The 72,089-nt window shown below is 38.4% G+C and overlaps 2 protein-coding genes and 2 long non-coding RNA genes across 4 annotated transcripts; 1 reads left to right on the top strand and 3 right to left on the bottom strand.

Moving 5' to 3' along the window:
• Positions 1 to 19,740: 19,740 nt before the first annotated feature.
• On the bottom strand, positions 19,741 to 21,005 carry LOC145090696 (uncharacterized). Its single transcript, XR_013701721.1, has 3 exons — positions 20,827 to 21,005; positions 20,554 to 20,621; positions 19,741 to 19,915 (listed from the first exon to the last, which is right to left on the bottom strand). It is a non-coding gene; the product is annotated as an uncharacterized LOC145090696 (long non-coding RNA).
• A 5,996-nt stretch (positions 21,006 to 27,001) lies between these two features.
• Positions 27,002 to 28,240, bottom strand: LOC145090694 (uncharacterized). Its single transcript, XR_013701720.1, has 3 exons — positions 28,088 to 28,240; positions 27,815 to 27,882; positions 27,002 to 27,176 (listed from the first exon to the last, which is right to left on the bottom strand). It is a non-coding gene; the product is annotated as an uncharacterized LOC145090694 (long non-coding RNA).
• Positions 28,241 to 46,489: 18,249 nt separating this feature from the next.
• Positions 46,490 to 48,980, top strand: LOC145088002 (F-box/kelch-repeat protein At1g55270-like). The gene is made up of 2 exons (XM_079026177.1): positions 46,490 to 46,914; positions 47,503 to 48,980. Exons 1-2 carry the CDS (start codon positions 46,843 to 46,845, stop codon positions 48,751 to 48,753), a joined length of 1,323 nt encoding a protein of 440 aa, XP_078882303.1. The 5' UTR covers positions 46,490 to 46,842; the 3' UTR covers positions 48,754 to 48,980.
• A 3,493-nt stretch (positions 48,981 to 52,473) lies between these two features.
• Positions 52,474 to 53,808, bottom strand: LOC145088001 (transmembrane protein, putative (Protein of unknown function, DUF538)). The gene is made up of 2 exons (XM_079026175.1): positions 53,230 to 53,808; positions 52,474 to 52,790 (listed from the first exon to the last, which is right to left on the bottom strand). Exons 1-2 carry the CDS (start codon positions 53,710 to 53,712, stop codon positions 52,746 to 52,748), a joined length of 528 nt encoding a protein of 175 aa, XP_078882301.1. The 5' UTR covers positions 53,713 to 53,808; the 3' UTR covers positions 52,474 to 52,745.
• Positions 53,809 to 72,089: the final 18,281 nt, after the last annotated feature.

Here is a 72,089-nt window from a genome sequence, read left to right as displayed (position 1 = left end):
ACCTTGTATTATTAACATCTTTGTAAGTTTGAAATCTTAAATCCTTGATAAAGATATTTCGTGAAATTTAACATTTCATGTCCGAATGGTAGTAAAATAAATTTGTTAAAATATTTGTTTAACTCGTTTAAATAGTTTTATAATTATATATATATATATATATATATATATATATATATATATATATAGACACACACACACACACACACACACACACATATATATATATATATATATATATATATATATAATTACGATTAAAAAGACAGTCGAATAAATGATTCTACCCTAAGCCCACAACCAAACAAGGAAAAGAAAATAAAGCAAAATCATCAATTCTAAGCCTATTGAATCTTAATTATATAATATATATATATATATATATATATATATATATATATATATATATATTAATAACGACAACGATTGAAAATATTTGAAATTATTTAGATATTAACAAAATATTCCTTGTGTTATACTTGTATTCCCCCCTTAAAACAATGAAAAATCATGAAAACGTAAAGGTATAAACTCACCTTGTATGTGTGTTCTTGGTTAGGTACGATAATCTTTGGGTTAGAATACGTCTAATTTCCGAATTCCTAATAATATATAAACACATAAAAATGTGTAAATATTATGATCTAACATAAATATGATTGTAATAACACTAGCTTATAAGAACTTACAATGATTTCTTAAGGATCTAGCTTGAAGAAATGACGTTCCAGAAAGTGTTTTATCTTTAAACTTTAAGAGGAAATGGGTTTGTATTTGAGAGAGAATTGTGAATGTTTGCTAATTTTTCTTACTGTGAATGAGAATTGGTTCTTATGTGTATTATATATGGGATATAAAATAATGAAGTGACACTTACGTTGGTAAGTGTATCATATCACATTAGGAACTTAATTAAGTAAAATATCTAGATTTTAAGGGTATTTTCGGCCACAAACTTCACATGGAAGGAAGTGATTTTGGTCCAAGCTCCCAAAAAGGAAATGTTTTTGGTCAAGGTGGTCCTTGGTTGGAGCTTTCGGCCTAGATATGTTCCTAGAAAGGGTTTTTCGGTCCCTAGTGGTCCTAAGATGTTGATTTCGGTCCTATGTGGCCGAAAACTCAAAGGTAGTGGATCCAAAGTTGAAAACACTTAAACAATGTGATTTGTTTGACTTTTCTTGATCCTTTTTACTCCTTAAAGTCTTGTTAACTTGTATTGACTTCTAAGGTTTATTACTACATGGTTTTCAATATATAAGTACATATAACTTATATAAACATGCCCTTAAGGCATTCAAGTTCTTATTGTATTAATGCTATGATATGGATTCACTTGTATACGGTTGTAGTTTAGACTTTTATTTGAATAAGTTTGACTTACATTGACTTGAAATAACATGTTGTTACAGCCTTCTGATCTCCTATCTATCATTTGATCCACCGATTGGTCGCTTCTACCATTCCTCACCGCCAGGAGTGTGACAAGGTTCCTTATGGCGACCTATTTTATATGTGGTGCCTCACTCAGACGGAGGTTTACTTATATGGCATGTCTCTAGGTTCCACACCTTTGAGCATGATATGCGGGGGTCACCGGGTTACTAGGTTGGCCTTATCTTATGAGGTTGACACTAGTGAGATGGTTCCTATGTAACGCCCCGATTCTTAGGTATTGATTTATGGTTATAAATTTTCATGATTTTTAGGTCTACTCGACGAGTTGGTTGTCCTGACTTGTCGAGTAGCAGCGGGTTGGTCCACTTGTTTAAGTGACCTATTCGCCGAGTCCAAGAAGGGACTCGACAAGTAGGAATTGGAGGATGAAACCCTAATTTACGGGGTTTTGCACTCTATTTAAGGGATCATTAGCCTCCTTTGGCCCCTTTACTGTCCCTTGAGAGCTCAGCAAAACCCTAATATGTGTGTGTGCTCCATTTGTGTGTTTTAAGCTTTGGAAGAGGATTCTTGGTGAGAAAAGCTTGGAGAAGTGTCTAGAAGCAAGGAATGTGTGAGAATCAGAAATCTACCTTAGCTAGCATCTCTTGGAAGGTATCAAGTCGTTATTTGACCTCTTTTCTTTCTAGATCTCATTTGGGTGAAGTTTAGGGCTTTTCTAGCATATTAGGAAACCTTTCTTGTGTATGAGCTAAGATCTGAAGTTGCAACTTCAGATCTGAGGTCTCTTGGGTCTCTAAGTCCATAAAGCTTTCAGCTTTAGCAAGTGTGAACGTCTCCTCAAGTGTAAAACTCCATTTCAAGCTTGGTTTTGTCATTATAAGACCTTAGAGCCTGGCATGCACGTAAAGTTTGCAACTTTACGTGATAAACATGCCTTGGGAAGATCGATCTGCAATATGGAACCTTAAGATGGCTTATTAAGCATCAACATGGATATGGACTGAAGGGGCTCGGCAAGTTGCATGGTCAACTCGATGAGTCCGATGAAGATTTTCGTGGGCTCGGCGAGTCGGTAGGGTGACTCGGCGAGTCAACTTGGGTTTTCCCCGACTTTTAGACATGCTTGGGCTCGTTGAGTTGCAGGGAAAATTGATGAGTTAGTGGGGAGTTTTCACGACTACTCGAGTTCTGGAAGGACATGACGAGTCAGTGACTGCACTCGACGAGTCACGTCAATATGGATTGTTGACCTGGATCGTTGACTTTGACTTTGATCAAGGGTTGAATATTTGACTTCTGGGGCATTTTGGGAAAGTTGGAAATTTATGAGTATGGTTCTATGGGGATTATAGGTGCTGGAATTTGTGGCGGAGATCCGAGAGTTTGAGCTTATTTTTCGAGTCGACAGTTGCGAGGTGAGTTACCTCACTATACGAAGGGGTCTAAGGCACCAAGGGCGACCCATTGGATATGATATCCTAGCAGTTGGTATTATGTTGAGTATGAGTTAGTGTTGCATGTTAGTTGCTATGCCAGTTAGGTAGATCTGTAGGACTACCTGTAGTATCATGTGATTATTTGCATGTGCATTAGTTGTGTTATATGTCGACATATTGTGTGGGATGGGTTGAGGTGCAACTGCTCCGTGCGATAACTAACAAAACCGGGAGCATTCCAGATACGTGCTAAGAGAAACTCGTACTATGGGCTTGGGAGCATTCCAGGTACGAGCTGAGGGAGACTCGTACTATGGGCTCGATGGCAATCCATATGTGAGTTGTGGGCCCGGAAAGCAATACAGACTCACACTGTGGGCCCAGGAGTAATCTAGTATGTAAAGTTGTGGACCCAGTACATGTTGTTATTTGTATATGTGTATCTACAGTATATCAGTATTTTGGGGGAACTCACTAAGCTTTTGAGCTTACAGTTTCAGTTTATTGTTTCAGGTACATAAGGGGTCGTGGCAAGGCAAAGGCATGTTAGTACAGCTCCTCATGTTTTGTTTATGTTTTTGGGAAAACTCTGATATTATACATTGTGAAAACAAGTTTGTAATGTTTTAATGATTTTGAAATGTTTTTAAAAGTTCAAATTTGGCATGATATTTATGGGTGTTACATCATATGCCTATCCGAGAGATATGTACTAGTGATCTGTTAGATTTGTATGACTATCTGTACATTCTAGCTAGCGTATGATATTTATGTGCACATGTTTGTTGGTTTGGGGGATTGGGTTGAGGCAGGTTCTGCTTTGTGTTGTAGGCGAAGATACCCAGGGTGGACCGGATAGACTGAAGACACGGTTAGGGTATACTAGTCAGGTAGAAAGCCTGACGAGCGGTCCGGATAGGCTGAAGGCCCTGAGAGGCGGTCCAGACTTGCCGAAGGCTCGGAGAGCGGTCCAAATAGACTGTAGTCTCGGTGCGGGCGGTCCAGTCAGGCTGAAGGGTCATTATGCATGTTGTCTTGTTTATATGATATGGTTATATCTATATGGTGTTGGTATTTTGGGGGTAACTCACTAAGCCCTCGAGCTTACATTTATCGATTATTATTTCAGCTACTTCGGATGATCGCGAGAAGGCGATGGCGTAACCGTACACTTCCTCGATTTATGATTGTGGTTTCTGGGAAAACTCTGATGTTTAAACTATTTTGAAAACAAATTGTAATAACTTAATGGTTTTTATTGTTTTAAAAAGTTTTAAATTGGCTCGAATTTTATGGATGTTACAAGTTGGTATCAAAGTCTTGGTTTGAGTGAATTGGAGGAACACTCATGTGAATCCAATCTCAAACTAAGGAAAGGTTTTCAAAAATAATTTTTAAATGGTTTTCAAAATACAAAAGAGGATGCGAAGTGTACGATCAGCCAGAGCCAGTAAGTAGACCCCAAAATACCTTACGGATTATTTGATTTATGTGATATGTTAGAACAACATGCTAGTACAAGGCTAGGGATCTTCAGGAATTTCATGATATAATTGTCTGATTATACAATGCCTAGTAGCCTAGGGATTTTCTTTATATGACATTGACATCATTATTGTAGTTGCTTAGTGTATGCATCACGGCTGTGCATAATTAAGATCTTATAGCCTGAGAATGTTTGGTTTGGCCTTAATTCCTGTTCTTGTATGATTAAGGCCTTAGGGTAGGATCAGGTATTCGAAAGTCTATAGGGCCCAACGTTATGTATGGCTAACATACACGAGTGTTGCAGCGTTGGTGGAAGTTTCATGGATGGGAAGGTTGTACGAGGTCGGTAGGCCGATATGAGATATTTAGCATGCCTCTAGGAGTGAGGATTGAGCGCTCGCAATGTTTATGTATATTTTTAGGGCGTTGTGATGATACTTGAGACAAATATGGGTAGGTGTGGAAGGTAGTATGGGCCTGTACTACTGAAAGCACAGGACCCATACGCGTAGCAAGGAAGTCACAACCCCTAGGGTTTTTTGGTAGTTGGTTTTTCCGTTATTGCACGGAATGACTGATATCTTCCTGGTATGAATTTCAGTATGGTGGTTACGAGACGATCTGAGGCCGGATCTAGGTCAGGATCGGGAGCTGGTAGCCTGGATAGGCCAACGTTGACAGAGGATCACGTTAGGGAGATTATCCGGGAGGAGGTGGTCGAGATTATTCGGGGTCAGATTATGTAGATGTTTGGGTCTATTAAGACTGCCATGGTGGAGTACTTTGACAAGCACTATGCAACCATTGATGAGACGGCTGCCGCATCAGCTTCAATAGTTGTAACGACAGCAGGGGGAGGAGCTAGCAGCCAAGATAGGCCGGTATTGTCTGTTGATCAAACACGGGAAATGATTTCCATGGTGGTATCTCATATTTTGCAAGAAGAATTGCTCGGTGTCATGAACCGGGTCACCGCCAGGGTGATCGCCAACCTCGGGGAGCCAATTGCAGTCCTGCAAAACGTGAGAGACGTTGCTACTGGGAGGATCACTGGGGGAGTGCCGGTTGTAGGGTCACAACTAGGAAAAAGGAGGAGGGACTTTTTAGCAGAGTACGAACAGTTGGAGGCTGCTGACCTGGGTACTGGAAGTCAGGAGGGTCAGGAGGTGTGTGACAAGTGTGGGGGAACCCAAAGATTTGCTTGTCACAAATTCAGGTGCTAGAAGTACGGAGAGAGAAGGCATATGCAACGGGATTGCAAGAAGGATCGGATATGATTTCACTGTCACCAGCCAGGTCATTTCAGGTCCAACTGTCCTGTTTGGGGGTGGAAGGAATTCAGATTCCAACAGTCATCGTTCCTTAGGAGGTCAAAGTCGAGCCGCAAGAAATCCCAGGTATTTCTTTGGAAACCCCATTCTGTAATAATATTATGGTCGAATTGTCTTTGATCGGTATTGGTCTTGCCTTGGAATCTTGTTGAGTATGGGTAAACAACAACTTTGGGTTAGTTACCTGTTTTGTTTGTTCTATGTGTGGCGGAACCTCATGAGTCGTTAGTCTCTAGAAGCGTCAGGAGAATTTTATTATCAAAGGGTTGTAGATAGTTAGGATCCAGGGATGCATTGAGGAAGAGAAGTTACGATAGAGAATCACCATTCCAGGGTCAGTAGTTGTGATTTGGAGATACATAAGCATTTAGAGGGGATTCAGGTTTCTCTGAAGTTCGTTTGCTCTGTGCGGGGAGGATTGTTTTGCGTAGGTTATTCATTCCAAGGTTAATCATTCCATGGTTAAGTATGGTAATACCTAGTAGGGATGGTTGAGTAGTGTTTTGGTTTCGCCACTAGTAGGTAGTGGTTAGTGTCCCAAGTGGGGGAGAATTGGGAATTATCAGATGGAGCATCAGCTATTGAGGGTTTTATTTAACTACCAAGGCTCGACAATACTTTCAACACAGGTGTGAGAGTTATTTAGCATATGTGGTAGATATGCGGGTCATGGATTAGACCACAGTTTTCCCAAGAGGGTGGGTGATCAACACAAGGTCTAGAGTTAGGCTGGGATTATAGTCTACAGACTGGATCAGTGGGTCCGAAACCCCAAGTGGGGGATAACTAGCTGTATGGGAGAGGGCACCAGGATGGATCCAGGGTTATGCTCAACAGACTTAGGGCGGTCCGGATAGGCTGAAGGCCCTAAGAGGCGGTCCCGACGTGCTGATGGCCTGGAGAATGGTCCAGACATGTTGAAGGCCGGAAAGGCGGTCCAGACATGTTGAAGGTTCTAAGAGAGGTCCAGATAGGTTGAAGGCCCGGTGAGGCGGTCCAGTCATGCTGAAGACTCTGTATGCATTTTGTTAGATCTACGTTCTGGTATTGAGCATGTTGATTTATGAAAATAACTTGTGGAATTGTATGTTCCGTACTTGTTGGTTACCATTTATAGAGTGCCCCTAGGAACTGTTGGTGGTCATGTAGGAGAGCTTGGAAACTCTTGAGTAGCAACTTGCTCCAAGAAGGTAATAATACGTGGTAGAGTTTCAGTATTGTAATGCTTGTTTGGTGATGTGAGGAACGTTGATTAGGCCCTTCAGGCGGCGGAGGAAAGTGGATATCTACAGGACCAACGGAATGGACCACTGACAAGAAGAAGACAACGTCGATAGGTTATCGGAAGTGGTAAGGATTGAGGGGAGTATTAGTTAGATATCAAAATGAATCTGGGGTGACGTTTTCCCCGTATTCCTGCATATTCGCAAGTGGTTGTTGGGGAGCGGATGTAATGTGGAAGTTTTTGGTTGATCACTTTCCTTCGTCGCTCCGGAGAATTAGTGATGGCATGGTAAAGATCCAGATGTTATACTAAGGTTTTGGGTATCATATGGATTCAGATTGTAAGAGGTTCGCTATTGACCTGTTTGAGGGTCTTCTCTTCATGATTGTGGTAGTTTCAGTCAGAAACTTGGGGTGGATTCATGAACGACCATTTCAAGATGGCTTATAGTGGAAACTTGCTTTGGGGATCACAAGTGTATCCGAGTGAGGCATGCACTCTGGAGGTCGGTGAGATAAATGGGGGAAAACCTTTTGTTTGTAGGATGAATTGTGAGTTGCAGGCAAAAGGTATGATATCATCTACGGGAAATTGAGGGATGCTGGGTTAGAGTGTCCCTGTCTGTTAGGTTCTGAGAACCGAGTTAGATCTTGCTCCTGATTATCTATGGCAACACATTGTGTTGGGAGGGTTGAGGCGGTTCTGCTCAATGTAGTCAGCCAAGATACCAGATGCGGGCAGACTGTAAGTCGTAGGCACGGAGACTCGAGAGGAGCAGTAGGGTTGCGACAGTAGGCCAAGATACCCGGTGCAAGCCGACTGTGAGTCATAGGCACAGAGACTCGAGAGGAGCAGTAGGGTTGAGGCAGTAGGCCAAGACACCCGGTGCGTGCCGACTGTAAGTCGTAGGAACGAAGGTCAGGAGGAGCGGTAGGGTTGAGGCGGTAAATCGATAAACCATGAGGATTTCAATCTGGTGGTAGATCGGATTGGACATATTGATATTCTAGACCGAGGCTGATCGGGCCAGTCACAGGTGTTCGTGGTAATGCATTAGCAGTTGATTTTTACTATATGTAGAGTCTAGAGCTGAGGGAAGCATTAACATGTCATCACACTAAGGTTTCATCTCCTAGTTTGCCTCCCGTAGTCCGTGTTATCTTTGAAAATTCAGTTATCAAATGAGTTCCCGTAAAAAAATATATATAATCTCTTCTCTAACAGAGAATTATCGGCAGCCGTGTATGATCTATAATTGTGTTATGGGAAGGACTCCAGGTTTTCAGGGTGTGATCCGCTTCAGGAGGGAGGGAATTTGGGTTTCTGATATATTAGTCCATTTCGGGTTTGCCAAGATTGGCAAGGCAGCGTACCGACTGGGTCTCCGGAGGAGCTCAGTCGGATTCATAGTACTTCCTATGTCTTGCAGATGCGGAAGTGCGTATCGGGAAAGGACTTCGTGGCATCATTAGTGACCTTCAAGATGATGAATGCTTGAACTACATCAAGAGGCCGGTGGTCATCTTGGAATGAAAGGTGAAGGTTCTGCGTAGCAAAGAGGTACCTTTAGTAAAGGTACCAGTGGCGGCATCAGAAAGGATCCGAGTGCACTTGGGATCCAGAGTCTGAGACACGGGAGCATTACACGGATCTATTTGCTACCGTAGACTTCGAGGACGAAATCTAGGTCAAGTGGGGAGAGTTGTAACATCCCAAGATTTTGCAGATATTTCTGAATCCTCTCTGTTTATTTTGTCATTTATAGTCCCTAGGGTTGGAAGAGTCGAGCCATGAGAAGCCTAAGGGCTAAAGTTGAAACTTTGAAGACAAGACGAGTACACTAAGCATACATAAGGTACGCTAAGCGTACTAGGCACGCCCTAGTATGTTGGGCGTACACTTGTGTACACTAAGCGTACTCACGTCAGATGGAAATGCTGATATTTAGGGTTTGAGTGCTATATAAACATCCTTATGAGCTCAAAACCCTCCATCATCTCAGCCTCCATAACCTTGAGCCGTTTTCCCCAAACCCTAAACCTTTTATTGAGTGTGTGAGCTAAAAGTGGGTATTTTGAGTAGTTGGAGAAGAAGGTCTTGCATCAAGAAGTTGGAGAAGGAAGACAAACTTGTAGATCCGAGGTTTTTTTGTGCTCTAGAAGCTCTAGGAGGTAAAAAGCTCCAACCTTTAAGCTTGTGTGATGTAGATCTTGCCATGCTAGCTTTATGGAACCATTTCTTGTCCCAAAAGTCCCAAGTTTGTGCATGTTATGTTTTGAACAAGATAAGTTGTCCTTTTAGACACTAGAAAGGGTCCTAAGACATAAAAATGATGTCCCAAGGGCTGAAAGTGTTCCACGCATGTAGTAAAAAGGTCTTAATGGGTTAAGACCATGTATTAGGAACTTTATAGACGTTCAAAGTCTTAAAGTTCAAGACTTTATGGTTCTAAGGCACATTTGGTCGATGTATCTGGAGTTTGGGCTTAAGTGATTAAGCCATTAATCACTTATTAGGGTTTTGGCAAAACCTCGCGTACGCCCCGCGTAATTTCTGTACACCCAGCATACTGAGTCAACCACCCCGATGGTGGTCAACGCAAAACGGAAGTACGCCCAGCGTACCAGAGGAGTACGCCCCGCGTACGCCCTCTGTTGGGATTTTGACGATTTGGGCTTTGGGATTGGGTTCCTTTTTGGGCCAGTTGACATGGGCCTTGCTGGGCTTTATGAATAAATATGTTTTGGGTCAGTAGTGATAGAAGATATTAAAATCAGGCCCGAATTGGGAGTTAGGGCCTAATTAGAAAAATTAGGCCAATAATGGGCCTTATGTATATGGACTTTAGATAGTGAATTTGACATTGGGCCTCGGCCCAAATTAGAGAAAAGGCAAAAATGGACTACGTGGACCCTTAGTCAAGATTGATATCCCATATGTTGACTTAGTATTTGTCATTTTGAATAGTTCGGGATTTTCGGTGAGACAGCGGTTGGAGACTTTCAGTCCAGTTCAGCACTACTTGCAAAGTGAGTTCTCCTCACTATATCAACAGGGTCTAAGGCACTAAGGCTGACCCTTTATGATCGGTATCCTGGTTATAGGATTATGCTATGTTAGTGATCTGTTATATTGGTATCCTGGTTATAGGATGGTTGCTATGTTAGTGACCGGTTAGATCTGTATCCTGGTTATAGGATGGTTGCCATCCTAGTGCTCTGTTAGATCTGTATGACTATCTGTACATGCTAGCTAGCGTATGATATTTATGTGCACATGTTTGTTGGTTTGGGGGATTGGGTTGAGGCATGTCCTGCTTTGTACTACAGGCGAAGATACCAAGGGCGGACCGGATAGACTGCAGACCCGGTTAGGGTATACTAGTCAGACCGAAGGCCTGAAGAGCGATCTAGATAGGCTGAAGGCCCTGAGAGGCGGTCTAGACGTGCCAAAGGCTCGGAGAGCGGTCCAGATAGACTATAGGCCCGGTGCGGGCGGTCCAGTCAGGCTGAAGGCTCGTTATGCATGTTTTCTTGTTTATATGATATGGTTATATCTGTATGACGTTGGTATTTTGGGAGTAACTCACTAAGCCTTCGAGCTTACATTTATCGATTATTGTTTCAGGTACTTCGGATGATCGCAGGAAGGCGATGGTGTAACCGTACACTTCCTCAATTTATGATTGTGGTTTCTGGAAAAACTCTGATGTTTAAACTATTTTGAAAACAAATTGTAATAACTTAATGATTTTTATTGTTTTAAAAAGTTTTAAATTGACTCGAATTTTACAGATGTTACAGCAACGTGATCTGAATTGGGATTTAGAACTAAGGGCATTATTGTCCATTCACATTGTTTTTAAATTATAATGATTTAAGATTATAAAAAAGAGTAAATGACTTGCGAGGGTAATTACTTTTTTTGTTTTGTTCACTTTTAGGTAACTTCATTTTTTTGTATGCATGTGATCATTTAACTTGTTAATTGGTCAAATGTGTACAAAAAAATTGTTTAAATGTGAACATTTTTTTTATAAATTTCTTAAGTTTTTTTATTTCTAACAACATTTTTATGATATTTTTTTCCTATACGTTTTTCTAATACAATGTTTTAATTCTTTGTTTATAACTGTTTATAATTTTTTTTATTCTTTCATATAATTTTAATACAAATGTTTTTAAACCAAATATTTTATAAATGTTTTAAATTTTTCTTACAAGTATTTAACTTTTTTTTTTACATTTTCATACAATATTTTTTATAAATTTCATACATTTATTTCTAAACTTTCTTTTACAATATTTTTAAAGTGTTTTACAGAATTTGTATGATAGTTTAATATTGTTTATAACATTTTAAAATACTTTTGTTAAATACTAGTTTAAAACGTTTTATTAAAAAATTAATATTTTATAAACTTATAATTAAAAAGTTTGAATAATTTTAAAACATTTACAATATATAGATTTTTTTGTTATATTTGTTAAGTAATATTTTCTTTTTATTTTTTTTAAAAGACCCTCCATACTTATTGTTACATATTTAATTTATTTAATTTTATTGTTAGATACTATTTACTTTAAAAATATTGTACATGCTTAAAAACAAAAGAAAAAAAATTATAAGAGGCTATATAAAATATTTCACAAAACAAAAACATATATATTGATTAAAAACAAATTTTAAAATTGATCAATATTTAATTAATACTTAGGAAATTATGAATATTCTAAAAATAACGTCTGAAAAAAAAATAATAGAAACAAATATGAAAAATAAAATCGTTATTAAAAGTGGAGAAAATGACTAATCGGGATAATTCACTTTTCGTTTTGTTCATATTTAGACAACTTTCTTTTTTTCGTACACAGTTAACCATTTAACTTGTTAATTTGTTCACATATTACCATTATCATCTGCTATAGACGGTGACATTGGCAATATGTGAACACATATAACAAATTAAATGGTCAAATATATACAAAAATAAAAAAGTTACCTAAATATAAACAAAATAATAAAAATGATTATCCTGATAAGTCATTTTCCCTAAAAATTATAAAAAAATAGATTTGAGTATATATGATATTAAAAAATATTATGAATGACAAATAGGATATTTAAGGTTTAGGCTGGACAAATACAATATTTAGATATTTAGCAAGGACATATACGAAATTATGTCTAAAATATATAATTAAATTATCAAAATATATAATCACATTATATAACTTTATTTCATATAATGACTATTAATATTCAAAAGTATGTCCGTCAGTGGTTTCCTTAAACAACATTGTTTGATAAGACTATATGACACAAATTTCCTTGAATAAAAAAAGAACATGTACATCATATAAATTTTTATATGACTAATGTAATTTGGACAAAATACGACTATGACGATTAAATAGGACTTTCCACCGGCCGGATGCACACATCGACAAAATGGTCCACTCATGGCCAATTCAAATGTCACAAATAATTATTAACTAAGATAGTCAATCGTAAGATGGTTAATGATGATTATTTGATACATTTAAGAACATCCACAATGATATTTAATAAGAATTGAATAGAAGATGATTAAGGTTGAATAGAAGTGAAATGAAATATGAGTGATGATAGTTAAATGAAAAGTCCTATGATCATTGAGTTTTGAGTGATTGAAAAAATTAATATTTTTTTTTTCAATTAAATTTTAAACCATATATATGTAATCATATTTTCATATAATTTTTTGTATTTGATTTTTATATTTTTCTAATTAAACAACAAATAAAATTAACCATATTTTTAGGTATTTTATTATTTATTATATCATATTTTTAAGTGCTGTATTTTTTTGTAATTTTTAATTAATATATTTTTAAGTATTATATTTTTTTAACTGTTATATCTTTTATTTTTAAATTCATAATTATGTTTAAAAATATAGTGATGATGATATAGAAATCTATTAAACTTTATAGAGTTTAATGAAGTGTGGATGTTGAGGTGTAAAGTTAAATAAAAAATAAAATAATTATGTGGTAGTGATGTGGAGTTCAATGGATTGTGCCCTAAGATAAAATTGATCCAAGTTTAAGTGCTATAGAATGAAATTACTTGATGTTAAAAAAGAGCATTTTATGATAATAATTAAGAGGTTGCATGTTTAAGACATTCTTGGCTTAAATGATTATTTATTAATTATTTTATATTGTGAAAAAAACATAGAAATAGATATTCTCAACATCATCATCTATTATATCAATTTAGGACAAATAGACATATGGTTTTCAAATACTTATACAAGAAATTCTCACTACATAGACCCTAATCTAAGCTCAATACAATCACTCAAACATGATATACTATGAAGATTAAGTAAAACTAAAGAACTCAAAAGCAAGTATACAAACCCTAACTCAGCACAACGAAAGTAGAAAAAACGAGAGAAAAATGAGAGTGATCTAAAACACTTGTACTCGAATGAATCCAAATCAAGCTACAAGCCATAATATATACTTCGGGTAAACGGATCCTTCGAACCCGTGTGTCAACCCGGATCAATATAACAAATATGCACTGCAATCCATAACTTTGTAATAATGTCACAAACAACCCAGACAACAAAATAAATATAAAAAACAATCTGAAAATATTTTATATTTAATCCCTACAATATCTGGATATGTCAAGTTTGACCCAACACATACTTTTAACACCCCTCCTCAAACTTGACATTTTAGAACAAAGAATATTAACTTTTATTAAAAGGATTAATTAAACCAATTTCATTTAAAAAAAATTATGTTATGAAATATTTAAAATCGTTGTTAAAATATCAGTTCTTTGTTTAGAAGAGCTTATTTTTTCAACTTTTAAAACACCATTGCTATCTTTTCTCTTACAAAGTGCAAGTCAATTTCAAAAATCTTTGTTTTCTCATGGAAAAAAAATAATGCAAGCTTTATAGAAGACTCATTGTCACAAAAAACTTTTACAGACATCAAACCTTTAATACCCAAATCAAACAACTCAAAATCCAAATAATTTCACAAGTAACAGAACCAAAAGCTTCGTATTCAGATTTAGTTGAGAATCTTGAAACTATTGTTTGTTTGTTTGTTTGTTTGTTTTTTTTTTTTTTTTTTGTTTTTTTTTTTTTTTTTTACTTTTTCCAGGAAACTAACGAACTTCCAAAATAAACAAAATATCCATTAACTGATTTTCAAGAAGTAAGGCATTAAGTCAAAAAGCTAAATTCAAATGAGACTTAACTATAGAAATACCTTTTCCAGGATTTCCATTTAAGTATCTAAGTAATCTAAAAGCTATATTCAGATGAGACTTATAAGGTTTGTGCATAAACTGACTGAGAATTTGAACACAATATGATAGATTTGGTCTGGTAATATTAAGATATATAAGTTTTCCAATTAACTTTTGAAATTCAGTATAATTCTCAAGTAAAGGATCACTATCATCACAATTTCTTTTTTGGAACAAAATTTGCTTCTAAAGGAGTTATAACAGGTTTGCAACTCAACATTCCAAATTCATGCAAAAGCTCAAGACAATACTTTCTTTGATTCAAACAAACACCTCCATTTATACTCAAAATTTCAATTCAAAGAAAATAACTCAACTTTCCCAAATATTTTATTAAAGATTTTGAATTTAAAAAGGATTTCCATTATGAAGTTCAATTCATTATTTCCTGTTATAATAATATCATCTACATAGACTAAGAGGGCAATAATTGGATTATTCACCTTTTTTAACAAATAAAGAATAATCATTTATACTTTGAGAAAAACCATAATTGAATAGTTCATAACATAATTTTCCATTCCATTTCTTAGGGGCCTGCTTGAATCCATATAAGGACTTAACCAACTTAGATACTCTAGTATCACCTTTAGTGTGATACCCTTGAGGAAGGCTCATATATACATCATGTAACATCCGGACTTTCAAATATATTATTGTGTGTTTAATCTTGAGATTTATGGAGTGACTCGGCTAGTTGTGAGTCCAACTCGTCGAGTATAGTCGAGTTGTCCACGTGGGATTAATGAATGGACTCGACGAGTCAGAGAGCCGACTCGCCGAGTAGGTGCTGGGCAGAGAAACCCTAATTTTATGGGTTTGTGTCCTATTTAATGGGCCTTAAGCCTTTATTTCCGCCTCCCTTATCTCCATATAGCCTTGTGGAAAACCCTAGATCAGTTTCATCCATTGAGAGAGAGAGAAAGTGGCTAATTTGGGTGTTCTTGTGCAACTTTAAGAGAGGATGTGGAGAGCATCTTGGCTTGGATGAAGAGAAGGCTTTTGGATCCAGATACTCCTCAGAGTTTTGCTACAATTGGAGGTAAAAAGATGCTAGCTTGATCATTTCCTTAAGAGATCTTGTTTTAGAGAACTTTTAGGGCTTTCTTCCATTTATCTTGTGTCATGGAGTGATTTGTGTATGGTTTGAGGTTGGAACCTCAGATCTGGACTACGAGTGGCCTTGTGAGTCCAGATACTCGAGCTTTTCCGTAAAGACTTTCATGCGCACCTTCCTTCATAAGGACAGGTAACCAGGCGGGTGACTCACTCGTAAGTAGCACTCTCCGATACTTTGACTCCTTCTATTAGTAGTTCGTTTGAAGCTAGTAACTAGAATATAGGACCCGGAAGGCGGGCTCTTATTGCTCAAACCGGAGCGGTTGTAGAGTTTAGAAATCATCCCGATTGGGAGTAAGAGGATCCATAGTACCTGCAGCCCCCCGGACTTCATATTCATCATTTTTGAAAGCGGGGGGAAGGGATCTTTATTCTGCAACGGAAAAAAAACAGAGCAGATTTGACTCGGCACAACCTAACGATACTCCCTCACGCCCCGATTGATGAAAAAGAAATAGAATTGGAAAAGTCCAAAGAAGACTTTGACCCCGTAAGCTAAACTGGGAATCTCGTACGAAACTGAGAATGTGATCATGACATCACATCGAAAGAAAGTGGCTCGTGGCTATCATATCTTGGTAAATAAGAGATCGATCCCGTAGTTCAATCTTGGGAAGGGTCAAAAAGTGTATCCACTTGAGCATCTAGCCCTTGTTGGAGCATGTTTTGGCATTATGAGCCCTATATTCCATGCATGAACGTAAAGCTTGCAACTTTACGTGCTATTCGAGCCTTAAGAGAATAGATCTGGAGTGTGGGGTTGTAGATCTGCTTAGAATAGTCTGAATAAGGATTGAGTGTGCATGAACTTGCCGAGTCAATGAGACGACTCGACGAGTCGATTAGGGTTTGTCCCGATGAACTTGATAATGCGATAACTCGGCGAGTTAGGGGTCAACTCGATGAGTTGAGTCGGGCTTTCATGAGACTTCTGAGGAAGCAAGGGGGACTCGACGAGTTACATGAGTGCACTCGACGCATCGGGTCAAACATGGATTGTTGACTTGAGTTTGACTTTTGTTGACTTTAGGGTTTGGACATACCTGAGTAATGGAGACCATGGAAGGGTACAATGGTCTTTTACCCACTTCCCGAGTATAGAGAGAAAGATTAACCTTTGGTTTATTTAGATTTGAGAATTCGAATGTTGATTAGAGATATTTACCTTATGTGTTAGGCGGTGGCTAGTTCGAGATTCAAGTATGGGGGTAACTGCTTGCTTGCTTCGAGGTGAGTCTTCTCACTATACATGCCTAGAGTGATAATATGAGTTGTGTGTAACTGGAGGGTCTTATGTGTTTATTTGAGTACTGTGATATCTTGCATTATGTCTTTGTGATTTGTGTTTTGTATTATTCTGAGCTACTGAGTTAGGACCAGAAGGTCCAACCGAGCTGTGGGACAAGAGGGTCTCCACCGAGACACATTGACCGGAGGGTCTTATTGAGTTATAGCCTTGAGTGGCTAACGAGTTGTGTGTGGTATTTTGGGGAACTCACTAAGCTTCGCTCTTACCGTGTTATGCGTTTCAGGTTCTTATCAGGATCCCGGGAAGGCGTTAGCATGATTGTACACACTAACGAGAAATTGTTATATGACTTTTCTCCTTCTTTAACACCTCCAACACTTCTCGTAGATGCTTGCCATGCTCCTCCTGGCTTTTCGAGTAAATAAGAATGTCGTCGATGAACACTATCACAGATTTATCGAGGAATGGTTTACAGACCCTATTCATCAAATCCATGAATGCTGCGGGAGCATTGGTTAGTCCGAATGACATAACCAAGAACTCGTAGTGTCCATATCTTGTTCTGAATGCAGTATTCTCAATATCCTGCTCTCTCACCTTCAGCTGATGATATCCTGACCTAAGATCGATCTTTGAGAAGTAGCTCGAACCTTGCAGCTGATCGAATAGGTCATCAATCCTCGGCAATGGATACTTGTTCTTCACCGTTGCCTTATTCAGCTCTCGGTAGTCTATGCACATCCTCATGCTTCCGTCCTTCTTCTTCACGAATAACACCGGAGCTCCCCAGGGTGATGAACTAGGTCGAATGAATCCGCTGTCCAACAACTCCTGAAGTTGTGTCATGAGCTCCTTCATCTCCGTCGGTGCTAATCGGTAAGGTGGCTTTGCTATCGGTGTTGTTCCTGGTAACAAGTCTATACGAAACTCCACTTGTCTATCAGGTGGTAATCCGGGAAGATCTTCGGGAAAGACTTCCGGATAATCGCACACAACCGGTATATTCTGCACCTCTTTCTTTTCTTTCTTAGCATCGATTACGAATGCCAAGTATGATGCACATCCTTTGGACAAACATTTCCTGGCTTTCATCAGGGAGATGATTCCAGAAGTTACTCTGCGTTTGTCCCCGTACACCATAAATGATTCCTTTCCGGGTGGGTTTATCCTAACTATCTTCTTTTGGCATAATATCTCGACATCGTTGGCGCTAAGCCAATCCATACCCAAAACGATGTCGAAACCGTTTAACTCTATGGGTAATAGTTCCTCATGGAATTCGTTTCCGTTTAGGTCAATGACGATGTTCCTAATACGATTACTAACAGGTACGAGTTTGCCACTGGCAACTTCTACAATCAGAGCATTATCTAGTTTTTCTACAGGCAATGCTAATCTTCCACCAAATTTATGCGACACAAAGGAGTAATTGGCTCCGGAATCAAATAGTATATTTGCAGGCAAACCATTTACAAGAAAGGTACCTGAAGCGACATCTGCTGCCTCCTTCGCAGCCTCGAGCGTCATCTGAAAGGCTCTCGCCTTTGGCTTTGGTGGTATGTTGGGCCTTCCCGCATCTTTCTTCCTTGGGCAATCCTTAGCAATATGCCCTTGTTCACGACACTCGTAGCACACCTTCTTGTTGGTGGTGCACTCATTGGCATAGTGCCCTGTTTTCCCACACTTGTAGCAGGTTACTTCATCGCCACATTTTCCCGAGTGCTTCTTCTTGCACTTCTCGCACCATTTAAATTCGTTTCCTCCCCCGAATTTTTTTGAACCGAACTTGCTCTTCTTTTTGTTGGGTTTAGCAGACCCTTCAAATTTCCTCTTCTCGCCAACCTCGATTTTGCTGGCAGCTCTTCCCTTAATCATGTCCTCCACAGAATTGGCAGCCCAGATAGCTGCCTCCAAAGTAGGTGCCTGACGTACTGGCACCGCGTACTCCCATGGAAGTCCCTTTGCGTACTTATCAATTTTCGTCAGCTCATCCGGAACAAGACGCAAGGCAAACTCCATCTTTTCTGTGAAGTTGTTCGTGTATTCATCGATTGACATGCTTCCCTTCTTCAAGGTTAGAAACTGGTTCTCTAACTCTAACAGGTTTTGAGCCGAGCAGTATTTTCGTTTGAATTGCACCAGAAATTCTGCCCATGTCAGTTGCAGGGGCTTGTTGGGGCTTAAAGTCTTCCCCAAGGTATTCCACCAACGTACAGCGCCTCCTCGAAACTGACGTACTGCAAATGTGGTCTGTAGCTTTCCTCTGCAACCGCATGTCATGAAAGCTAACTCCATCTCCGAGATCCAATCCATGACTCCGATTGGATCTTCCTTTCCCGTGAAAGTCGATGGCTTGCAAGTCTGAAAATCCTTGTACTTGCATCCATTTCTCTCGAATCCGTCATCTTGGTTATTTTCTTGAACTATTGGTTGGTTGACTTGACCAACAGTTCCACTGTAGTCTCCTTCCTCAGTCTGCCCTTCGTTCAACTCGGGCTGTTCGATTTGAATAGTGCCTTCCTCTCGATTTTGCTGGAGCAAACGTCTAGTTTCCTCCATTTGACGATCCAACATAGCCTGGATCATCGCTTGCACTCCGGCCATCGTTATTGGTCCGGCAGCGGCTTCCACAACTGGTATTTGCTCGATCACGGGGGGTTGGTGTCTGTTCCCATTTGCGTTTACGTTTCCGCTACGGGTCCTTGCCATCTTGATCTATACACCGAATAAGGTGAATTTAGATCTTTATTTAGGAGAGACGTTTTAAATCGTCCTTATCACTCCGAAACATTTACATGCTAGTTCTAATAGCGTAGTCGTACGTTTAGAATCCTAAGCACATAAAGTTTCCAGATCCGGTCGGCAACAGACCATAGATCCGAACAATTAACAGCATATTATGCACAAAGCATTTAGCACATAAAAGCATTTTACGCACAATTCCTAAAATAGGCTAGTGCTCACACCTCACAATCATCACTTAGCATTCTAAGTTTAAGTCTAGAAATCCTACAAATTCCTAGTTCGCTTAAACTAATGCTCTGATACCAACTGTGACATCCCCAAAATCACGGCCAGAAAAGACCGGTTTGTTTATGCTTTGTTTAAAAATCAGAGTAACATTTTAAATAAAAGTGTTGCGGAATTTGTCCCAAAACAATAATATGATAAAGATTTATCAAAAGCATTTCCATAGAAATGTATTTCATTAAAAGACTCGGGATGTCATGTTCGTACAGATCAAAAGCATAAACAGTACAATACAAGCCTTACTACATTATTTCATATCTACAGGCCTATATCCGTAATCCCTCGTCCAAACATCGTATATATGCTCAAGCGCCACTACCTGTAATACATAAAACTGAGTGGGTCAGGCTTGGGAGCCTGGTGAGCACACAAGGTTTTCAACCCACAATAAATAGTTTATTAATTTCATCAATCAACAATAACCCGATTACCCGTTCCCGTTATCCTCACTTTACGTCCCTAAACACCTATCATAAGGGACCTAGCCTAAGGATCATCATCGGGACGGACACTACTACTAAGGGGATTCCTCAGCAATAAATGTCCTAATAGGCAACCATGTGGGGGATGGAGTACATCTGGTGAGCACACAGTTCAAATAAACACACAGTTCAAATAAACACCTACAGGTTGCGAGCCTGCTAGTGTTCCACTGGACTGTCTAGAATAGTCCGTGGTCGTCATCTATACTCCGCTAGATGACTGGATCATCAATAACATCTATAACGAGGCCTCTCATTATTTTATTTTGTCACACAGCAACTATTACATCTACCCATGTTTTACCCAACACATTTTGTAGATATAAAATACATATACAGTTTAAATCTTTGAAAACATGTATAAAACGTTCATCCAGCATAGATAGCAAGTATTCAGATAATATGCACAAATAGCACGTAATTTATATTAAATACTTCATATCTATGTGTAAGTTGAAAGTAAATATGCACTCACCTGAAAAGGTGGTGATTCCGAACTCAGACAGCGCTTCGCTTCTTAAAAAGAATTTTCTTCGACGAAACCTAGTATTATTACCACTAGAGTTTAGTTTATTATTCGTCGAGACTAATTAATAGTCTAGCTATTATTATTATTATTATATAAGCGTCAAAAAAAATACTTATATAGCCCATAATAATAGCCCAAGTATTTATTATAAGTTCCTAATAACGTTACTATAATTAAATAAAAACTATATTAAAAATAGCGTAGGCGTAGCTCACTTACAGCGGGTTTTATAGAAAACCGGGCTTTGCTTGGAGCAGCGTTCCCGAGCCGAAAAGCTCTTCTTCTCGGAGCCTTCGAGCACTCCGGGGCTTCCGCCTCGTGCTAGGGAGGTTCCCTAGGCTTTTCGGGGGATTTCGGGGCTAGAGAGAGGTTCTAGAGAGAGAGAGAGAGTAAAGAGAAGAAAGAATGAGAAAGGTGTGAAGAAAATGAGGGTGGGAGAGGTGGTATTTATAGGGTGAAATGTGGCTGAACTTGGTGCCACATGTCACCATGTGGTGGCAAGCCTTGGGGAGAAAGCAATGGCCAAGATTGTGCCACATCACCCATTTTCGCACAGCACACTTCCGACTTCTAAAATCCGTAACTTTCACATACGACCTCCGTTTTTGACGTTCTTTATATCCACGCGTAGGTAATAATAAGATCTACAACTTTCATTTTGACACCGTCAGCCAATTCTCGATCGATCTTAAATTTAACAGTACAAGGAGATTATACTGTTAAACGTCTGCGTAAAATTAATAACTTCTACATACGGACTCTGTTTTTGTCTGTCTTTTTACCGTTGATTTCCTATTAATGAGATCTTCAACTCTCATTTACGTTGCGTAAGCCAAAAACCGCTCGAACTAAAATTCGAGTTTCAGGCCGTGCACTGCTAAGCCGAATCTTAGAAAAATCATAACTTCTTCATACGAAGTCAGATTTGGGCGTTCTTTTTATCGATGTTCTTAGTTTAACATATTCTACGACTTTTGTTTAGATTGATAAGGCTAAAAAGTCTTCTATCGTAAATTCACTATTTACGTCTCCCGGTGTCGTGCCGGTTTTGCCGTAAAACTTCGGCGGGCCATAACTTCTTCGTTATAGCTCGGATTTCGGCATTCTTTATATGTACGGAAACCTTGAGACGTATTCTACAACTTTATGTAGAGATATCAGGATTATCTCACACTTTAATTTTGACGCTCATTTTTATTCTTTATTAATTATACATTTATAATTAAATAATAAACACATAAACACACATAATTCACATAATACTCAAATATTTTATATTTATTACTTCAAAAAGAGTTACAATAGTTGACCTAGACTATTACATTGACAAAAATGCTTAGCCCTGAAAACCCGGGCGTTACAATTCTCTCCCCCTTAGGATGATTCCGTCCCGGAATCATGCATCAGCAAACAGATGTGGATAGCGACTCATCATGTCATCCTCTGTTTCCCAAGTGAGATTCGGCCCATTCGAATGTTTCCATCGGACTAGCACCAAGTTGACCATCTTGCGTCGTAGCTTCTTAGTCTTACGGTCAATAATTGCCTCAGGCTCTTCGATCAGCCTTTTATTCTCATCCATCCTTAATTCCGAGATTGGAATTATGTCGGGAACATCTCCCATGAATTTCCTCAAATAACACACATGGAAGGTGTTATGAATACCATTGAGTTCTTCGGGCAATTCCAGCTTGTAAGCTTGGTTCCCAATCTTCTGAAGAACTTTGAACGGTCCAATAAACCTGGGACTCAACTTTCCTCGTTTCCCAAATCGTATAAGTCCCTTCCACGGTGAGACTTTAAGTAAAACGGAATCCCCAACTTCGAAGGTTATCGGTCGTCTTTTCTTGTCAGCATAGCTCTTCTGACGATCCTGAGCTGCTAACATTCTTTCCCTAATCACCTTCAATTTCTCAGCAGTCTCATGGACTATCTCGGGGCCCATAAACTGCTTCTCTCCGGCTTCAAGCCAACAAGACGGCGTACGACACTTCTGTCCATACAAGGCCTGATAAGGTGCCATCTTGATGCTCGAGTGAAAACTATTGTTGTAGGAAAATTCTACCAGAGGTAAGTGCTCGTCCCAATTCCCTTGGAATTCGAGGGTACATGCTCTCAACATATCTTCCAGCGTCTGAATTGTTCTTTCGCTCTGACCATCAGTTTGCGGATGGTAAGCAGTACTCAAACACAACTTTGTACCCAACTCCTCTTGTAGACTCCTCCAAAACCTTGACGTGAAACGACTATCACGATCTGACACAATCGTAAGAGGGACACCGTGAAGTCTTACAATTTCCTTCACGTAAGCGTTTGCGAGCTTATCCATAGACCACTTCTCGTTGGCGGCTATGAAGTGTGCACTCTTGGTGAAACGATCCACGACTACCCAAATCATGTCGTGTCCGTTCTTCGTTCTGGGCAGTTTAGTCACAAAATCCATGGTGATGTCTTCCCATTTACCCATGGGTACAGGTAAAGGTTCTAAACTCCCATACGGTTTCTGATGTTGTGCCTTAACCCTCGCGCATGTTACGCACTCGGCCACATACTTCGCAACATCGAGCTTCATCGTCGGCCACCAGTAGTAGGGTTTTAGGTCCCTATACATTTTAGTGCTACCGGGATGAATCGAGTACATGGTCTTGTGTGCTTCTTCCATTAGAAGATCTCTTATTCCTCCCATCTTAGGTACCCAGATTCGATCTTGGAATACCTTCAGTCCTCGACTGTTTGTACCGAACACTAACGTTTTTCCCAAACGTTCTTCCTTTCGGTCATTCTTTTCTAAGGCTTCTTCTTGAGCTTTCCTGATACTTTCCACAATCGTCGAGACGACTTCAATTCTTAACGCTCTTGGCCTTTTTCTTTCAAGATTGACTTTCCGACTGAGAGCATCAGCAACAATATTTGCTTTACCTGGGTGGTAAAGTATCTCACAGTCGTAGTCCTTGAGAAGCTCTAGCCAGCGTCGTTGCCTCATGTTCAACTCCTTCTGATTAAAGAGATACTGGAGACTCTTATGATCAGTGAAGAGCTTACACTTCGTGCCATAGAGGTAATGCCTCCATATCTTTAAGGCAAATACTACCGCTGCCAACTCCAGATCATGAGTGGGGTAGTTCTTTTCGTGCTCTTTCAATTGTCGAGATGCGTATGCTATCACCTTTTCTCTTTGGGTCAGAACACAACCCAACCCGACTCCAGATGCATCACTATAAACCGCGAAATCTTCAACTCCATCGGGTAGAGAAAGTATCGGTGCTTCACATAACTTCTTCTTTAGCTTCTCGAATGCCTCATCGTGTTTCTCACTCCATGTATACGTAGCTCCTTTATGGGTCAAAGCTGTTAATGGAGCAGCTATCGAAGAAAAGCCTTGGATAAATCGTCGGTAATATCCGGCTAATCCTAGAAAGCTTCGAACCTCCGTGGGACTCTTCGGACGTTCCCACTTCATTACAGCCTCGATCTTGGCGGGGTCAACCATTATTCCCTCTTGGTTAACAATATGACCCAAGAATTGGACTTCCCGTATCCAGAAGTCGCATTTGGAGAACTTCGCAAAAAGCTTCTCCTTCTTTAACACCTCCAACACTTCTCGTAGATGCTTGCCATGCTCCTCCTGGCTTTTCGAGTAAATAAGAATGTCGTCGATGAACACTATCACAGATTTATCGAGGAATGGTTTACAGACCCTATTCATCAAATCCATGAATGCTGCGGGAGCATTGGTTAGTCCGAATGACATAACCAAGAACTCGTAGTGTCCATATCTTGTTCTGAATGCAGTCTTCTCAATATCTTGCTCTCTCACCTTCAGCTGATGATATCCTGACCTAAGATCGATCTTTGAGAAGTAGCTCGAACCTTGCAGCTGATCGAATAGGTCATCAATCCTCGGCAATGGATACTTGTTCTTCACCGTTGCCTTATTCAGCTCTCGGTAGTCTATGCACATCCTCATGCTTCCGTCCTTCTTCTTCACGAATAACACCGGAGCTCCCCAGGGTGATGAACTAGGTCGAATGAATCCGCTGTCCAACAACTCCTGAAGTTGTGTCATGAGCTCCTTCATCTCCGTCGGTGCTAATCGGTAAGGTGGCTTTGCTATCGGTGTTGTTCCTGGTAACAAGTCTATACGAAACTCCACTTGTCTATCAGGTGGTAATCCGGGAAGATCTTCGGGAAAGACTTCCGGATAATCGCACACAACCGGTATATTCTGCACCTCTTTCTTTTCTTTCTTAGCATCGATTACGAATGCCAAGTATGATGCACATCCTTTGGACAAACATTTCCTGGCTTTCATCAGGGAGATGATTCCAGAAGTTACTCTGCGTTTGTCCCCGTACACCATAAATGATTCCTTTCCGGGTGGGTTTATCCTAACTATCTTTTTTTGGCATAATATCTCGACATCGTTGGCGCTAAGCCAATCCATACCCAAAACGATGTCGAAACCGTTTAACTCTATGGGTAATAGTTCCTCATGGAATTCGTTTCCGTTTAGGTCAATGACGATGTTCCTAATACGATTACTAACAGGTACGAGTTTGCCACTGGCAACTTCTACAATCAGAGCATTATCTAGTTTTTCTACAGGCAATGCTAATCTTCCACCAAATTTATGCGACACAAAGGAGTAATTGGCTCCGGAATCAAATAGTATATTTGCAGGCAAACCATTTACAAGAAAGGTACCTGAAGCGACGTCTGCTGCCTCCTTCGCAGCCTCGAGCGTCATCTGAAAGGCTCTCGCCTTTGGCTTTGGTGGTATGTTGGGCCTTCCCGCATCTTTCTTCCTTGGGCAATCCTTAGCAATATGCCCTTGTTCACGACACTCGTAGCACACCTTCTTGTTGGTGGTGCACTCATTGGCATAGTGCCCTGTTTTCCCACACTTGTAGCAGGTTACTTCATCGCCACATTTTCCCGAGTGCTTCTTCTTGCACTTCTCGCACCATTTAAATTCGTTTCCTCCCCCGAATTTTTTTGAACCGAACTTGCTCTTCTTTTTGTTGGGTTTAGCAGACCCTTCAAATTTCCTCTTCTCGCCAACCTCGATTTTGCTGGCAGCTCTTCCCTTAATCATGTCCTCCACAGAATTGGCAGCCCAGATAGCTGCCTCCAAAGTAGGTGCCTGACGTACTGGCACCGCGTACTCCCATGGAAGTCCCTTTGCGTACTTATCAATTTTCGTCAGCTCATCCGGAACAAGACGCAAGGCAAACTCCATCTTTTCTGTGAAGTTGTTCGTGTATTCATCGATTGACATGCTTCCCTTCTTCAAGGTTAGAAACTGGTTCTCTAACTCTAACAGGTTTTGAGCCGAGCAGTATTTTCGTTTGAATTGCACCAGAAATTCTGCCCATGTCAGTTGCAGGGGCTTGTTGGGGCTTAAAGTCTTCCCCAAGGTATTCCACCAACGTACAGCGCCTCCTCGAAACTGACGTACTGCAAATGTGGTCTGTAGCTTTCCTCTGCAACCGCATGTCATGAAAGCTAACTCCATCTCCGAGATCCAATCCATGACTCCGATTGGATCTTCCTTTCCCGTGAAAGTCGATGGCTTGCAAGTCTGAAAATCCTTGTACTTGCATCCATTTCTCTCGAATCCGTCATCTTGGTTATTTTCTTGAACTATTGGTTGGTTGACTTGACCAACAGTTCCACTGTAGTCTCCTTCCTCAGTCTGCCCTTCGTTCAACTCGGGCTGTTCGATTTGAATAGTGCCTTCCTCTCGATTTTGCTGGAGCAAACGTCTAGTTTCCTCCATTTGACGATCCAACATAGCCTGGATCATCGCTTGCACTCCGGCCATCGTTATTGGTCCGGCAGCGGCTTCCACAACTGGTATTTGCTCGATCACGGGGGGTTGGTGTCTGTTCCCATTTGCGTTTACGTTTCCGCTACGGGTCCTTGCCATCTTGATCTATACACCGAATAAGGTGAATTTAGATCTTTATTTAGGAGAGACGTTTTAAATCGTCCTTATCACTCCGAAACATTTACATGCTAGTTCTAATAGCGTAGTCGTACGTTTAGAATCCTAAGCACATAAAGTTTCCAGATCCGGTCGGCAACAGACCATAGATCCGAACAATTAACAGCATATTATGCACAAAGCATTTAGCACATAAAAGCATTTTACGCACAATTCCTAAAATAGGCTAGTGCTCACACCTCACAATCATCACTTAGCATTCTAAGTTTAAGTCTAGAAATCCTACAAATTCCTAGTTCGCTTAAACTAATGCTCTGATACCAACTGTGACATCCCCAAAATCACGGCCAGAAAAGACCGGTTTGTTTATGCTTTGTTTAAAAATCAGAGTAACATTTTAAATAAAAGTGTTGCGGAATTTGTCCCAAAACAATAATATGATAAAGATTTATCAAAAGCATTTCCATAGAAATGTATTTCATTAAAAGACTCGGGATGTCATGTTCGTACAGATCAAAAGCATAAACAGTACAATACAAGCCTTACTACATTATTTCATATCTACAGGCCTATATCCGTAATCCCTCGTCCAAACATCGTATATATGCTCAAGCGCCACTACCTGTAATACATAAAACTGAGTGGGTCAGGCTTGGGAGCCTGGTGAGCACACAAGGTTTTCAACCCACAATAAATAGTTTATTAATTTCATCAATCAACAATAACCCGATTACCCGTTCCCGTTATCCTCACTTTACGTCCCTAAACACCTATCATAAGGGACCTAGCCTAAGGATCATCATCGGGACGGACACTACTACTAAGGGGATTCCTCAGCAATAAATGTCCTAATAGGCAACCATGTGGGGGATGGAGTACATCTGGTGAGCACACAGTTCAAATAAACACACAGTTCAAATAAACACCTACAGGTTGCGAGCCTGCTAGTGTTCCACTGGACTGTCTAGAATAGTCCGTGGTCGTCATCTATACTCCGCTAGATGACTGGATCATCAATAACATCTATAACGAGGCCTCTCATTATTTTATTTTGTCACACAGCAACTATTACATCTACCCATGTTTTACCCAACACATTTTGTAGATATAAAATACATATACAGTTTAAATCTTTGAAAACATGTATAAAACGTTCATCCAGCATAGATAGCAAGTATTCAGATAATATGCACAAATAGCACGTAATTTATATTAAATACTTCATATCTATGTGTAAGTTGAAAGTAAATATGCACTCACCTGAAAAGGTGGTGATTCCGAACTCAGACAGCGCTTCGCTTCTTAAAAAGAATTTTCTTCGACGAAACCTAGTATTATTACCACTAGAGTTTAGTTTATTATTCGTCGAGACTAATTAATAGTCTAGCTATTATTATTATTATTATATAAGCGTCAAAAAAAATACTTATATAGCCCATAATAATAGCCCAAGTATTTATTATAAGTTCCTAATAACGTTACTATAATTAAATAAAAACTATATTAAAAATAGCGTAGGCGTAGCTCACTTACAGCGGGTTTTATAGAAAACCGGGCTTTGCTTGGAGCAGCGTTCCCGAGCCGAAAAGCTCTTCTTCTCGGAGCCTTCGAGCACTCCGGGGCTTCCGCCTCGTGCTAGGGAGGTTCCCTAGGCTTTTCGGGGGATTTCGGGGCTAGAGAGAGGTTCTAGAGAGAGAGAGAGAGTAAAGAGAAGAAAGAATGAGAAAGGTGTGAAGAAAATGAGGGTGGGAGAGGTGGTATTTATAGGGTGAAATGTGGCTGAACTTGGTGCCACATGTCACCATGTGGTGGCAAGCCTTGGGGAGAAAGCAATGGCCAAGATTGTGCCACATCACCCATTTTCGCACAGCACACTTCCGACTTCTAAAATCCGTAACTTTCACATACGACCTCCGTTTTTGACGTTCTTTATATCCACGCGTAGGTAATAATAAGATCTACAACTTTCATTTTGACACCGTCAGCCAATTCTCGATCGATCTTAAATTTAACAGTACAAGGAGATTATACTGTTAAACGTCTGCGTAAAATTAATAACTTCTACATACGGACTCTGTTTTTGTCTGTCTTTTTACCGTTGATTTCCTATTAATGAGATCTTCAACTCTCATTTACGTTGCGTAAGCCAAAAACCGCTCGAACTAAAATTCGAGTTTCAGGCCGTGCACTGCTAAGCCGAATCTTAGAAAAATCATAACTTCTTCATACGAAGTCAGATTTGGGCGTTCTTTTTATCGATGTTCTTAGTTTAACATATTCTACGACTTTTGTTTAGATTGATAAGGCTAAAAAGTCTTCTATCGTAAATTCACTATTTACGTCTCCCGGTGTCGTGCCGGTTTTGCCGTAAAACTTCGGCGGGCCATAACTTCTTCGTTATAGCTCGGATTTCGGCATTCTTTATATGTACGGAAACCTTGAGACGTATTCTACAACTTTATGTAGAGATATCAGGATTATCTCACACTTTAATTTTGACGCTCATTTTTATTATTTATTAATTATACATTTATAATTAAATAATAAACACATAAACACACATAATTCACATAATACTCAAATATTTTATATTTATTACTTCAAAAAGAGTTACAATAGTTGACCTAGACTATTACATTGACAAAAATGCTTAGCCCTGAAAACCCGGGCGTTACATTGCTATCTGTGATGTGCTTTTGAGTATGTGCTGAGTTAGAGTATCTAGCAGGAATCACCTAGAGAGAGAGAGTTTTGAGTCGAGATGTAATTTAGGAGAGATGCCTAGATGAGCATTTGAGGATTCTATTAAGTAGAGTAGTTAGATACCTCGATAAGTAGGATTGCCTGAGTCGACGATGTCTTTTGAGTTGTGAATAAAGCATGAGGAATTATACGCCAGAGTGACTTATATGTTAGTGGAGATTATTCGATGCCCGAATGCTGCTTGCTTCGTGCTTTGTGGAACCCTTGATGATGGGAGACAGCTACTAAGTGAATATGACGATATTCAGGAGGTAGATGGCTAGCATCATGTGGAGTTCTACAGCAGCTGACGGTAGAGATGTGTGAGAACCTAGGAAGAGCCTAGGGAGAGAACTTAGGCAGATGAGTATGTTGATAGAGGAGAGTATCTCTCTAGAGAGCGAACATGTGTGATGGGATTGGTAATAGAGAAGGTTGAGCAACTACTTAAAAAAATTGGGACGATCCGTGTGGAAAATATGGGTAGATGTGGCAGGTAGTATGCGCCCGTACTACCGAAAGCAAAGGACCCATGCTCGAAGCAGGGAGAATTCCATAGGTTCTAAGTAGTAGATCGAGAGGTGATGTCATGGTTTGAGTACCATGATTTGTAGAAGATCGAGGGGTGATGTCATGGTTCGAGTACCATGATTCATAGCAGATTGAGAGGTGACCACATGGTTCGAGTACCATGATTTGTGGCGGTTAGTGTTTCTGGTTTGCTAGTTATTCCGTTCTGAGTGATCAGGCTGAGATCAGATGTGATAGAGTGTGGGGCTAGAGGGCCATGTTAAGCGAGTTGTAATGGAGAAAATCGGGAGAAGGAATCGAGTTAGTTTCCGAGAAATTTATTGGTGAGATGCCAGTTGGAGTCGCCAGACACAAGGATGAGTAGAGATGAGACTTTTTGGAGAATTTCGGCCTGAGTTGAGCAATCGGCCGATAGTTGAGTGTCACTTTCTGTGATAAGAGTTGTGCTTTTTCCGTTTTCGATTAGAAGCGAAGGAGATAATGAGCTTCCGATTTCAGATTTGGAAGTAAACCTTGTGGGGTAGCATATGGTCGTGTCCTTTTCACCAGAGTATTTGAGCAGCATGTCTACTGTAAAGTATTTCCATTCCATGAGAGAGTTATTAGTGGGGACTGAGATGAAAAAGAACAAGGAAGTACCAACCTAGGTGAGGCATACTTTTTAGCAGCAGTCCCAGGTGATTACGAGGAGTATACCGGGGAAGTGGACCACGTTGCATATGTTGTGTATCGTTTGTGAGAACGGAGTCTCCTATTTCTATCCACACAATGGGACGTTGGAGGAAGGATCAGAGACGAGATGTGTGATAGTGCATTATTTCTAGATTGAGAGACGAGACTAATTCGGGACGGTTGGGATATCCGGCGATGTGTCGGTATGAGATTTCGAGATGACTAGAGGTAGTCACGTGAGGAGGATTATGAGATTTATGGATTTTAGGATAATTGGAGTCATGTGGTTATTATCCGAAAGATCATCGAGCGCGGTGTGGTATATTCCATGTGGCGGAATTGGTGCGTCTGGCGAGCCAGTCTGTGGAATAGACTGTGGTATACCAAATGGTGATGGTTCGAACCCTGAGTGGGGAAGAACTAGATTATTATTTATTGAGAGAATCAGATAATTGTTCAAGTGCGGTTAGAGAAATGGATATGGAGACCTACGGTACGGATTCATGAGGTCATGATTATTGGTGATCAAGGCGAGGTACAGGGCGAGATAATGTGTGTTGTACGTGCTCAGAGAAGGAGGAGTGTTTCCACGGCGAGTAGCCATTGGGCAGGCACCTTAGGGTGGTGAGAAACTCTTCGAGGTTGTAATGGTCGAATTCAAGGTGGTTGGCTCGTAAGAATAGTCTCGACGGTTGAGAATTTCCAGTTCAGTGTATGGGTTGTTATGTTCACTTTGGGAAGGGCAAAAGTTGTTGGGCAACCAACTTCAGAGTCGGTATGAATATTCTTGCAGAGGTTTGGGCAACAGATGAGGGAGTTTCGGATCGTCGACAACGTGTTCTGAGTCATCGACAATTTCTCTGTGTTTCAAATTGAGGGTTGAAATTTTTGAATTTTGAGTTGTGCGAGAGGAAGATCAGTTGTGAGATTCTGAGAGAATGCATTGTGGTATCTGAGTATGATGCCATGAGTATGAGATCAGTGGTTGAGATAAGACATCATGAGATTCTGTGATGGTATGTCGAGGTATCCAAGTATGATGTCCTAAATTTCAGAGTATTTCGAGACTTGAGTTATGAAATGACGAGTGGTGTATCAAGTGTCTATGGTTCCGGTGGGTGCCCTTTAGCTAATTGACATCAAACGAGATTATCTGAGAATGTGACTCGTAGCGAGAAAAAGAGGTTTTGTCATGGCGGTGGTCGTCAGAAGTAGTGATACTTAGCCAGGATGGGTGTGTGTACCTATCTATATTGGGTTGCGAAGCGTGAGTAGTGGACTTAGTAAGGTGATGACACGAGGATGAGATTGTGGGGTGATAAGAGAGAGTGTTGTGATATTACGAGGAGCCGTAGTACTCACTAGTCAGCCAGAGAGTGTTGTGATGTTGCGGGGAGCCGTAGTATTCACTAGTCAGCAAGAAAGTGTTGTGATACTGCAGGGAGCCGTAGTACTCACTAGTCAGCAAGAGAATGTTGTGATGTTGCGGGGAGTCGTAGTATTCACTAGTCAGCAAGAGAGTGTTGTGATACTGCGGGGAGCCGTAGTATTCACTAGTCAACGAGAGGGTGTTGTGATACTACGGGGAGCCGTGGTATTCACCAGTCAGCGAGAGAGTGTTGTGATACTGCGGAGAGCCGTAATACTCACTAGACATCGGGAGAGTGTTATGATACTACGGGGAGCTGTAGTATTCACGAGTCAGTGAGAAAGTGTCATAGGCATGCGGGGAGCCCTAGGTTTCGCGGGATAATGAGAGGGAATGCGATGATACTACGGGGAGCCATATTATTCGCTAGTCAGAGCATGACGCAGAAGAGTTTTCAGGCTTGGGTAGCCTTATTCTTTGAGTGCTTCATTGGGACGAATGGTTCCAATTCTGAGTCAGACTAGACTCTCGAGTTAGAGTTTGGCTCTAGTGATGTATTGAGTAGGGGAAATGAGATTCCGGATCCAAAGAAGGGGTTCCATTTTGAGGGGCATTGTTTGTCATCTGATGACTTAGGACTGAGTGGGTCAGGTCGTTGGTACGGGAGGTATCGCGAGACGCATAGAACCAATGAGTAGTGGACGACAGAGGTCGGGGTGAGATGGTCTTCAGTTGGGATTGTAGTATTCGCTCGGAGTAAAGCGGACTTCGTGACTTGTGTGTCACACTGAGACGAGATAGTTTGTGTGAGAAGGAAGTTAGTGAGACATGTTGAGGTATGCAATGGGTAACCATTGAAGGTTCAACTGCTAGGTCGGGAGATGACCTGGTGCTTAGTGTTGAAAGGGATATTTGAGAAGGGAGTTGGGGTTTATGATTGTTAGATGTTAGAGGGTACTTCTGAACAAACATGATCATTGTCTTGTGTCTGAGGACAGGGTGTTGAGAGTTCATTGTTCAGATAGGCTTTGATTGCAGTACAGTGGATGAGTCCCTAGAGTGATGTGATCCTTTCATTCTTTGGAGTATGATCTGAATTGTTTAACATGTCTGGTATGAGTGATCGATAGTTAATTTTTGGGCATTGACTTGTTTTATCAGTTGCAACAAGAGAATCAGAGGGGTGGTGAGTTGTCAGGGTCTGTTATTCGAGGAGCGAATAACATGGCGATATCTTGAGAAGGCGGTCTGGCAGAGAGACGGGCCACTAGAGTTTCCAGATTCTGGAGATTCAGGAGAGGTATCGTAGCGTCAGAAGGGCATGTCCTTTTTCTAGGTGAGAGTTTCTGTTTGGATATAGGTGTCCATGGAGGGAGATAGTTGTATGGTATGAGATCCTTTCGGTTGTGCTTTTTAGTTTTGGGTTCGATTTATGTGTTGTTGAAGAGCGATTTCGAGGGCGACATCTAATTCAAGTGGGGGAGAATTGTAACCTCCGGACTTTCAGGTATATTATTGTGTGTTTAATCTTGAGATTTATGGAGAGACTCGGCGAGTTGTGAGTCTAACTTGTCGAGTAGAGTCGAGTTGTCCACGTGGGATTAATGAATGGAATCGACGACTTAGAGAGCCGACTCGCCGAGTAGGTGCTAGGCAGTGTGACATCCTCATTTTCTCAGCCAGAAAAGACTCATTTTTTTTATGCGTTATAAAAATCAAAGTACCTCTTTTAATAAAAATGTTGCGGAATTTATTCACAGAAAAACACGATAAATACGTTATCAAAGCATTTCCAAAGAAACGTATTTTATTCATTTTAAAACATTTGGGATGTCATCGTCAATACAGAAACATAAGCATAAACATAACTTACATTCATTTACACTAGTGATCTATATCTCCTTAATATCTCAGTGTAACGTCACTTCATATCGACACCTGTGATATAAATAAACTGAGTGCGTCAGGTTGGGAAACCTGATGAGTACATAGGGTTTTCAACCCACAATAATATAATTATTATGTTTAAACAATCAAACAATCAACCCAATTACCCATCCCTGTTATCTTCTTTAGTCTTAAGGATCTACCCTAAGAATCAGTTATTCCTCGTTCATTCATTCCTAAGGATCATCCTAAGGAATCGTCACGAAGTCCATCGTTGCCACGGTTTACACAACAGGCACTAAGTCTGCATAGTCGCTAGGGGTTAGGCATCAAGTCTGCATGATTGCCAAGGTTTACACAACGGGCACTAAGTCGACATAGTCGCCAGGGTTTAGGCATCATGTATGCATGATCGCCAAGGTTTAGGCACCAAGTCTGCATGGTCGCCGAGGTTTAGAGTACACCGGGTGAACACATCGTTCACAACACCTACAGGTTGCGAGCCTGCTAGTGTTCCACTGGACTGTCTAGAATAGTCTGTGGTTGTCATCCATACTCTGCTGAATGACGGGGCCATCGTTTGGGAAAAGGCTTCTCACATCGTCCACCTCTCAGCCTCACCTCGTGGTCTATAACACCTCTCAACTCATCATCCAACTCATATTCCATCTATGACATCTACCCATGTTTTACCCAAAAATTATCGTAGATATAAAATACATATACAGTTTAAATCATTTAAAATATGTATAAAATCGTTCATCAAGCATGGACAACAAATATTCAGATAATATGCATACATAGCACATAATTTATATAAAATACTTCATATCTATGTGTAAGATGAAAGTAACTATGCACTCACCTGAGAAGGCGGTGACTCGGTACTCGGACAACGCTTCGTTTACTTTAAAATAATTTCCTTCGACAAAATCTCGTATTATTACCACTAGATTTTAGTCTAATATTTACCGTGACTAATTATTAGTCTTATTATTATTATATAAGCGTTTAAACAATACTTTCCAACCACTATGTACAGACAGGGGCAGACATAAAACACCAGAGGGCGGGACCATTTTGGCATATAACACTTCTGAAATCCAACAACCCTATGCTTCCGTTTAAACCAGATTCCCCGTACCGCGAGTAGTTAAAAAGATATTATAACGACACTTATATAAGTCATAATAATAGTTCAAATATTTATTATAAGTTCATAATAACAATACTAATTTTAAATATAAGCTATATTAAAATAGAGTAAGCATAACTTACTTACAAGAGGATTTTAGCTACGAGTCGGACTTTGTGTCACACCCCGAAACCGATGGCGGAAACGTTCCGGGGCGGAGGAAATCATGTAGTATCGCAACCAATGTACATAGTAAGTGTAGTAAACACAACCATTACATTACATAGAAATATTTACATTGTCTGAAAACAAAGTGTTACAAGAGTTATACATATATATATATATATATATATATATATATATATATATCATATGAACAAAGTTAAGACGAGTCTTCTATACGCTCCGTCTTCTCCAAAAGATTGTCGTGTACATGTCTAATGTGGACCTGAGAATACAAGCAGTTTGAAAATCAGCATAAAGCTGGTGAGTTCATAAGCAGTTTATTTTTGTAAAAGAACAGTTTCCTTTGATTTTTCTGAAAAAGTTGTTATCCAAGAAAACCCCATATTTTCTTATTAGTAACTTTAGTTATTCGTTTATTCTACAATTTGGTTAGGAACAATTCATTATCCCAGGAAAAACCCTTATTTTCCTAAAAGTCATGGTTAGTTCTTGGTTCGGAATGCTATGTACCAATATCTATCATACTTATCGTATTAGCTAGGTATTCTGATATCCTGGTTATCCTACACTCGAATGTCGAATATCTACTTTACTTATCTGTATTTTCAAATGTTTGGAGACACTCAGAGACGTATATTAGTTGTATATTCGATGTTCTGGTGACTTCCAAAGGCGTACTTTAGTCGTATTTCCAAAGCTCTGTCGACATCCAAAGGCGTATGTTTTCGAAACTCTGTCGATATCCAAAGGCATACTTTCGAATTATTTCCGAAACTCTGGTGACACTCAAGGCGTACACTAGTTGTATTTCCGAAGTCTTGGTGTCATCCAAAGGCGTACTTTCGTAGTCGTTCTGTTACTTTCGTAGTTCTGTTGCTTTCGTCGTTTTGTTACTTTCAAGGGCGTATCTTATTAGTATAAATCCTAATTTATGATTAGTATGAATCTTTCGTAAGATTATAAAATGAAATATAGATTATAACATTTTATAAAGAAATCTACTATTAGTCTGAAGGCTAACTCTGCAATTCGAACTATTGGTTAATACGATTTTCGATATTAAGAGCATATAGAATATAAACATTTGAACTGAAATAATGTGTTTGGGTACAAGATTTCCTTGTACTTTTGCTTGTATTCCCCCTGAAAACACTTGAAAAACACGGAAAAAGAGTAGGGGTATGAACTCACCAGTTGCAGAATGTGTCGGTTTGAATGCTAAACGTCAGTTCGGGGCTTGAACGCGTGCGAGGTTCCTATGTAATATGAAAATATACACATTTTTATCTAATTAGGCTTTGTACTACTAATTAGTTGAGTATATACACTTCTAGTCGCGAAAACACTTCATTACAAGTGTTTGGAGTGACCCGGGTGGCATCTATGGATGTGTATGGCTTGAATATGGAGTTTGCCCTTCAAGAGTAAACTCCTAGGGGAGTTTATGGCCCTAATGACCATATCCCCATGAGTTTATGGCCGTAAACTCATGGGTGGTGTTCTTGGGTGCGAATTGGCCTTATAACATTTGAGGGGTGATGCTAGGTTTGATTCTAGGGCATTGGAAAGGGATTAAATCAACACATGGACCATTTGAGGATTTTACGGCAGTAAACTAGGAGTTTACGGCCATACACTATTATGTGCCCATTCAAAGTGTGTTTTGGTGGTCCTAGGTCAATCCCAAGTGTTTCTAGCTCAATATAAAAGTCATGGGGGGAAATTAGGGCATCATTTGACTAAGTTATAGGAGTTTACGGCCCAGGAACCCATCCTTGGGGGGTTTACGGCCGTGAACTCCTAAGGGGGTAGTTTTTATCAAGTTTAAGGCTCCTAACTCATTTGTGGTTGCTTCTAGACTTTATTCCAAGGCTTAGGAGGTGTTTAAGGGGCATCTTAACACCTAAAAAGGAGTTTACTGCCCATGAAAGGGTGTTTACGGTCCAAGCATGTTCTTGGGCCGTAAACTCTTATTTACCCCCTAAATGATGAGTTTATGGTGTTTCTAGTCCATTCCAATAAGTCCTTAAGTCATTTCCAAGCTCCATAAGTGATTTGGAAGGGTTTTAAGGCTCAAAAACCCCTTTGATTTGTGTTTGCGGCCCAAGACTGTTCTAGGTCCGTAAACACATGATGTTGGTCCTATCCCATGATTTGAACACGAATTTGAAGGCTAAGGATGCTAATCTATGAGTTAGGGTAGTTACCTTATCGATTTGAGGCTTGAATTGGATGATTTTGGATCAAAATCTTGGATTTGAGGAGAGAGAGTAGAGAGAGAGAGAGTGAAAAGGCTTCAAATGAGGCTCACTCAACTTTATATATGGGTTGAGTTTGAGACACGGTGGAATTCTACCCGATACTGATGTTAAACGAGGCTTTTGGTCGCACCCGATTAAGTTGTCGTAACCCGATATGGTCGAAACTAAAAATTTTCTAAGTAATAATTTGGGATGTTTTCATGAGTTTCTAATGGGTTTGGACACTCACGAGGTCATTATAAAAATCTCAAATTAAATGACCTAACCCAAAATGTTAGCTGAAAAATTGAAAGATAGACGGGTTTCGCTGACGGGAACGGGTTATCGTGACGGAAAAATTTTCGGGTTGTCACATTATCCCCCCGTTAGAGGGAATTTCATCCCGAAATTCAAACTTTAGATACAATTCATGGATTCGGAAAGAAATACGGATACTTCTACTTTGTCGGATTTTCGCGCTCTCAAGTGAATTCGGGTCCTAGCATGGCATTCCAGCGAACCTTCGCTATTGGGATACGACTTTGTTTCATACGTTTTAATCTCTCAATCTATGATTTCGATTGGTTCTTTCATGCGGCTTAGACTTTCGTTGATTTCGGTCCCATCAAAGGGATTACTAGGGTTTCATCGGATAGGCACTACTTAAGAATGGAGGCGTGGAATACCGAATGGATGCTGCTAAGTTTTGAAGGTAGTCAGAGTTTGTAAGCTATGGGATCGATCCTAACGAGGATTTCGAAAGGTCCTACGTTCTTCGGTTTAAGTTTTACACGCTTTCCAAAGCGTATCATGCCTTTCCAGGGGTAAGACTTTCAACAGGATACAATTTCCAACAAAAGGGTACACCTTTCTGTGTCAGAATGATTAGGGGTTAGGCGATTCTGGATGAATCTGCGATAGCAGTCAGCGAGACCCAAGAATTGACGGATTTCTGTGGGTGTATTCGATGCCGACTAATTCTCTATCGCCTAGATTTTGGACGGGTCCACGTGTATGCCTTCCTTACTTACCATGTGACCAAGGAAAGTGGTTAGACCAAAGGGCATCACTACGATCTCGTAGTGACCATTTCGAATCCTGAATGTTGTCTTGGAAACATCATTCTCGTGAACTCGTAGCTGACAGGGTAACTTCTGCATTTCTGTTGGAGCCTATCGATACGGAGATTTGGCTACAGGGTTTGCTCCGGGAATTGGGTCGATGCAAAACTCTACTTGGCGTTCGGGAGGAATTCCCGGGAGCTCTTTGGAAAAGACATCAGGAAAATTGCAGACTTCGGGGATGCTCTCAAGGTCTTTAACTTCCTGTTTCTCGTTGATCATATAGGCTGGGAACTAAGTTTATCGCCAATGCTCTCTTTCTCACCGTTAGCTATCTCGACGTTAAATGCTTCGATTACTAATTGAGGACTATGATTAAAAGTTGTTTGAACGAATGGCTAACAGATTTTCTTTCAGCACTATAATAAAAAAGGATTGCAGGTATAAGGGCTGTCGAGGAGGAATGTACCTATGGCAATGGTGGGATCGGCGGCTGCCTCATCTTGTCCTATAGCTAGAACTCTTCTAGTGTTGCCAGTTGTTGCAGTCTTGGGGCAGTTTTGCTTGAAATTTATAACCGGGATAAGATTGGTCCATTAAAATCTCATAACTTCTTCATCAGATGTCCATTTTCGTCTATCTTTTTATTGTTATGCTACTAATAACGAGATCTTCGATTCTCATTTAGGTTGTGTCGGCTAAAAACCGCTCGATCTAATACTCGAACTTCGGGTTGTACACCGCTAAGCCAAAACTTCGAAAAATCACAACTTCCTCATACGAAGTCAACTTTGGGCATTCTTTTTATGGAAGTTCTCAGGTTAACATATTCTACGACTTTCATTTAGATTACTAAGGCTAAAAGTTGCTCTATCATAAATTCACTATTTACGTATTCGCGGTGTCGTGCCGGTTCCGTCGCTAAACTTCGACGGGTCATAACTTCTTCGTTATAACTCAGATTTCGGCGTTCTTTGTATGTACGGAACCCTTGCGACATATTCTAAAACTTGGTTAGGATTATTTATTCTAAATAATCTTTTGTCAAAGTCGTTTTCGACCCCTATTATCTCTAAATTAACTAGCCCGGATCTACGGGCGTTACAGGCAGGGAAACCCTAATTTTCCGGGTTTGTGTCCTATTTAAAGGGCCTTAAGCCCTCATTTCCGCCTCCCTTATCTCCAGAGAGCCCTGTGAGAAACCTTAGATCAGTTCCATCCATTGAGAGAGAGAGAGAGAGTGTGTGGCTAATTTGGGTGTTCTTGTGTAACTTTAAGAGGGTATTTGGAGAACATATTGGCTTAGATAAAGAGAAGGCTTTTGGATCCAGAGACTCCTTAGATTTTTGTTACAATTGGAAGTAAAAAGATGCTAGCTTGATCATTTCCTTATGAGATATTGTTTTAGAGAACTTTTAGGGCTTTCTTCCATTTATCTTGTGTCATGGAGTGATTTGTGTATGGTTTGAGGTTGGAACCTCAGATCTGGACTATGAGTGGCCTTGTGAGTCTTGAGACTCGAGCTTTATTGAGATGGAAGCAAGCTCTTGAGCATCTAGCCCTTGTTGGAGCATGTTTTGGCATTACGATCCCTATATGCCATGCATGAACGTAAAGCTTGCAGCTTTACATGCTATTCGAGCCTTAAGAGGATAGATCTGGAGTGTGGGGTTGTAGATCTGCTTAGAATCGTCTGAATGAGGATTGAGTTTGCATGAACTCTCCAAGTCAATGAGACGACTCGACGAGTCGGTTAGGGTTTGTCCCGATGAACTTGATCATGCGATAAATCGGCGAGTTGGGGTCAACTCGACGAGCTGAGTCGAGCTTTCATGAGACTTCTGAGGAAGCAAGGGGGACTCGGCGAGTTGCATGAGTGCACTCGACGAGTCAGGTCAAACATGGACTGTTGACTTGAGTTTGACTTTTGTTGACTTTAGGGTTTGGACATACCTGAGTAATGGAGACCATGGAAGGGTACAATGGTCTTTTACCCACTTCCCGAGTAGAGAAAAAAAGATTAACCTTTGGTTTATTTAGAGTTGAGAATTCTAGTGTTGATTAGAGATATTTACCCTATGTGTTAGGCGGTGGCTAGTTCGAGATTCAAGTATGGGGATAACTGCTTGCTTGCTTCGAGGTGAGTCTTTTCACTATACATGCCTAGAGTGGTAATATGAGTTGTGTGTGACTGGAGGGTCTTATGTGTTTATTTGAGTACTGTGATATCCTGCATTATGTCTTTGTGATTTGTGTTGTGTATTATTCTGAGCTTCTGAGTTAGGACCAGAGGGTCCACCCGAGCTGTGGGACAAGAGGGTCTCCACCGAGACACATTAACCGGAGGATCTTATTGAGTTATAGCCTTGAGTGGCTAACGAGCCGTGTGTGGTATTTTGGGGAACTCACTAAGCTTCGCTCTTACCGTGTTATGCGTTTCAGGTTCTTATCAGGATCGCAGGAAGGTGTCGACATGATTGTACACACTAACGAGAGCTTGTTATATGATTCTGGGATTTGATTTCATATGTGTGAATTGTTGACATTTGAGATACTTATGATTTGAGAATATTAAACTGGGGTTTATTGTGTTTGAAAAATGAAAATTTTGGTTTGAAAATTTACGTCGTTACACATCCTCAGTCAAGTCTCCATAAAGGAAAGCATTATTAATATCAAGTTGATATAAATGTCATGCTTTGTTAATAGACAAAGCAATAACAACACAAACTGTAACAATCTTTGCTACAGGAGAAAAGGTTTCTTGATAATCAACCCCTTATCTCTGATTGTAGCCTTTAGCTACAAGACAAGCCTTGTATCTTTCTACTTATCCATTAGGTTTGTACTTAATTCTATATACCCATTTACAACCTATTGGTTGTCTTTTTTTGGAAGATCTACAATATCCCATGTATGACTACGGTACAAGGCTTCCATTTCATTATTCACTGCCTCAATCAAATTTGGATTTGTAGAGGCTTCTTCAGAATTCTTTGGTTCAGTAGTTTTATTAGGTTTAGAACAAAAACACTTATTTTCAACACTAAGAACAGAGTAATTAAGAGTACGTTCAATACCATATCTATGCCTCCCTTCAACAATATAATCATTGAATTTCACAGGCATACGGGACTCTCTTCTAGATCTAGACGCCCCTACTGCCTGTCCTAGAGAAGGCAATGAGTCTAAATGACTACTTTCCTCAGTTATATATGAAGGACTTGGCATAGTCCTATCAGATGAAGGTTCAGATGCCTCGTTGGTCTGGTTATCAACTAGTGTAGTATCAAAAATAGCCTCATTCAGATTCTGAGGTGCATTAGAACCATCCATCTGATGGTTAACACTCAAGTCATTTACATCAATCAAATCATTCATATAATCAGAACCATTTAGATCATCATAGGAAAAAGGGTCTACTAAATTAGTAAAATCAAATTGGTTTTCAATAGCTATTGACTTCAGTTTAAAATGAAAAACTGGCTCATAGAACTTCATATCCCTGGAAACAAAAATAGAATTTGTATCAAGACTTCACAATTTATAACCCTTTTCCTCAGAAGAATAACCTAACAAAACACATTTTTCAGCTCGTTCAAAATATTTATTATGATTATTAAGTTTTGTAGCAAAACACAAGCTACCAAACACTCTTAAGTGTTCAAAAACAGGTATTTTCTTAAAAAACAAGTTCATAAGGAGATAAACCTTTTAGATTAGAAGTTGACATTCTGTTTATCAAAAAACTAAAGTTGGAACAGCCTCTCCCCAATACTTTATAGGGAGACTAGACTGAAAAAGTAAAGATTTGGCAACATTAAGAATATGTTTGTGTTTCCTTTCCACCATCCTATTTTGATGTGGTGTATAAACGCATGATGTTTGATGAAAAATACCATTAATTTCAAAAAAATATTTCATTATAAGATTTGAAAATTCAGTTCCATTATCAGAACAAACTATTTTAATTTTAGAATCAAACTGATTTAACAAAATGCTAAAAAAAAGAAGTAAAACAATTATAAACCTTATCTTTACTTTTCAAAAGATAAACCCAAGTAGCCCTTGTGAAATTATCCACAATAGTCAAGAAAAACCTATAGCCTTCTCTAGTAGACACTTTATAGGGACCCCAGACATCTAGATGAATCAATTCTCCATGTTTGGATAAACTATGAAAACTAAGAGGAAAGGACTCACGTGTTTGCTTAGCCTTATGACAGACATCACAAGGAGGAAGAGAAGTATTATCAAAATTAAGATTATCTTTTAAAGAATTTAAAGCTTGTTAAGTAGGATGACCTAACCTATTATGCCATGTAACTTTAGAAACACAACATTTAGCAAAATTACAAGAACTAATACCTTAGTGAAAAGCATCAAGATAATACAATCCTCCAGACTCTCTACCACTCTACCACCTTCTTTGACTGTAAATCATGTATTTTACAACTATGCTCATTAAAAACAAATTCACAATTTGTTTCTTTGCACAACTTGTGTACAGAAAGAAGGTTTACATTAAAATCAGGAACAACAAAGACATCAAAGAGTGTTAAGTTTTCAGAAAATTGTAAGTTTCCAATTTTGTCAATTTTAGCAAAAGAACCATTTGGATGATTTACAAGAAGATGTAGTTTATAAACATCAGCAGTGTCATGTAGAAGTGACTTGGATGAACTCATATGTTGATTTGCACCTGAGTTAACAATCCACTTTTGATGGTCAATGGTAGAGTGATAAGACCTAAAGAGAGGATACATGCCATATTGGCACTGACAGAAGTATCTTCAGAAGTAGAAGACTTTTCATTGATAAGACTCAAGAGTTTGTTATACTGTTCACTTGTAAGATAATGAGTTCCATCACTTCCAGAGACATCAAAAGTAGTACTAGAAGAAGAAGAACTACTACAAGGAACATATGAAGAATTCACAGAAAAAAGATTTATTTTGATTTTTTTGATTATCATTAAATAAATTCCTAGGTTTAAAGTTATTTGGATAACCAAACAACTTATAACACCTTTCAATAAGGTGTCCCTTAAGACCACAGTTCTTACATTGTAAATTTTGATTCCTTCCCCTATTAGAATTAGAATTTTGACTTCTTTTATCATTAAACCTACTATTAAAAGCAGAGGATTGAGTTTTAGACACACTAGAAGTAGATGACAGAGCCCCATTCTTCTGATGAGATTCCTCTCTAGAAACAATTAAGAAGGCAATTTTAACATTTGGAAGAGGATCCATCAGAAGAATATGACTCTTTACTTGGTTAATAGAGTCATCAAGACCAGTTAAAAACTACATTAACTTCATAAGTTTTGAATTATCATTATATTTAGTAGCAACTTCATAAGTACACTCAACAAGATTAGTAAGACCATCAAATTCTTTCCAAAGAGTATCAAGTTTATTAAAATACTCAGACAAAGAAGACCCATCTTGATTAAATGAATTAATACGTTGATGTACATTAAAAATAAAAGACCCATAAGCTTTGTTATAAATTTGAAAAAGCTCGTTCCAGATATCTACATATGCGTGACCAGAGTAAATTGATTCAAACAATGACCCAAGGTTCCAAGAACACACTACATCATTAGCACGTTCCCATTTGAAAGATTTAAGTTCATCAGTAGAGTCCTTTTTTACACTCCCATCTACAAACCCTAATTTATTTATAGCCTTAAGACTTCTAATCATATAGCTACGCCATACACGAAATTTTTTGATCCTAGTTAATTTGAAATCTACAATTATAGTAACAGTATTATCAGATGGGTGTATGTACAAAGGATCAACGTAGTTTACAGGATCAACCTTAGAACCACTACCAGACTCAGGAGGAGATGTAGAGTCACTCATAGTGCAAGAAAAAAACAATAAAAAAGAACACAGGCTACTGTGATCCTTATGCGTCCAGATGGTCACCACGGTATGTTGGGGCCCAATACAAGAATCACAGAGTCAAAAAATAACCATAGATATCAAATACCAACAAATAATAACTTGTGTACTCAAGACGACCAGGATCTCCCACAACTACAACTAGAAAAAGGGTAGAAGGGAACAAAAAACGCTCATAGAGCAATAAGCCGGAGAACCAACACATATCGACTCATGTTACTCCATTCTCTACAAGTGTTAACGGTAATGAAATCCGTTAACAAAAGATTTATTTTAGAGAACAGGATTGACCGATCGAAGAACGAATCCATACTTGATTCATCAATTAAGGATCTCCACTTGACGACGATTTGTCACTCAAGGATCTCCACTTGAAAACAAACCTGCAAGATCACACAAGAACTCGTAGGACCAGGATCTTAAGAAAAAAACAATAAACAAGACAACGTTTTCAATTTAGGAGAAATTCCAAAAGGAAAACCCTAGATCGGAAATGGAAGAGCCCTAGATGTTCACAGATAGGCCAAATCAATCTGAGATTTCAACAGAAACTTCAAGACTAACCAAACTGTGAAGACCTACAAGGATCTAACCAAACAACAAAAGAAAACAAGAAGTACCTTTCGACCTAGACGAACGTCAGATCACAGATGAACGTCGGAGCACAAAATCGGAGCCTTAAAGCTCTGATACCATGTGAAACAACATAGAAACAAATATTCCCAACATTATCATCTATTATATCAATTTAGGACAAATAGACAGATGGTTTCTAGGTACTTACACAAGAAATCTTCACTACATAAACCCTAATCTACGCTCAATATAATCACTCAAACCTAATCTACTATGAAAATTAAGTAAAACTAAAGAACTCAGAAGCGAGTATACAAACCCTAACTCAACACAACGAAAGGAGAAAAAACGAGAGAAAACTGAGAATGATCTAAAACACTTGTGCTCAAATGAATCCAAATCAAGTTGCAACCCAGAATATATACTTCGGGTAAACGGATCCTTCAAACCCGCACGTCAACCCAGATCAATATCACAAATATGCACTGCAACCCATAACTTTGTAATAATGTCACAAACAACCCAGACCACAAAATAAATATAAAAAACAATCTGAAACTATTTTATATTTAACCCTTTCAATATCGGGACATGTCAAGTTTGAACCAACACATACTTTTAACACATGTACACCATTATAATGCAAAGAAGAGTATTAACAACATGAACATGTCAAAATGAATTTAGCATGCATTAAATTTAATTACCCAATTCATAAGCTCATATTGCAATTGACCAGTTAATTAGATTGATGAAAAAAATTATAAATTCATAATTATAGTTGTTCATCACCATTATATTTTAAGGAGTAAAATAAGAAAATTATGACAAGCCAAGATAATCTTGTTTAATGTGTAAAATCAAATATATGCATAAATTAATTAGGTGATTATCTCATAGAATTATAAACTATGCAGGCTAAATTAATCACACAAAGTCGTCAACCTTTTAGTATTGAGTAATTTAATGAAATAAGTCACAATAATTGGCAAAAAGTCAGAATAATAAAAAAAACCCTTAAAATGCGAAATGTAATAAAAAGTTCAAAACATATTTACACAATCATTCACATTTTGAGGTCTGACCTAATCACTACAACAATGTTGGCTTTATTATTTAATTATAAAAGCATTTTTTAAAGTTAAAGTTCAATATGGCTTACTACCAAAATAATAAGTGAAATTATAATTGCAATATATAAATAGATAAATATAATTTAAAAGTTTACAAAAGTTATTTAAAAATATAACTTCCGTTTTTTAACCAAACTATAACTGATTTAAAAGTAGAACCGTTACAGACTATATAACCTTTTCACCATCCCCCAAATCATGACATTTGTTATTTAATTATGGAAATATTAACTACATGGATTAGTTATCACTATATGTCACTATATGGAATCACCGAATACTATATGCAATTTATTTTTGGTAAAAAAACAAGGATTTATTAGAACTTTAACATTAGTTGACCAACCAAGTTGAATTTTTTTACTTTAGAAGTCTACAATCCATCAACTCATCACTACAATTTCTATTCTTTATTGTTTTCTTCATTTCTTGATTAATAAATTCGAATTCATTGAATTGAATGTTCTATAACCTAACATCATTAACAACAAATCAAACACGGGTCCAGCTAGGATTTCCCAGTTCATCAAAATAGTCTACTCCTCTCGCGTTTTTCAATCTTTGCTTCAAATCTGTCAAGTTTGAAGTTGAAGCACCAACACACTCTCTTCTCAGTTCTCTCTTCGCATTTTTTATATACAATTACTGAAAAGGTTTCGGGTTTATCATATTTCTTTCTCGAATATTGTAATCCTGGGATCAGATTTCTAGATTGCTGGTCTCGCCCTTTTCTCTTGATCTAAGATACGTACTACTCCGACATCTTTACTTATTTGATTTGCGTGTTCGTATCCGAAGAAAAATTATTTAATCGCATGAAATTACTGCAATTGTGAGTTGGATGGCTCAATTATCTGAACCCGAACGGTCTCCCAATGTTCAACAAAGGGGTTTTCGACTTCAAGCTCCACTGGTGAGTCCCGCTTCTTCTTTGACTTCTTCTTGCTTACAGCTTCTGTCTCTCGCGAGGATTTAGGTGACGACACCCAGATGAAATGAACATTTTTTCAGGAATTGTTGGCATTACATGTAAAATAGGTCGTGTGATTTCTCTCTTTACAGAATCATTTGGTTCGTGAGCTGTATTTATAGATATCCTGATGAAATCGAAGAGAATTTTCAAGAAATCTTGACATTAGTCATTACTCACGATGTGGGTTTTTGTCTCTTTTAACTCAATTGTGTGGGGGATTTTGTTTTCATCAGAATTTGGGGATAAAAAGCTTATATCAAATGTAATTTGTTTTTGGATTTCTTGAGCATACCTATCTCCGCTCTCTCTACCTAATGTCTGTTTCTGTGAGCTATGTGTACGATCTATCAGCCTAGTTCGAATGTAAAAGCTTCAGTTTTGTTGTTTCTGTTGCCATCGCTACATGCTTGTCAGCGAAGACATCAGACTTTAGGTCTTTTTCATAAATCATCGATTAGGCTCTATTCTTGATGTTGTTTATTAAATCTGCCGAATTAATTTGGTTACTAACATCGAGAAATGATTCAGGTGGAGTCCGTTTCATGCTACTGTAGAGTCGATGCAGGCTTAAAAACAGTAGCAGGTGCCAGAAAATTTGTCCCCGGATCAAAACTCTGCATCCAACCCGACATCAACCCACGAGCACACAAATCCAAAAACAGTCGCAGGGAAAGAACCAGGGTCCAACCCCCTCTCCTCCCTGGTCTCCCAGACGACCTAGCCATCGCGTGCCTAATCCGGGTCCCACGAGCCGAACACAACAAGCTCCGATTAGTCTGCAAAAGATGGTTCAGACTCCTCTCAGGTAACTACTTCTATTCCCTTAGAAAAAGCTTAGGAATGGCAGAAGAATGGGTGTATGTGTTCAAAAGAGATCGTGATGGGCGTATTTCTTGGCATGCATTTGACCCCACCTACCAACTATGGCAGCCCCTGCCACCTGTCCCGGTGGAATACGGGTCGGCCCTCGGGTTCGGTTGTGCGGTTCTTAGCGGGTGTCATCTTTATCTCTTTGGTGGTAAAGACCCGATTAAGGGTTCCATGAGACGTGTTGTTTTCTATAGTGCAAGAACAAATAAATGGCATAGAGCTCCCGATATGCTTAGAAAAAGACAGTTTTTTGGAGCTTGTGTGATAAACAACTGTCTTTATGTAGCGGGTGGTGAATGTGAGGGGATTCATAGGACGCTTAGGTCAGCAGAAGTTTATGATCCGAATAAACACAGATGGAATTTTATATCGGATATGAGCACTGCTATGGTGCCTTTTATAGGGGTGGTTCATAACGGGAAGTGGTTCTTGAAGGGGATCGGGGCCCACCGGGAGGTTTTGAGTGAAGCGTATACCCCGGAGTCTAATACATGGGAGTCTGTCACGAACGGGATGATTGGTGGTTGGCGGAACCCTAGTATTTCCATGAATGGAAAGCTTTATGCTTTGGATTGTCGCGATGGGTGTAAGATTAGGGTTTATGAAGAGGATACGAATTCTTGGAAAAGGTTTATTGATAGTAAGGTTCATTTAGGGAGTTCGCGAGCTTTGGAGGCTGCAGCTCTTGTTTCATTGAATGGGAAGTTGTGTATTATTAGAAATAATATGAGTATTAGTTTGGTTGATATTTTGAGCCCTGATAAGCAAGTGGAGAGTAATCCTTACCTTTGGGAGAATATTGCTGGAAAAGGTCAGATGAAAACATTGCTCACGAATATTTGGTCAAGTTTATCGGGTAGAAATAGTCTCAAGAGCCACATTGTGCATTGTCAAGTGCTTCAAGCATGAAGAAACGTGTTTTCTGTTTGTGATAGCAGTTGATTCAACGGCTGCAAATAAGAACACAAAGATGCCTTGTGATGTAGTAGGGCATGGTGGTAATTGGCAAACTCAGAGATAAGTTAGGTCTTGTACAAATGGTGAGAAAGCAAGAAACTTTGAACTCATTTTGAGACTGTTTTGCCCTTTTCAGATATTGGTAGCATATTTATGAAATGAACTTTGTGTTGATTACAGATTTTTGACTTTCTAGTCTCGTGATTGTCATCTATGTAAATTCTGACAAGTGACAGGTGACATTTAAAACCATGATAAAAAAAAGTTATATTATTGTCAATTTGGTTTAGGTAGAAGTTTGTAATGATAATAGATGTAGGCCTTTTAAGTCAAACCTTTAACAAAATGTAGTCTAATGTCACGCACTTGATCTTTCAATCTTACTGTTATGGCGCTTAGACCGTGACCAACTCTGTCCAATTTGATCAACCACATAAATCAAGTAAATGAAGCTACGAGGAACCTAAGGTAACAGAGATCTTATGTATACATGGAACTAATAATAGAACTATAAGATTATACATGGGAATAAATAATAAAAATGGAAGAGGTCCTCTTAATGTATGGAATTATGGATTAATGATGAACTTAAACATGGACATGCAACAGATATGTGCAAAACTAGGCCTCAAAGCAGACCTTAATGTTATGGCCCAAAATTATTGGTACGATTCAAGGAGCTAAGCCAACCTAATACTTAGATAATCCTAGATGTTTCTCTTAGTTTCCTTTGTAATCTCTAGAAGGTGTCCTTTTGTTTTGATGTCTATTTTATTCCATGCAAGGCCAAGTCCCTTTCATTTGTACTCACTTCATCTTTTTTGGAGAAATAGAGTTATTAAGCACTCTCTATGTATAAGAATCATCTCTTAGCATTCTTGGTCCCAATATTAATTGCAAGTGCTTCAGACCTCTTCTAACTCTCATTTTAAGGCTTACTCGACTATTTGATAACAAGATTATTGAGTGTCACGCGCACGAGAAATGGACCCCGTCACAAGTGGTGTAAGAGCCTTGTTCAAAATTTAAACTTTAAAGGAAAATGTAGCACGATGATAGGTAGAGCAAGGTACAAGATGAACATGTATGTGGGCGAGAACAATCCCCACCAAGAGACAAGTTCAAACGGTCCAAGTTAGAAGCAAATCACTACCTCATATAGGTATATCCATTGAAGCAATGGAGCCTTACATTTCCCAATTTGAGCTTTTTGCAGATGGACTCAAGGCTTACATGAGGGACGAAAGCAACAATCGAGCTACCCACCCAAGAGAATTATGAAATCGTTGCAACCACTAAGTCCATAATAAACAACATTGGAAATGAGGTCCACGAAATGAGGAGCATCAAGCAAGAACTCATCGATATGCAAAGTTTGTTATGACGAGCTCCTTAAAATGCATGGGAGCTAGATGCAATGCCGGGAATGGAGGATATTTAAGTGATCAACAATCCAAAGCAATAACATCAAGTAAAATCTATTGTGCATCTTTCCTAGGGTTTAAAGTCCTTAAATCGGCTATGTTCAATAACACAAGAAAACAAACATCATATGGAAGAAAGAAACAACGGAACCACATCTCCATGACGAGAGATATACAGATTAAGATCATCAAAATCGTCGAAACCATGATTCATATATGGTAAGATCATTGGATTCAGTATTTTTGAACCAAATCAAGTCAAAGTCATCAATATATGTTTCATATGCGACAAGGTGCATTGGACACAACATTGTCCAAAAGAAAGTCATGAGTAGTGTTTTAAAAACCAGTTTGAACCGGTCGGTCGAACCGGTTGGACCGAGAACTAGAGAATGAAGCAGTTTAACTAGCACCGGTTTTATGTCTATTTCTAAACCGGAATGAACCGACTGGTTTTTACAAAAGCCCGGTTGAACCGGTTAAATTAAATAAAAATACATAAAAATTCATCATTTTGCATAATAAACTTTGGTGTTTTTTTATACCTATTTAGATTTCTTTCAATAAAAATACATGGTAATGTTATGAAGTTTTTTAATATGATTGTATTCATTTGAAATTATATTTTGTTTCCGTATTATACTTTATTTTCTTTTTGATATACGTTGATTTATGTAAAATTATGTTTATTAGTGTATTTGGATATAATTCCAACTTGTATTTACATGTATTTTTAATGTTTAAACATGTGGATGTCTATTTGTGTAGGAAAAATAGGAAAAAAAAATGAAAATTATAGAAACCAGTTGAACCGGCGATCGAACCGGAAACCGATTACTATACCGGTTCAACTAAAATACTGGTTTTTAAAACATTGGCCATGAGTACCTTGGTATAGAAAATGAAGGATGAATATGAGGAAGAAGAACAAGTGCACATCGATACTATGCAATACCTTGGAGCTTTGACTAAGGTCATTCCCAAAAAGGAAAAATAAGACCCAAGGCTATTGTTTTCCAACCTTATGATCAATGATATGATAAACCGAGTATTGATTCACATAATGGCTTCATATAACTTTTTGGATGTTAAGCCAAAAGATTGGGCATTCACTACACACCAAGTTACAACACTATTGAGGTAGTGAAATAAAAATCAAGTTGAATCATCGGTACCACCAAGACAAATGTACATTCACTAGTACACGTGGATGACTTCAAGATCATATCGGGAATGCCTTTTTTTTTTCCATGAAGCCAATACCTTCCCAATCCCGAAGAGTTGTTCCTTAGTAATCATTGATGGTAACAAAATGCGGGTGGTTGAGTTGATGAAAAAGAATGTAAGGCTTGAATCTCGTTCCTACAATACCTAAGAGAATATTGGAACAAATCGCCACAACCAACAAGAGATATCACTAATTGTGGGATGATGCCAACTCAAAAAGGAAGACCAAGAGAAGACATTACAAGACCAAAAATAATGAAGACATAGGAGGAAGATACAATGAAGACTTCTTCGGCATTTGAACATGAGTTACGACCGAAGTTTAGTCGCGATGAGGACGTCACATAATCAAGTATGGGAGGGTGTTAAGGCACAAAGGTCTTCACCCGATCATAAGGGCTAAAACCACCCAACACTTAGATAATTCTAAATATATCTCTTAGTTTCCCTTGTAATCTCTAGAATGTGTCATTTTGTTTTCAATTTTGTTTCTATCCCGTGTAAGGTCGTCTATATAGGGTCAAGTCCCTTCTATTTCTACTCATGAATGTATCATCAAAGCATATACACTAAACGTTTTATTTTTATAAGTGACTAAAATCAGTTACCTTTTTAAATATTATATCAAGTACCACATGTATCCGTTAACCAAACAAAAAAGCAAAGTAACTTTATTAAATATTCTATCAAGTACCACACACAAGTGTTGAACCAAATAATTTGAAAGCAATAGTATTATTATTACTTCATCATTGCCAACTAATTGGACTTATTTAATGATTTGTTACCCAAAATAGTAAACGTGTTTAGCAGAATAAATCTCACAAGTTAAAGAGACGTCACTTTGTAATCGTTTAAACCTTGTCAAGCTGTGTGTTATCAAAACGCTCCTTGCGTAATATGGCTTGTCTTGGGTCCTTTGCAGCTTAGATGTGACACTTGTCCCCAGAAATCAATATCATCAGCAATGTATACATCTACTCTAATTTTGAATCACGCATCATTTGCAACATAAAGAAAATAGGTAAACCACAACACTATATTATTCATGAGTGGCTAATACAAGGGTACATATAATATGACATAGTGGAAAACTAATACGATATGATATCTAACACAATATTATACACTTCTTAGAAGTTAGAACACATTCCCAAACTTTTAACACCATTTTACTCATACAAGAGGCTCAACGAGGCTCAACCATTGGCACAGCCTAGTGGCTTCTGACGTTCAAAAAGACAGGATACAAATATGCCTCTTATTATCATCAAACCTTTAAAGGTCTTGTATCTACTCCGTGATCAGCATTTCAACCTCATCAACAGTGATAGGAAGCTGCAAAACAAGAATATAGACACAATATTAGTGCTCGTTACGCAATCATCAAGATCAGTGACAACTTTGCCCCTGTATAGCGACCTTGGTTAGTAAATTGTAACATAGACAACGAACTTTTCAACAACAGAATGAATGATCTTATGAGCTACCCAAACAGAAAACTTTGCCCCTGTGCTGTGTGTTAGGTAAACCAGACATGTATCCACATCGGAACAATTAGATCATCAAACAAACCTTCGAAGTGTGAAACAAGGTGTATTTTTGCATTCAAGAACTGTATGTTCTTTTAGGAAAGTATCGATCCCTATAAATATAGGGATAGATTTGCTCACTACAATGAATAATGGAGTTGATTTACAACAACACTGGATCTCAAACACAAAAAAGTAAAATAGTAATCATGTTCTGATGTAACTAAGAAGCTAGTAAACAATACCTGAGAGATAGGATTGGATGATTGAGCGCAAGCAACAAGGGCGTTATCTGTACAAGAGTGGACCGTCTCAAACTGATCGATGTCAAGTTTCTTATTAATAAACCCAACAGTGAAGTAGATATTATCAGAACTTGGCAAGTCAACCCTAATTTCATCAACATCGAACCAGAAAAACAACCTTTTCACTTGGATCCCATCCAAATCAGTAATTGATCCGACGTTGAGCTTCCCAGTGATCTTACTGTCATAGTACACAAGGTAATCGAACTGGATATAGCAAGGTTTCTGTAGTTCGACAACGAAGCTTCCATCGTCGGGGGAGAAAGAGTAAGACTTGACGGAATCGGGCAGAAGGCCAGTGGGGAGGCCATATTTGTCGAGGATATCGTAGACCGTGGGTGTTGGGTCGTCGGAGAGTGCGGTGGTTGAGGAGACGACTGCGAGCAGGGTTAGGATTAGGAGGAGTAGGGTTTTGGTCGCCATTGTTGTGGATGTGATAAGAATCGGTGTTGGTAGTGTATTTAAGGGAAAGGGACGTTTTATGGGCAGGTTTTAATTGGGTGAGGAGGTTCGTTCTTACGGGATATAGAGGCGTTAATTAGGTGTAGAGCAACGGCAGCGGCGACTCGTGGAAAGAAAATCAGTCCCACGTGCCGCGATCAACATGGGCGGACCCCTTCGGGGCAGGGTTATATTTTACCCTTACCAACTCCACATAACATCAATAGGCAAGAACACAAATATAGGTGCATTCATTCCTTCCAAACCAGTGCTTAAACCACTTAAGAAATGACTCACCTCTAGTCCAAGTTTTCTGAAGCTATGAATACTCTAACGCCCCTAAAAGAATACACAAAGAAATGATCATAAACAACTCATAAAAATCAATTTGGTTCTGTCCAGACGAACCTCACGTTGTGACCAAGGTGGTGTCATGTTGTGAGCTCCAGCTCCTTCGCGATTCAGGCCCGATCAGTTCCTTCTTCATGTCGTGACATCAAACAACCGTTAGGGTTTGACCAGTCAAGTCCATGTCATCACGACGTGACAAAGGGTTTGCTCACGTCGTGACTAAGAAAACATTCGCAAATTCATTTGTTTAAGGACTCGACCTCACAACGTGACAAGGAAATGCTCACGTCGTGAAAACTGACAGTTACAAAATTTTTGATCATCGATTGAACCTTTCCTTTTGCTCAATTTGGGTCCGATCAAAACCTCCATTAGGGTGTTCTTAACCCCTAAAGACCCTTTCTAAATGACTACAAAGATATGGACAAGAGTGGGACAATCAAACACACCAAAATTGATACGTATTTTATGCACTAAGTAATAAACCAACTAATCTAGACTAACTAATACGTAATACACAGTGTATCTAATCGAATAGCAAGATAGTTAAGGTAAGTAGGGTATCAGACACATTGAATGATAATAACAGTTAAGATAACTACTAAATGCTAACTAATTTTAATGATTAATAAAATAGGGTTTTTTTTTTCTTTCTATTTTTGCAAGTCTAGAAACTTAAACACTACTTATCAGAGAAACAATTTGGCAAAGAAACAATTTAAAACTAAAGAAGAAACAAAGAAACGATTTTTAATCAAGAATTTAAAGAGACTTTCGCTTAGATTCAATTCGCTTGCTCCTATGGTTGATTTCGTGGAAAGTGCAATCAATTATTATTTTGTTGTATACCGATTAGATTGATTAGAATTATGATCAATAGACTAATTGAATAGTTACACAAGTTCAATCATTCAATGATCAATTAGACAATTAAACAAGCAAACTAGTAATTCAAATTATGCAAGACTTGTAATTTTGATTGACATAAACGGTTATAAACATCAATTCAATACATGATTGCTCTTCATATATCATAAGATTCAAGCCAATTAAGATAGATACATAATACAATCTCAATTAAACTCAACAATAAACAAAAAATAAGTTGTCATTAACATAAAAAGATTCTTTAATAAGCAAGCATAATAAATAAGCAACTAGTAAGAATCTAAATCCACGTAATCAACACATAGTATGCAAGATCATCTACTCTAAAAACAAGTTAGGGTTTTTAGCCAATAAATACTAGAAACAAACACATAAAAACGAAATCCACCTTGCTAAGCATGATCAAAACAAAGTAATTAAGTGATTAAGAGTAATGTTGCCTTTAGATCTCTTCAAAATTAAGCTCTCAATCGAATTTTGCACTCCAAAGCCTCCAAAGGAAGTCTCCGGTCTTCAAAAGTCGACAATAGCTTCAAGCATAAGTTAGGGTTGAGAGAGAAATGAATCTATTTATAAAACCCAAAATTAGACTACCACGTCATGGCAATTAGGCACCATGGTGCGGCGATCATTAAAATTATGTATCCGCCAAGTAACTCTATGATCGATAAGTTTCCATTCAACACAATGTGATTAGTGATCACTATGTCGTGGTACTCCAGTTTCAAGGCTTCTTTGACTTCAGTTGACTCGATCCAATTTTCCCTCCTCCAGCTCCACAATAGCTTCCTTTTAATCCCGAGCATGTCTTCACTGCTAAACATATTTTAAATAAATTAAGCACCTTTTGTTCTATAATGATCATAAATGTAGCAAAAATTATTACGATAATGCATGAAATATATGACTAAATATGCACAGATCAAAATACCCCAAACTTGACTTTAACTTGTCCCCAAGTAAAGCTGATTTTATCATCATATCATCACATCAAAACCCTAGCCACCAACATCACATAGAACAATCCATATTAAGCTCGTCCATTACATCAAGACCACAATTTATGGTACACGATGCAAGGGAACTTAATCTTCAACCCTTATTGGTTAGAGGTATTAGTCTAAAGTGCAATGACTACTTCTCCTGGATACATTTATGGTACACGATGCTAAACATATTATGTACCTCAAACTAAGCAAGTTCATGTTTTTGTCCCATAATTTCACTAGGATAGGGAAGCCACAAATACACTAGAGCATATGTTGGCTCAAATAAACATCGATGCTCGCATCAGATCGTCCCACACAACACTAGCAACTTAGGTCTCAACACAACAATACAACAATATTTTTTTAACTAGATTCAATTTTAGACCATTATTTCAAGTCTCTCTAAAAACTTTATCCTAGTCATTTTTCATATTATACATATATATATATATATATATATATATATATATATATATTTAAGTATGCTTGTTATTCCTATGTTCAACCCCTACCCCACACTTAATTCATGAAATGTCCTTAATGCATGCTTTAAAAATGAAAGAACATAAAAGTAAAGAGATAAATTGGAACAGACATCACTGGGATAGAAGTGGCGAGGTTGAACTTGAATCTTGTGTGGTTGAAATCTCATGAAACAGTTGGAAAACTGTACTTTCGACTGCTATTAGAATGAGCTTCAATGAACCAAGAAATATGGACTTCAAATAGTGCGAAACAAGCAACCAAAAATGGTGAAGTTGAGCATCACCACGTCGTGGTCTTTTGTAACTGGAATCTGATCACTAGTTTCTTCATGACCACATTGTGGTATAATGTGACCACACCGTGGTTGTAGCTTTTCCAGACTAAAACGACTTCTATCCAACACGATTTTGGCCAAGAAAACATAATACCAAAGTGGTATACCACTCTATTCTACTGTAAACTCTCTCTTCCAATTATAATGATTAATAAATCATCATCTCCACTCAAAATCTTTTTTCTTTTAAGTCGCGAATTTCACCCCTCACTTAAGTTTTTGTCTCGTCTCTCGGAAATCATTCATCACATCCTCTCATCATCTCACTATGTTTTTGTGAAATCCAAAAACAAACAAGTAATAAAAAAGGAAAAGAATCACACAAATTAAAATTACTTAAATCCTAACTTACTTTAAGTCCTAACACAACCAAACAAAAAAAATTGTCTTGAAACAAACCACACAAAACAGAAAACAAAATCAAAATTAAGGATAATCACTCCTTATCGTTTCCTTCTCCAGCTCCACTGCCACCGGCACCTCCTCGACTCTCTGCCCACAGCTCGTCCCAATTCAGGATGTAAGTGTATGAAGTAGGGTACCCATCAGGTCGATCGATTGCCATATTTTGCACCATAAGATTTATGTGCATCCCCATATAGTTCATACCCGCCCCAGATTATCCTGATACCTCCTCATCACGACATTGTAGGCATCCATGGGTAGATTGTATTCCTTAAGTATAACCTGTGGGTCCTCCATCATATCATCTAGCCTCCTCCTAACTCACCTCACCTCCGGAGCATCCACTGGATTATCTTGAGGTATCGAGTAGTTACCACCCCCATTGTCATGTATTATGTGTGCCCTCTTAAATAGAAGTCATATAAAAGGGCTGGTATTCTACAAGGTTAAAAATCTAGCCTCCCATAGCTCAAAAACACCATATGATCGGGATAATTTCATGATGAGCATTCCTCCAATGAGTAGTGCTCCTTTGTTATCCTTTCCTGCCCGAGATGCTAAAAAATCAGTCATACAATGCGGGAGATTGCAAAAGACATCTGGTGTAATAATGCTCCATAGGAAAAACACATCAAGGCTTGAAACTTTATCCCCTTCCTTTCTTTGGTTGATGGAGAAGGTAATGAGGCGGTGGATAATTTGATGGATAGGTGACCGGATGTCACCCTCTTGAGCCGTTCCCATGATATATGTCCCGTTTGCAATAGTGCTCCACCAATTTGCATCATTGATACCATCTGGAAAAGTTTTGTGGAAATGATTAAGAAATATGATGAACCCCTTTGTCATAACCTCAGATTGGTCTTAAAGATCCAATCGTCATGTTAGCTCTGCCATACTACACTCTCTCCTTTCTCCTCCCAAGCAAAAAGTAAATTTTCCTGTATCATGGATTTCGTCCCTTTTTCTAGACCTAAATATGTTGAGTAATTCCACACATAATTCCTTATAGATCGGTTCTTGAATTATGAATAATCGTCTCCATCCCATGTATGTGATCCTAACTCCATCCCCAACAAACTCTTTAATAAAAAATGGGTCAAGTGCTTCCACAAGTCCTACCTCTTGCAATCAATCCCAATCCTAAGGATTTGGCACATTGACCTCCCTAACCTCCATCGAAGCTAATTTGTTCCTCCATTTGACCAAAACCGTGGGCTCAACAACCGTAGGGAAGTTGTACCATGGAAATTCTTGAGGTTCACGTGGGTTTCCTTGCATCATTCCTCTCATTTTTTGCACAAACAATAACACAAACAACCCAAACCAAAACATCAAATTAGATGTGAAACAGAAATAGACGCCGTGGTTAAATATCACCATGTCGTGGCGGACGAACAGGTTCGGCGATGGGGTTTCAAATAGGATAAATTCGACCGATTAAACACAAATCAAGCACAAGGGTTTTGTTTAGGCTGAATAATATCACCATTAGGCATAACTTTCATATCAAAATCGAAAAAAAATAACCCTAAATCAACTCAAATCCGAAACTTTTTTATTGAGAAATCCCTAAAAATCGATCCAACAACCAAGTTTATGCTCAAAATCAACATTATAGCACTAATTAACTGATTAGGAGTAGAAAGATTGTACTTTTTATGGAGAAGAGAACTAAAAACTGGAGATTCTTGGAGAAAAAATGTCATGGAGAGAAAGCAACGGCGTGTTGAGTGTATTAGGTGAAAAATGTTTTCAATTTTGGCTTTTAGGGTTAAATACACTTACTACCTAATAACCTTCACCACGTCGCAACAAATAGGCACCACGCCATGGTGTTTTGAATTCTCGCGATTAGGGGTGCAAATGAGCCAAGCCTGGCCAGGCTCGGCTCGAGCTCGTTTAAGTTATACGAGGGTCGAGCTCGAGCTTGGCTCGATTCGAGCTTTCTTTTACTAAGTTCGGATCGAGCTCGTAAAGAATTATAAAAGCTCGGCTCGGGCTCGTGCTCAGCTCGTTTGTTGTTTGATGTGCCTAAATAAGCTTAAGTTCGGCTCAAGCTCGTTAAGAAGCTCGTTTACTAATACCCGAAATCCATAATGTTGGGTTTTGAGCATTCTAACACTCCTAAGTGTACATGCAACCCTAAATACCTTGGATCTATGTTTTCTCTATTATACATGCAAATAAGAACTTCCAAGGTATTATCCTAATTTAGCATACAAAACAATGAATGTAACAAGATAGAATACATCCTCAAATGCCATTGTAAGGATATTTTAAAATAAATAAATCAAAATTTTTTCCTTTTATTTTAAAACTTTGCGGAAAAACTTATCCTTACAATCCATATGAAAAACTTGTTGTTATCTATTCCTAAGCAATATCTCATAACTCCTAAGAAGTAGCTCAAGAATCCGATCTTCAAACTATGCGATAGAAATCCATCTACGCCATCAGATTCAGCATATTCTTTCTTTAAGTTTCTTCACTTTTCTTTGATTCTTAAAACATCACCATGTGACCTAGTCACATCATGTATCAAGAATCTCAGAATAGAAACTTAATAGAGTTAGATAGTGGACTTTACCTGAAGTAGAGTCAAACTTATTGACTTTAACATCCTTAGGTAAATTTTGGCAGCTTCGCAACCAATGCCCCTTTCTTTGGCAATACAAACATATGGACCCTTTGATAATGGTACACGAGACTATCACAGACTTAGCTTTTCTCTTTACCATTTGGTCAACCGAGTTGACTATGGCTGATCCCTTTCCATTGCGAAGAGAATGCTTTACTGGATATCCAATGTCATCATTGTCAATGTCCATAAAGTTTTAGGAAGTTGATCTTAGCAAATAGATAAGATCATTAAGGGTCTTGTCATAGTCTGTTTCATAGGTGTCCCAAAGGAACTCACTATGTGACTTAGAAAGTGGTTGAACCACCAACTTTCTCAAGACTTTGACACCCAACTCTCCCGGCTTGTCAATATGTGACTACATCTCTAAGATGTGACCACACCTAGACCTTGCCTTGCCAATAGGGCTTGAGTGACCTTAAACTTTTCCAAGAACTTGAGGGTTAGGGAGAATAATTGGAGGAGGAGAAAGAAGTATGATATCCATGGGACATCATCTTCATTAGGAAACCTTGTTTCAAGAGATTTGGGAAGATCATAGTTGCCTAAACCAGACATCTTTTGGGAGATATTCAAGATAGTTGATTTAAAGTCCTTAATATGACACCCAATATGAAATATTAAGGCTAGGACCCAACAAACTATTTCTTAACTTAGAAGAGGTATGCCGTAATCCAAGCTATAAAATATTTGAAGGTAGGTGAATGACGATTCAACAATTTCGACCAAGATAAACGAAATGTATTATTAGGTTTTAATTGGTTTTGAAACTCCTAGATCTTTGAGATTCATTGAAATTTTCAAAGGCATGTTTCAATCTCGAGTGTGCCCTTCAGGTTTTGTGACTGGGATGCCGAGGATCACAAAACAAGGTGTGAAGTAACCATGCAAATTACTTGGTACCCTTAAGTGTTTACCCCTTAATCGATGTGCCGGTTAACCACACACGCTCCATCGATACTATGATAAACATTAAGTTACCCTTTGCCTACCTTGTTAAATACGCGTTAGTGTGCCGGTTAACCACACACGCTCCACAAACCGACTTAAACAAAGTGCAAAGTGTAATTTCATGGATTAGCACCTTATTCACATTTTTCCTAAGTAACTAAGATTGGGTATTATTAAGAGTTTAGTTACTTAGTATTTATCATTAATACTTTTAATGAAGGGAGAATTTATAAGTCCTTGTCTTACCCGTTCGGCTAACGACCCTCCACCGGTCAAGCAAGCGGTGGGTGAGAGTGGACACCCATTAAGTTGCCATTTTATAGGCAACAACCTTATACCCACCTTATAGACCGGCTTCGTGAATGAGGCGTACTAGCGGTAAGACTGACTTTATTCTTATACTTATATATAAATATTATTAACTTATAATATTATAAAGTATAAGGGTTGAATTTTAACTTTTAAAATTCTAAGGGCTAACTTGGAATTAAAGTATTCATAAGTGAAAACTTTTCAAATTCCAAAACTTGAGGGCAAGTTTTGAAACTATTCAAAACTAATTAATTCCATAACTAGTGTGTTTAAAGTAGTTTTAATCCAAAAACTCTTCAAGTTCCATAACTTGAGGGCAAGTTATGGAAGACTTTAAACTAATAAAAAAACTAACTTTTCTTTATTTTATAACTTATGGATTTAATTATGGTTACATATTTATTCTTTAATGAAGTGACTCTTGAACTTCCATAACTTGAGGACAAGTTATGGAGTCATAAAAAAATTATTCAATGACATAAGACTCTTCATTTTGTAACCATTGCCAACTTTTATGAGTTTTATGAGTCTTTAATGTGACTCTTCATGTAACTTGAGGACAAGTTACACAAACACATTTTATACTCAACTCTTAGATTAAAATGGATTGAAAACAACTATTTCAATTAACTTTTCTATTAATCTAAGCAACTCATAAGAACAAGATAATTCAAATCAAACTTTTTCATGTAATTAGTCTAAACCTTAAACTAATACAAAACATGAATCTATTGACAATTATCTTTGAAAATGGATTAGCATGAACATTACCACATCAAAAACAAGTTTTTAAGTTCAAAAACAACTTAGGGTAATGTTCCTAGTCCATTTCTAGCCAAAAACCTCGAAAATATGCTGTCTGGGGCTCCTACTCGGCGAGTGCATGAACCTACTTGGCGAGTAGGATGATTTTACTCATGGACTCGGCGAGTTCATCAGTGGACTCGGCGAGTCCATCAGTGGACTCGGCGAGTCCAGTGCCCAGAAAGCCAGAAAATCGAGTTTTTCAGCATTTTTCAGCAATTTGCATCAAGTATAAGAGAAAACAAGCCTAGGCTCTGATACCACTGTTGGGTTTTGAGCATTCTAACACTCCTAAGTGTACATGAAACCCTAAATACCTTGGATCTATGTTTTCTCTATTATACATGCAAATAAGAACTTCCAAGGTATTATCCTAATTTAGCATACAAAACAATGAATGTAACAAGATAGAATACATACCTTTTTGATGTAGAAAGTCTTCATGAAGCTTGAGTGCCTAGCCCCAATAGTGTGGAAGCCTCAAATGGAATCACAATCACCAAAACACTTAGAATAGCTTGAGAGAATTCTACAACTCATGAAATCGGCTAGCCCTTTCACTTCACACTCTAGTGGCCGATTTTGGTCAAGAATAAGATGCTTATATAGTTAGGGTTACACCATGTAAACCCTAGTTGACATGGCCTTTCATTTCCATGATCCATGGGTACAAATACACCATTGAGCATCCATGGACCATCCTATGGGTTTTAGCCCAACTTGATTATCCATGGAGCATTAGCCCACTATACAAGTATGGATGATTTACACAATCAACCCATATATTTAATTAGTCTTCTTTTGATCACTTAATTAATCCTAGATTAATTCTTGATCAATACTAATTAAATAATCTTATTATTCTTATTATTAATATACTAGAACTTATAATATATTAATAACCATAAGTGTCTTATTTCTCTCATTATAGTCTATCCAAGTGCATGATGGTATGCAACCCAAATGGACCATGCCGGGTCGGGTCAAGTCTTACCAATTATAGTTATGGACTTAGACATTAATCCAACACATAATTTCCCAAATATTTTTTTATTTTAATATAAGAAAATAATAATAAATTATATTATATAAAGGCTCGTTTAGGCTCGCGAGCCTAATCGAGCTTAGTGACATAGGCTCGAGCTCGAGGTCATTTAAAAAACGAGCTTAATATTAAGCTCGAGGTCGGCTCGGGCTCGTTTAAAACCGGTTTCGAGTCGAGCTTTTAACGAGCCGATCCAGAGTAGCTCGCGAATAGCTTGGCTCATTTGCACCCCTACTCGCGATTATTGGAACTGTTTTAGCCACCACGATGTGGGAACAACTCATCCACGTCGTGGTGCTGCACAATGCATTTTTTAAATTCTTTCAAAAAAAATTCAATTAAAAACACCACACCCCACATTTGTGCCTTACTTGCCCTCATAGCAACAATCATTAACAATAATAAAGAGTGAAAAATCTTTTTTTAAAACACAAACTAAAACAAACCAAAATGAAACGAAAACTAAAAGCAAAAAAGAAAGAAAATGCATACTCAAATCCTGGGTTGCCTCCCGTAAGTGCTTATTTTTTAGGAGTCTTGAGTTGGACTCCTTCCCACCGTACGTTGTGGCGGCTGCCCCCAAGATCACATTCTCCCATTCTTTCTCTTCACATGGCATACCTTTTTCATATCTTTTGAACCAATGTCCATTGACCTTAAATTTCATGCCATCATATTTGATGAGCTCAATTGCTCCATGTGGATACACTTCTATCACCATGAATGGTCCATACCATTGTGTCTTAAATTTTTCGGGGAAAAGCTTCATTCTTGAATCGAAAAAATAACTTTTTGTGCCGCTTCAAAATCTTTGTTTCCTCACAACCTAGTATCATGTCATTTCTTTGTTTTGTCCTTGTAAATCAATGAATTGGTGTAGGATTCATTCGTCAACTCATCCAAGGCATTCATTTGCATCAAACTATTAATGCGCAATTCAGGAAGTTTAAAATTACAAATCTTTAAAGTCCAATAAGCTTTGTGTTCAATTTCAACCGGTAAATGACAATTTTTTTCCAAAAACTAGCCTATAAGGCATAGTACCAATTAAGGTTTTTAAAGTGGTTTGAAATGCCCACAATGCGTCATCGATTTTTTAGACCATTCCTTTTTATTAGAACCAACCGATCTTTCAAGTATTCTTTTTATAGCCTTATTAGTGACTTTGGTTTGCCCGCTTGTTTAAGGGTGATAAGGTGTTGCAAACCTATGGTGTACACCATATTTTTGTAACACCTTTGCAAGTTGTTCGTTTGCAAAGGGGGTGCCCCGATCACTTATTATTGCTCTTGGAAAACCAAATCAAGAAAACATTTTTTTTTAGAAATTTAACAACCACATGTGTGTCATTAGTGGGTAAAGCTTGCGCTTCCGCCCACTTCAACACGTAGTCAACAACAACTAAAATATACTTGTTACCTCGAGATGCCAAAAATGGACCCATGAAATGTCACAACTAGAAATTTTGTGTCATGTAATCTATACACTCAAGTAAAATGTTGAATCAAAAATTTAAGAGCATGTGTGATACCTATTATTATGACATCAAAAAACTTCAATTAAATACACCATACAAGTGTTACAAATAGTCAATAAGCAATTGGAAAGCATAGAAGTTCTTGTTTAGGTCCATTTTGGACTAGGACTTCCTTATTGGACCCATTGGGCCAATAAGCCTCCAATTTGACTATCATGAGATTAGAACCTTTTAATGGGCTCTAATTGGACCCACATTAATTTATTTCAACATTTTGGGCCATATTGGGCCTAGAATGAAATAAATTAAATATTATGAATCATAATTAACTCAAACTAACCCAACAAAGTGTAAAAATCATATTATATTTTTTTTTGGGTCAAAAATCATCCAACTTAACTCCTACATGGGCTGAGGGGCAATAAAGCCCAAAAACTCTTTTTCCCTTCCATATTCTCGGCCCAAGGCCCAAATCCAAGAAGAGAAGAGGGGTTTGACTTTCTCATGCCACCTCACTTTTGCATGGAGGATATCCAAGCCTTTTACACTCCAAACATCCATACAATCTCATTCTTCCATGCAAACATCACCTCAAGGTCTCTACTTCTCTCTCTCCCTCTCCCTTCTTGTTTCGGCCGAGAGTAACCCACACACACACACCTCACAAACTCTCTCTAAATTACTCAAGAAATCATCCCCTCTCTCCATTCCAAAAACCTCGAAAATTTGGCTTGAAGCCTAAGGATCATCATAAAGAAATTCATCATCTAAGGTAAGTTAATGTTTAACTTATGATCTAACTCCCTCCACTTCATTAAAATCTCTTCTAAATTCATTCACTCTTATGATCTTGCATCCTAGAGGTCGAAATCTTCATCAAAGGGTGCTAAGGCCAAAAATCACTTCATTTCTTCCATCTTTTCTCCAAAAACCGAAACCACACCCTAAGGTGAGTTTCATACTCCCTATTTTTCTGTTTTATAAGTTTTTTTTTTTTTTTGGGGGGGGGGGGGGGGGAATACAAGTGAAAGTGTAGATCTATATGTGTTTTGTATGCCTTGTATGATTTCTATGCTTATATGTGTGTTTATAATGTTGGATCTAGCCATAAACCCCTAAAAATCGAGATATACTTTATGTTAAATGATACTAGCATCAAATATATTTCTACACACAAAGTGTTCCAAGAAAAATAGCTAAATGGCTTAATAACATTTTCTTTGGGCTAAAAACTCAATTTTTGGACATAAAATGTTAAAAATATAAAGTTAAAGGGCCCAAAAATGAAATATTTCGAATTCTGATGGGTGAGATGAGTCAAAACAGTTTCCATAATGTATTTTCTGAAAATATACTTTTTGGAGGATTAAAAACATAAATTTCAAGCTTAATGGGCTAAAAATGGCATTTTCGGCCCAATAGGGCCCAATATGCGAAATTTTCTGTTTTGAAGGGCCAAAACTGTGTTTTTCTGTAAAACAGTGGACTACTAGTGTTCCAAGTCCTTTTCTAGGGTTTAAAATGCTTTTCAAATTTAAAAAGGACCAAAGTTGCAAAAATTTTCCAAATTGGGCCAAAATTGTAAAAACTGCAAAAAAGAGGGGTTACAACCGAGAAAACTGCATTTTCAGGGACTAAAACTGTTTTTAACTAAAGATGTGTTGAAAAATATCAATTCCAATAAGTTTTGATGTTAAAATGCCAAGAAAAATAGTTTGAGGACTAAACCGGAAATTTATTTATGCAAAGGGTTGAAAAAGTAAATTTACAAAATAAAGAGGGGCTGAAAACAGAAAATTTTCAAGGCTAATTTAATACACCCATCGTGATCAAATATTGGCACCGCGACTACCGACGAAAATACAATACACAACAATACCAAAAATCGTTGTTAAACGAATTGGTTCGGTCTCGAACCAATAAAAATCCGAAACTACTAACACGACGATACCTCGATTCACACAAGTAATATTTGGGAATTTTAATACACACGTGAGAGTGCACAGACGTCGACGCACCATCTTTGGGCCCCAAAGTGTAAAATCTTGTTTGTTGGGCCTAGCTAGCCCAATGACCTGATCTTAAGGCCCGAAGACTTCTACCTTACGAGTTGTTGGGTCTTACATGATCTAACACAGCGTAAAAGGACTTTCAATGGCTTTTCAAAATAATACAAAACGTTGCTTTTCAAATACCGCTTATGAACTCACCAACATTTCATATGTTGACGTTTTTCAAAATACTTGTATTCTCAGATAACAAGTGAACCAAAGGAAAATGTACTCAGTGATGGCTTGCAGTTTGTTTAATTATGAATCGAATTTTTTTTTTTTGGGAATGTAATGTTTAAACAATGTACTCAATGTAAACTCTATCTGTTGTACTATATTAATGCATGGTGACGAATGATGTTATGTTTCATATATATTCAATGTTATGGTATTCAATTAAGTCACAACAGCCCTCGGACGTTTCCGCCGTCTGGTTCGGGGGTGTGACAGGTTGGTATCAGAGCTTTGTTTATAGTGAACTAGCATGTCTAGCCACACATTGATATGCAACTATAAACCAAAAAGAGGGACTAACATAACTCTGAACAAAACAAGTAAATAAAACACCCTTGCTTGCATTAGGAATAGGAACATAACGCCGAACCAAACACAATAATGCTAGTATCCCGGTTAATTCAGGACTGTTCTTAGTGATACCAAGGAGTGGATGTAGTCTGATCAACTACATTCTCTCCAAAGTAAAACTAACACACGTCCTGATGAGAACGGGATAGCTAGGGAACCTAAAACTATACCCTACTAGCACCAAAAAGAGAACGTCTATTTCCTATATATCGTAGTCGTGAGAGTGACGATAGTTTATACTTTCCCCCAGTCGTTATGGAGGGAGAGCAGCTGGGTATTCAGTTCCATCAAGACCTAGTGGCTCACGGGATGCTTGAAGATGAACCAGAAGGGAATCCAGAGGAAGCACACGACGTCGGACCTGACGAATACATAGATACCGACTACGAATTTGGAGAAACCGACGACGACGTCGAGGAAGGCCAAGACGGGGATACGGACCATATCCCTCCGTGTGAGAACGAGGCGCAACCAGACCACCCCGCTTTTCAAATACCGCTTATGAACTCTTTTCAAAAACTCTTTTCAGAAAATATCGGATTTTCTGGTGGTTTTCAAAATAATACAAAACGTTGCTTTTCAAATACCGCTTATGAACTCACCAATATTTCATATGTTGACGTTTTTCAAAATACTTGTATTCTCAGGTAACAAGTGAACCAAAGGAAAATGTACTCAGTGATGGCTTGCAGTTTGTTTAATTATGAATCGAAATTTTTTTTTTTGGGAATGTAATGTTTAAACAATGTACTCAATGTAAACTCTACCGGTTGTACTATATTAATGCATGGTGACGAATGATTTTATGTTTCATATATATTCAATGTTATGGTATTCAATTAAGTCACAACAGCCCTCGGACGTTTCTGCCGTCTGGTTCAGGGGTGTGACATGAAGTCAATACCCCAAATGTCAAAATCTTCACACACTCGAATACTAGTTTGGGGCATCTCATTGGGAGAAGAAATGTTACGCGAACTTTGACAAGAATCACACGGTTGCATCTTTGAAGATCGTGGGCCAATAAAATCTTGTATCAAACGCCTTCTTCGTTGTATATTGGGCCCCATGATGTCCTCCAGTTGGCCCACTATGACAATGTTGGAGGATGCCTCTCGCTTCACCCTGAATACGTAACGTCTTATAATCCCATCTGTACAACTTCTGAATAGATAAGGTTCATATTGATTTATGAGGAAAGCTTTTTCTTTTTTATGGTGTGATAAGCCTTTTGGAATATACTTGCTTCCAAGGTAGTTGACAATATCTGCGTACCATGGATCTTCACCAACTATCACCATCAAATACTCTTCGGGGAAGTTATCATCAATCTCACCTTCTTTTAACTCTTCAAGCTTCCGATTCTCTAATCTTGCGATATGATCGGCCGCCACGTTTTCCATTCCCTTTTTGTCCCTGATTTTGATATCAAATTCTTGAAGTAAAAGCACCCATCGAATCAATCTTGGCTTCGCACCTTGGTTATTAAACAAATATTTTAGAGCATAATGGTCAGTGAAAACAATAGTTTCAGATAAAATCAGATAGGGACAAATTTTTTCAAAAGCATAGACTACGGCCAACAATTCTTTCTTTGTAGTAGTGTAATTTTTTGGGCTGGGTTAAGCGTTTTGCTTGCGTAAGAGATGGGTTGAAAGTGCTTATCAACGCGTTGTCCCAAAACCGCTCCTAAAGCAAAATCACCAGTGTCACACATGAGCTCGAAAGGTTGGTTCCAATTTGGGGCAACCATGATTGGGGCGTGAGTTAGTTTCTCCTTTAAGTTCTCAAAGCTTCCAAACACTCATTAGAAAAATTAAAATCAACATCTTCTAAAATCATTGGGGTCAATGATCTTGCGATTTTTGAAAAATCCTTCATGAAACGATGGTAAAATCCCGCATGACCCAAAAAACTTTGCACCCCTTTCACGTTTGTTGGAGGAGGTAATGTAGTAATGGTGTCGATCTTAGCGCAATCCACCTCAATTCCCACTTTTGAAACCTTGTGACCTAAAACTATTCCTTCCTTCACCATAAATGACACTTTTCCCAATTCAAGACTAAATTGGTCTTCTCACACCTAGCAAACATCAAGTCAAGGTTATTCAAAAAATATTAAAAGACGGACCAAAAAAACAAAAAAATCGTTCATGTAAACTTCCATGAACTTTTCCACCATGTCGTGGAAGATGGCGTTCATGCATCTTTAAAATGTGGCAGGTGCGTTTCATAATCCAAATGACATCTGACGATAGGTAAAGGTCTCGCTTGGACACGTAAATTTTGTCTTCTCTTTGTCTCGTGGATCGATGGGAATTTGAAAATACCCTGAAAAACCAACTAAAAAGCATTAATAAAGGTTACCGGATAAACACTCGAGAATTTGATCAATAAAAGGCAAGGGAAAATGGTCTTTGCAAGTGGTATCATTTAACTTTTGATAATCGATGCACACTCACCAACTTGTTACCGTTAGTTTCGGAAAAAGCTTGTCCTTGTCATTCACTACCACCGTCATGCCATCCTTTTCAGTACTGTATAAATTGGGCTAACCCATGGACTATCGGAAATGGAATATATCATTTCAGCATCGATCAATTTCACCACTTCCTTCTTAACCACTTCTTTCATGTTTGGATTTAATCGTCTCCGTGGTTGTACCACTGGTTTGGCATCTTCTTCCAGATTGACTTTATGCGAGCAATATGAAGGGCTAATTCCTTTTATGTCGTTAATCTTCCAAGCGATAGTGTTTTTGCGTATCTTCAATACTTTAACCAAACTCTTCTTCTCTTCGACCTCAAGATCAACTGCTATAATGACAGATTTCTGCTCAATTCCTCCAAAAAGGTGTATTCCAGATGCTCAGGCAAAGTCTTCAAATTGATTTCCGGATTCTTTTCAGTTGCCATGACGTGGGCATCTGCCTGCCACGCCGTGGCGAGTCTTCGATTACTTTTTAAGTTCCTCGAATTCACTCTTTTCTAGAAGCCTCTCCAATTCTTCTAAGTCATGTTCAACATCAAAATCATTCTCTTTCTGAACTATGTACCCCTCTGAATTGTTGTTCTTCCACCCATTCAATTCTTTTTCCAACACCTCATCGATGATGTCCACCGAGAAAGTCATGTCATCGGTTATCTTCGAATGTTTCATTGCTCGATCCACCCCAAAGTGATAGCATACTCTCCAACATGAAGGGTAATTTTGGACTCTCGTATGTACACCATGGTCCGTGCGGTTTTTAGGAAAGGCCTTCCAAGAATGATCAGAACTTGGTTATCTTCTTCCATATCAAATGTTGGGTTTTAGTTTAAAAGTAGTTTCATAAACTAGAAAAATATGGCAACAGAAGACTTAAATTTTTGAGCATAACAAAACATTTTATACCCAACAAGGATCTTCTTGCAAGTTATAGAAAGATAAAATACCAACCATAGAAACTATGAATAAATAACAACCTTCGTAGTCTTTGAATCCTCAAGGGGAAACTTGGAAGTTGATGAAGAATGTGGAACCTTTGAAACACCAGTAATGACTCAACTTGATGTAGATGCCAGTCCAAAACTCTTAAACCCTTAAGATTTAAGTTCATAACCAATGTGAACTTAAAGAGGGAATGAAAATGCAAGTAATTTTCAAGAAGAGATGAAGAAGAGAGAGATAGTAACCTCCTCTAAGGAGGTTACGGTTTTAGGAAACAAGAAGGAAGCCACCAATTCAAGAGTGGAAGCCTCATATTTATATTGTCTTAAAGTTAAGTCTTTAACCATTAGGTCCTTCCACTTTAGACAAGCATGTCCTTAAAGCTTACATGTCTCCCATGCATGCACCATGCTTCATTTCTTTTGAATAAACAAATTGGAAAGCAATCCCTCATTTCAACTCACTTAATTTCGGCCATAATGAGAAGAAAAAAGAGGAAAGAGTTTATATTTTATAAACTCAAAGTTTATAAGATATAAACTTTGTCTTTTGATAAAAGACAAAAGGCTTATCTAGTCTGAAATGTTGTACATGACTTATTAATTCATACATTATGAAATAATATGTTACTTGCTAATGAAAATTAATTACTTCTTGGAAATACTATAATTTCCAATTTAATTAATGAAAATTATTATTTCCATGAAATAAATAATTTCCAGTTTAATTATAAGAGTTTTATTGAATATTTATTAAAAGCAATTTATAATAAATAATCTTTTATATCAAGTTGTTGTTAGCGTGACTCATTAGTATCATATGTTAATTAGCAATATCACTTTAATATGACTCTTGAGCATACTTAGACCTTTAATCTAAAACAACAAAATCTGTAGGAAAAACAAACTTGACAATTATAATCAAGAAGTCCTCACTTATAACTCTTGTAAATGTCACCGTCTTGTTGGCAAGGTGAATTGCCATGCGAATTGGCCTCGGTTCCACAAGATTCAATTTATTAAAGAAAGAGTAGGGCATAAGATTCACGCTAGCTCCCGAATTGGCAATAACGTAGTTGTGGCCAAATTCCCAAATTGGCATGGGAGTGTCAAGCTTCCCGATTCCCCTATATTTTTAGGTAATTGTTCAACATAGCGGCTGAGTAATTCTCGTTCAAGACTACATTTTTCACCTCCTTCATCTTCTTTCTATTCGTGAGAAGATCCTTCACAATTTTAGAATATTTTAGCATTTGGGCCACTTCTTCGATGAATGGAATGTTGATCTGAAGGGCGTTGATATGCTCCAGGAAGTTCTTATAATCTTTCACTTGCTTGTTTTGCTTGGCTCGACTCGGGAATGATAGTGGATGTTAATATGTCTTGACTGGAGGAGTTTTATTGCCTTTAGCAGTCGGCCATGTCGTGGTTGGCTCTTCACCATACCTTGGTTGTGGTTCAGTGGCCTTCTCTTGATTTTTATTTTCCAGTTCCTGCACAACATTTGAATTATTGTTAGAAATAGAAGTCAAACGAGTAATAATTTTACCACTCCTTGTTGTGATGGCCTTGACATGAGCCTTTGGATTTTGTTCCGTGTTGCTTGGAGGTAT

The sequence above is a fragment of the Lactuca serriola genome, chromosome 2, assembly GCF_051521515.1.
Source record: "Lactuca serriola cultivar US96UC23 chromosome 2, Lser_US96UC23_V15, whole genome shotgun sequence".
In the NCBI taxonomy this organism is placed as follows: domain Eukaryota; kingdom Viridiplantae; phylum Streptophyta; class Magnoliopsida; order Asterales; family Asteraceae; genus Lactuca; species Lactuca serriola.
This window is presented reverse-complemented; position numbering and strand designations above follow the sequence as displayed.

Coding starts and splice junctions, on each gene's coding strand:
- LOC145088002 (XM_079026177.1), top strand. CDS start 46,843: ATGGCTCAATTATCTGAACCCGAACGGTCTCCCAATGTTCAACAAAGG. Junction 46,915..47,502: donor TTCGACTTCAAGCTCCACTG/GTGAGTCCCGCT, acceptor GAAATGATTCAG/GTGGAGTCCGTTTCATGCTA.
- LOC145088001 (XM_079026175.1), bottom strand. CDS start 53,712: ATGGCGACCAAAACCCTACTCCTCCTAATCCTAACCCTGCTCGCAGTC. Junction 52,791..53,229: donor CATCCAATCCTATCTCTCAG/GTATTGTTTACT, acceptor CTTGTTTTGCAG/CTTCCTATCACTGTTGATGA.